General features: G+C 46.7%; 1 protein-coding gene and 2 long non-coding RNA genes across 5 annotated transcripts; 2 read left to right on the top strand and 1 right to left on the bottom strand.

The window, feature by feature from the left end:
• Window positions 1–49,223: 49,223 nt before the first annotated feature.
• Window positions 49,224–53,028, bottom strand: EVX1 (even-skipped homeobox 1). The gene is made up of 3 exons (XM_019443676.2): window positions 52,251–53,028; window positions 50,416–50,663; window positions 49,224–49,807 (listed from the first exon to the last, which is right to left on the bottom strand). Exons 1-3 carry the CDS (start codon window positions 52,675–52,677, stop codon window positions 49,268–49,270), a joined length of 1,215 nt encoding a protein of 404 aa, XP_019299221.1. The 5' UTR covers window positions 52,678–53,028; the 3' UTR covers window positions 49,224–49,267.
• Window positions 51,653–55,506, top strand: LOC109263885 (uncharacterized). The gene is made up of 5 exons (XR_002078442.2): window positions 51,653–51,757; window positions 52,981–53,246; window positions 53,755–53,792; window positions 53,918–54,028; window positions 55,372–55,506. It is a non-coding gene; the product is annotated as an uncharacterized LOC109263885 (long non-coding RNA).
• A 4,143-nt stretch (window positions 55,507–59,649) lies between these two features.
• Window positions 59,650–68,601, top strand: LOC109263883 (uncharacterized). Of its 3 annotated transcripts, XR_008420412.1 has the most exons (4): window positions 59,694–60,239; window positions 63,642–63,969; window positions 67,366–67,516; window positions 67,609–68,601. It is a non-coding gene; the product is annotated as an uncharacterized LOC109263883 (long non-coding RNA). The 3 variants fall into 3 exon arrangements; XR_008420411.1 differs by having other exon boundaries at window positions 59,699–60,239; window positions 67,366–68,601; XR_002078441.2 differs by lacking the exons at window positions 67,366–67,516; window positions 67,609–68,601 and having other exon boundaries at window positions 59,650–60,239; window positions 63,642–64,831.
• Window positions 68,602–71,001: the final 2,400 nt, after the last annotated feature.

Here is a 71,001-nt window from a genome sequence, read left to right as displayed (position 1 = left end):
TTTACTTGAACCTCAGTGCTCAAACTCCCTTCAAGTCCTGGGCGCTCAGGTACTTAATAGACAAGTACGTTGGTCACAAAGTAAAATTCGTTTTTAGTTATTTTGGCAAGAAGGTCCCATCTCCTAGTTTATAGAAGCAAGAGATAAAAAAAAAAAAAAAAAAAAAAAAAAAAGGAGAATCACTGCCCAGCACTCTGCCCATAATAGAAAGAAGTGTCCAGAAGTCTACACTCTGCAATACTTCCTGGATTGCTGTGTGTTTGGCCAGATATCTAGGCAGTGGCTACAGACAGGACCATCTAACAGCAGGACAGAGACAGTGCTTCTGGGTTCCCAGAATGAAGGAGCCTACCAATTATTTGTCCTAATGAGTTTTGTAAGCCTACTGCTGATCAATTAATAAGAAGTATGATTTTGATTTTTTACCTCCATGATTGCCATTTCTAAGCAATGCCTAGTTATTACATACAGGCATTGCTTAGAAATTGTATGATAATTATATAATAACACAATAGCATGTTATATAATAACTATTATTATTTTATGTTATTATAGATATATTATGTGCGTTTACATCATATAATATTTTATATTATAAATAATTTGAGTAACTATAACTATATAATTATGCCTGTATAGTAACTATTCTACTTCCCCAAATAAATTATTAAGTGAAAAAGGAATTTGTAAGACAATGTCTAATATGATGTCATTTTATTATAACTATTTTTCATCACATCTGTATTATTGTGTTTTTTTAATCACAAATAGAACACGTGCCAAAGACATTCAAACACAGAACGAGTTAGCACTAAATATCAGCTCTGAGTAATCCCTTTTCTCCACCACAACCAGGGCTCTGTCATGTGGGATTTCTATGGTAAACATTTCTGACATGGAGGGTGTGTGTGTGTGTGTGTGTGTGCGTGTGTGTGTGCATCCGCGCAGGTGTGTTTTAATGGACATGTAAAGCTGTTATCTGAAAAAAAGTGTATGCAACTTATTTATTTTATTCTTTTATTTATTACCATTTTTTAAATTCCAGTTAGTTAACACACAGTATTGTATTAGCTTCAGGTGTGCGACACAGTGATTCGACAAGATGTGTGCAATTTAAAAAGGAAAAATTTTTCATCTGAAACCTTTTTGGAAAAAACAATGGAACAAAGAAATTACGATATTTTTCAAGTCATCAAAATTATTTATTAACAGTGTGGGTAATTCTGATCCCTCCATTAGCCCCAAGAGTTCAGCAGGGCATTCAAACATCCCAGAAACCTAAAGGTTTCTGCATAACCAGGTGCCTGCGACTCCTTGGAACGTAACTGCAGGAACCAGAATGTTACCAGATCCTGTGGCTTGCACCTTCCTCCCCAGAGAGACTAGCATCCCTGTGGTCACATTCTGCATCACTGCATTCCTGGGTCATTACAGCAGTCACCCGCTGTCTTTCTGCCCAGCGCAGTGTCTATACATAAATGTTGACATGAATTAGTCTCACTGTTCCCAGCCTCCAGCCCTGCGGATTCTTCCCATTCGTCGCTGCCAGATTAACCTTAGTGGACGATGGGAAGAGATGGCCAGAGCACAGTTTGGGAATCAGAGAGACCTTGGTGAAAATTCCAGGGCTTCTTGACTTACTGGCTAGAGACTTGCTGAAATTAGAAAATACACACGGCCACCTGTAAGTATCCCTGCAAAAATAACGGACTTGAAATGTCACGGAGCAGGCTACCACTGCCAGTTTATGGGAAATCAGGGGACAGCGGAACACGTTACATGGAACAAGGGGACGGAGCAGCAAAATTCAGAATCTGGAAAACTCCAGGGACAGAACCTGGTTCCTCAACAAATGAATTCCAAGAAAGAAAAATAAAAGGAGAAGGCTGTGGACTTTTTCAACTAAGAGGGACTTAAGAGACACAGCAAGCAATTTCAGTATACATCTTACTTGGTTTCTGATTGAAACGAAAGAAATTACAATCAAGAAAATGTAAATAATGACTCTTTGAGGATAGTAAGGAATTGCTATTAATTTAGATATGGTAATAGTACTGTGGTTATTTATTTATTTTTTTTGAAGAGTCCTTATCTTTGAAAGACATACACTGAAATATTTATGAAGTGATGTGACAACTGGGATTTCCTTCAAGATAATTAGCAGCGGGTGGGAAGTGAGGGGTATAGATGAACCAAGATTGACCATAACTGATAATTGCTAAAGCTGGGTGATACATAGAGGGTTAGTTATACTGTTTTTTTCTTCTTTTGAAATTTTCTCAAGGTAAGGTCTTTTATGTATTTGTTTGTTTGTGTGTTTATTTTTAAGTGTTTATTTTATTTTTGAGAGAGAGAGGGAGAGAGCTTGATTGTGCGTACGTGCACACGCACGTCGAGGCGGGGCAGACAGAGAGGGAGAGCTGGCTCCGTATTGTCGGCACAGGATGAACTCTTTTTTTTTTAATCCTGCAATTTCTCACATTGTTTGCATCCCTCTGTGTCAATCAACACGCTGCTCTGTTCTCTGTATGCGCTGTAAACTATTAGAAATGTTTAGAGATTTGATCACATAGAAATTCTGTTTTGAGGAATGGGGAGGGGGTGCACCTGGCTGGCTCAGTAGGTGCAGCCTGCGACTCTTGATCTTGGGGCGGTAAGTTTGAGCCCTGCATTGGTCATAGAGATTATTTAAAACTGAAATCTTAAAAAAGAAAAAAAAGTAGAATTTTTTTGGTAAGAACATGTCCTAGGTGATTTTTGTGCTCTTATCAAGAGGCACTTAACGTCCATAATAAAAAATATTTTTAAATTGCTTTTCCCAACTGAAAAATAGGGATGCTTCCTGGACAAGTCATGTGGAGATTAAACTGTTTATATAAGTACAGAACGAGCACAAAACCTGGCATATGATGGGTACTTCACAAATGTCACATATTTTCCAACCTCTCAATAACCTCTCTAACAATTTCCATTATCTACTCAATGGAGTTTTAAGTGCCCTTAAAATGCCAGGGCTTCCAGGGGCACCTGGGTGGTTCAGTCAGCTGAGCATCTGACTCTTGATTTCAGCTCAGGTCATGATCCCAGGGTCTTGGGATCGAGCCCCACATTGGACTCCGCGCTGAGCGAGGAACCTGCTTGGGATTCTCTCTCTCTCTCTCTCTCTCTCTCTCTCTCTCTCTCTCTCCCTCTGCCCCTCTCCCCCACTTGTGTTCTCTCTGTCTCTAAAATAAAGAAATAATAATAATTAAAAGCACGCCTTCCAGGATCTATTCCTAGTCTATCTTTCTGGTTTTATCTCTTTCCTCTACTTTAAACACATGCACTCTTTTATGCACACGAACACACACACACACACACACACACACTACATTCCTTAACTCCAACCCTTTGCTTACCCAGTTGTCCCAGTTGAGATATCTTCCTTGCCTCCCCTCTGCCATCCTCCAAGACTCAGTTCAAGTCCCACCTCCTGCAGGGGGATTATTGTGATCGTAAACAGCCCGTGAGGCCTCCCTAACACTGCCTTGAATTGGTATTCAGCGCTTACTTATTAAACTTCTCATGATAACCTTTCCTTCCCCAATGGCCCCAGGGCGTGGAAAGGACACCAGCCGTCCCTGCTTCTTTGACAGTGCACGGTCCAGCACCATGCACACGGTGGCATGCCACAATTATCTGCCAAATGAAGACAACGAACCAATGGACCAGAAAACAGCTTCCAACTTGAACAGAGGACCAAGGTGCCCGGTCACACTTAAACAGACACCCCGTTTGGGGAAAGGATGGAACGTACGAAGGTGCTTTAATTTCATCTTGAAAGAGAAAACATCTGCCAGATATCATCCTTACTTTGCTTACCTCATTCTGACTTCCATGCATGGAGAAGTCAAGAAATTTCCCAGGCCCCAATATCACTGCAATCATGGGCAAGACTGGATAAAACCAAACGACAAGCTCCAGTGTCTGAACACACACCGTGTCCCCAGTTATGACTAGGTGGAGACGGAAAAGGGCAATTAAAGCGCAGATGTGGGTCCATGTGAACTACTCATATGACCTTAGCCCCACAGTCATTTCAGAGATCAGCCAGTCTTGTTTCAGCAAGATGTACTTCAAACCTACCTAAAAGTTGTCTCTGTAAAAGGAGGCATGACTTGCTGAGTCATAAGGTGGCAAAGTGATTCTGGAACATTCTGTGTTTGAGGAGCAATGAATACATCCTCTTCTCTTTTCTCCCAAGACCCCAGAGAGGCCTCCAGGCAGCCAGCGGACTCCTGATGGACAGCGATGACCTCAAGCTGAGCCTGAAGTTCTCCTAGCTCTTTGCCACATAATTGTGAAAGAGAGCTCTGTGAAATGGGAATGTTTGCTTCACCACCAGCCACTAGCTATTCTGTCTTTTAATACTATCAACAAGAGCCTCCCAAGCCTCTAAGGCTCGAAGGTAAAACCTGCTACAGGCTTAATTCTTCTCCTGAGAAAAATGCACATATACATGCAAAATTGTGCATGTCGATTCATATGTGTTTCTAAAATGACATTTGTGGGTTTTTTGAAGTTTATTTATTTTGAGAGAGAGAGGGACAGAGACAACAAGTGCAGGGGAGGAGCAGAGAGAGGGAGGGAGAGAATCCCAGGCAGGCTCTGTTGCTGTCAGCAAGGGGCCTGATGTAGGACTAGATCCCACGAATCAAGAGATCACGACCTGAGCTGTAATCACGAGTTGGGCACTTAACCGACTGAGCCAGCCAGGCGCCCTCTAAAACGACATTTAAACAACCAGTGAATTCCCTCATCACTCCCACGAAACTTACTTCTTACCACTTGGGAATAGTGAAATACTATTTCTTTAAAAAATGAAATGAACTGGAGAGTGTGATGCTAAGTGAAATAAGTCCTACAGAGAAAGACAGATACCCTATGTTTTCACTCTTATGTGGATCCTGAGAAACTCAACAGAAACCCATGGGGGAGGGGAAGAAAAAAAAAAGAGGTTAGAGAGGGAGGGAGCCAAACCATAAGAGACTCTTAAAAACTGAGAATAAACGGAGGGTTGATGGGGGGTGGGAGGAAGAGGAGGGTGGGCGAGGGGCATTGAGGAGGGCACCTGTCGGGAGGAGCACTGGGTGTCGTATGGAAACCAATTTGACAATAAATTTCATATTAAAAAAAAATGAAATGTTCCCAGACCATGTCATGTTCCTGCAGAAAAGCCACCTTGTTCTTATGCTGTAACAATTCTCCAACATTCCAGGAACTGCTTGAAACAATGGTCAAGGTCAAGTGGCCTTTGTGAGAATGTGGGCTAATCCTGGGTGATTTCCTAAGCAGGCACTCATCACTTATTCAGGGAGGACAAAAAAAAAACCCAACACACCACTTAATAGAACACGTTGAACAGTTGCCTAATAGGTTGTAGGGCCACAAAAGCAAGGCTAGAAATAGAGTGATCTTGATTGAGGGGTGCTTCAAGGGGGCAGATAAAGGGCCCTCTCCAGCTATACTGTGCTCAGGGCTTGACCCCTTGTGCCCCCCCCAGTACAACCCAGAAGTGTTTTGGCAGTCACAGTTATTAACGGAGTGACAAAAAAAGGGGGCCCAATTCACAAGTCACTCTCTGCCATGCAGAATTCCCATTGTCCAATGGCTACTTGCTTCCTCAAGCACTGGATTCACAAAAGATTATCCATATCGCTGTAGCCACGTTTTCGCGGCAGTTCCAAAACAAAATCATCATGCTCCCTATTACCTTAACTGCCCATAGTTGATAACTTTCCTAATTAGCATTACACATGTTTAAGTCTCTCTAATTACTTAATGATGGTCACCAGGCAATCCATAATAGCAATTACACATCTGAACTGTCATGGACTATTGGACAAACATGTAATGGGGCATTTTAAAGGCATTTAAAATGTAATGTTAATTAGAAAGGTTATCAAATACGATACTTACCATAATAGGGAACATGTTGGAATTTTTGTGGTAAAAAACAAGAAATTAGTGTTTATTGGTACTTAGATTTTATGAATGTAAGTAAGACTAAAATCAAAGGATATGGAGAATTATCTGGAACCAGATACATAGACTTAATGCAAGATTCTCATTGTTTTATTTACTCATTTATTAGAAAAGCATCAATTAATCACCTACGGCATTTCCCACCATGTGAAAAGCTAATACCAAAAAATTAAGAAGAATATGTTGCTTGTTCATGCTCTTGGAAAGTCTGAAATCTGGTTCGAGAGACACATCATAGAGAAATGAAATTACCAGAGATCAATTAAACTATTACAATAAGTATTATGATCATTTAAAAAAAAAAAACAATTCTGGGGCACCTGGCTGGCTCAATTGGTAGAACAGGTGACTCTTAATCTCAGGGTCATGAGTTCAAACCCCACGTTGGGCATGGAGCCTACTTAAAGGTAAAAAAAAAAGAAAAAAATCTAAAGATACACAAAGCGTTGAAGGAAAAATGACAAAGACTCATGCATGAGACAAGCTGCAAGAAAATTCTTAAAAGGGGAGGAAGGTAGAAGTAAATATATACTGATAGAACACCAAAGAGAGAATGTTATAGAGCAAGATGATGAGACTGCGGCATAAAAACTCAAGAAAGGACGCTGGGCTTAGCAATCAGAAAACTTGGGTTAAAATCCTCGCCCTGCTTCTTTCCAGCATTTTGACCTTAAACAAGACAACCCCCCTAACTCTTAGTTTTCACATCCGCGAAATGAGGGAAATAAAACCTATCTCACGAATTACTTGTAAAGATGAAATTAGGGAGCGTAGGTGTAAGTATGACGTTCAACAAAGTGTTTGACATAGAAGGCATGTAGACACTCTTTAAATGAATGAAAACACAGTTGTAACCAGAAGTTGAAGCAGAGATACGTTTAGGGAATAACAAGCCCATGAGATTGTACAAGTGGAGTTGGTTCATCTGGTAGCGTGTTGAGTACAAGACTGAACCACTTTAGGTTTGCTCAAAATGACTATCAGGAACCACTGTCAACTCTTGAAAGGGGGTGTGGGAAGGTGACCTTGATATTGTCCCAACAATTATAGGAAGATTGGATGGAGAAAGGACCAGTTGGAGGTTGGAAACTAAAAGGCTGTTGGAGCATGTAAACATGGGGAGATAAAACACAAGCAAATGTAGCTACCAATCAAAAGAAAGAGAAAGAAGGAAGAGATCAGAGTTGAACATGAAGTAATTTGCATAAAGTTGGTACTTAGCACTATCACTCTGGTCCAAATCACCAGCTCTCACTAGATCCTCTGGGTTAGTTAAAAATACTTTCAGCTGCAGGTAGCAATTTAGCTGACTATTAGGGGCTTAAAGAATACAGGCTTGGGGCGCCTGGGTGGCTCAGTCGGTTAAGCATCTGACTTCGGCTCAGGTCATGATCTCCTGGTTCGTGAGCTCAAGCCCCGCGTCAGGCTCTGTGCTGACAGCTCAGAGCCTGGAGCCTGTTTCAGATTCTGTGTCTCCCTCTCTCTCTCTGACTCTCCCCCATTCATGCTCTGTCTCTCTCTGTCTCAAAAATAAATAAACGTTAAAAAATTAAAAAAAAAAATAAAGAATACAGGCTTTTTTAGTTGTTTCCAAATCAAAAAGTCTGGACAAGGTGGCTCCAGGGTTTTTTCAGTGGTTCCATATCTGTATCTCTGTAACTTTCTTGGCCTTTCTCTCATGGTCACAAAATGGCTGCAAAACAACTCCAGACATCATTAGATCAAAGGCAGAAAGCAAGGGCACATGGCATTGAGGGGAAGGAGGCACCAGCAAAACCTCAGATCTGTTCCTTTTATCAAGAAACACAGTATCTGTTCCAGAAGCCTTCCAGCAGACTTGCTTTTATGGCACAAAGCTCAGAGCTGGGTCACATGGCCACCTCTGGCTGCAAGGGAAATTGGGTAAGTAAAAACCAGGCTCCCAGCCAGTGTGGTGAAAGGAGCAAAGAGGTTAAAAGTAACTTTTATGTAGCCAATCAACAGTCTCTGCCCTGGATTCCTAACTAGTTCCTGGCTGCCACCTTGTTCCCCTGGAGTCCATTCTCTACACATCAGCCAAAACATTCTTTTAAATGTTTAACTCCGATTTTATTATTCCCCCACTGAACACTATTCAAAGATTTCCTAAAAATAAAAAATAAAATAAAATAAAATAAAATAAAATAAAATAAAATAAAATAAAATAAAACTAAGGGGCGCCTGGGTGGCTCAGTTGGTTAAGCATCCAACTCTTGATTTCAGCTCAGGTCATGATCTCACAGTTCGTGAGTTTGAACCCCACATCAGGCTCTGTGCTGACAGTGCAGAACTTTGAGATTCTTTTTCATTCTCTGCCTCTACTCTGCTCACGTGCTCGCTCGTGCTCTCTCTCTCTCTCAAAAAGAAATAAACATTTAAAAAATTTTTCCTATTTATGTGGGTTGAATCTGAGCTCCTTACTTAGGCTCCAATGCCCTGCACTATGTGGGTCCCACCTATCCTTCTAACTATGCTTCTCATGGCCCCTCTCCTCCTAAATCACTATTTCATGGCCACCGTGACTCTTAGTTCCTCCTCAGGCACTCTGCACCTGTTCCCAGTTTGGAGATAAATTCCCCTCCCATGTCTCACCCGGAAGCACCCTCTCATTCTGCTCTCTCTTCCTCAGAGAAGTCTTCTCAGACTCTGCTACTTAAAGCAGGTCCTGTGAACTGAAGCCCCATTGTTCTCTTTTACCAACCTTATTTTATTTCCTTGATTGTACTTATCACAATCTGTAATTTCACTTATTTTGCCTGATTTCTTACTGTCTCTCTCCCCCTCTAAAATGTTGGCTCTATGAAAACGGACACCACCTTCTTGTTTACCCTTGTGTGACCACTTCTTCACACAGAACCCGGCACATAATAGGTGCTTGATAATATTTGCGAAGTAAATGGATGAGTGAGTAAGTCGTCAAGAACTGGGTCTTAGACAATGAGAGAAGGAAAGAAAAAGCACGATCAGAGAGTTAAGAGAAAAATCAAAGGAGTGTGTATAGTTGAGGCCAAAAGAGCTTGGTGTGGGGGGTGGGGGGACGAAAGGATTCCTCAAATTCAGATGTCATAAAAATAACAAAGAGAAGGGCGCCTGGGTGGCTCAGTCGGTTGGGCATCCGACTTCGGCTCAGGTCATGATCTCACGGTTCATGAGTTCGAGCCCCTCGCCAGGTTCTGTGCTGACAGCTCAGAGCCTGGAGCCTGCTTCGGATTCTGTGTCTCCCTCTCAACTCTGTCAACTCCCTCACACTCTGTCTCTCAAAAATAAATAAAGATTAAAAAAAAAATTTTTTTTTAAATAACCAAGAGAGAAAAATTGAAAATACCAGTGGATTCAAGTACGAGGGGGCCTGTGGTAACTTGGGTTTACAGGTTCTACCTCTTGCCTAAAGAGCTTCAGAATCAAAGAGAGGACACAATGGCCCTGAAAACAAATGGTGTGCTTTGCTTCTTGGCTCCAAAAACACTATATGATATATTTTTCATGCTTCAGTTCTCCAGTGATAAAACAGCAAAAGAAACAGCTTAAATCTTCCTCCCTACCTTGGTAGGATACATCAAATATCAAATTACAGAAATAGAATAATTTAAGCACCCAGGATGCTATAAAACAAAACAGATTAATAATAATCCAGGAGACAGATGTGTATTTGGAAAAGGACCCAAAACAAGCATGTTCATTCTTCTCCACTGGAATAACCAGTGCCTCGATATCATTCAATAATCTTTACCACACCCTAAATCCACTCTGCCTTATATAACTTTCATACACAATTATTAGTAGTAGGCTGGCCGAAAAGCCACACAAACTAGTTTTGAGTGAGGAGACTTCGAGAGTAATTGCCCCGTCAACTTTTATCTTTTTCACTTAACCGCCTCATGATATGGTTCAAGTCATTACTAGAGGGAGCAGAGACAATTCGGACTCACAGCCCATGAATCAGATTAGATGAAACTTGGTGACATTTAGCAAAGAATATCTAAAGGAAAGCAGAAGCTTCGTGGTGGAGTCTTCCCAGAATTATTCTCATAGCACAAATCCATGGGACTCTTTCCATCGTACGTCCATGAGCTTAAAAGTATTATCCTACATGCTTTTAGAAATATCAGTAGAAATAAACACCTTACCTCCTGCATATGTGCTGCCCAAGTGAACGCATAAATAAATATCTTATTTTCTGATCTTCTTCGGGGTAGGATTTACTTGGACATCACCAAAATTGTTTCTTGTGAATAGCCCAGTAGATAGGGGAAGAAAGTGGATCCGAGGTTAGGTGGCCAAGATTTTATCTACAGTGCAACTGTGAGAAAACCTAGGAACCCCCTCTGGGTCTCAGTAAAAGTACGGATCTAGATGGTCTCTTACTTAATCCTATCTAAAAATTAATAACAGCACTTAAGGAGATGGCACAAAATGATCTGCTGGAAATAAAACTTTTTTTTTTTATTTAAAAACTTAGCAGGTGAACTAAAGAAGAGGATCGTTGGCCACTGTAGAGGTGTTAATTAGAGGCAAAAAGAAGAAATGATTTCAAGGGAAAAGACTGAGAGTCTTAGAGGATATCTATTATGTGAATAATAGAAGTTCTGGGGCACCTGAGTGGCTCAGTCGGTTAAGCATCCAACTCTTGATCTCAGCTTCGGTCTTCATCTCAGGGTCATGAGTTCAAGCCCCATGTTGGGCTCTGCACTGGACGTGAAGTCTACTTAAAAAGAATGGGGGCGCCTGGGTGGCTCAGTCAGTCGGGTGTCAGACTTCGGCTCAGGTCATGATCTCACAGTTTGTGGGTTTGAGTCCCGCATCGGGCTCTGTGCTGACAGCGTGGAGCCTGCTTCTGATTCTGTGTGTCTCTCCCTCTGCCCCTCCCCTGCTCACGTTCTGTCTCTCTCTCTCTCTCAAAAATAAATAAATGTTTAAAAAAAAAAGCTACGTGAATAATAGAAGTTGTAAAGAGACACAAATGAAGAGATGATGACGAACAAATGGAAGAAATGTTCTTTAATCTGCACCTTAAAAGGACCTATCAAGTTTGAAGCAAGTTCAGGGATAGGAAATTCACTCCTAGGAATATCACTATAAAATTCCGGAACTCCACGTATAAAAAGAGAATGAGTAACTCAAAAAAGGACCTCCACTGACACTGATCTTCTTATCTTCCAGGCAGGAAGCTGAACTAACATCACAGATGTTTGAGAAGAGAGACGCTACAATTTAAGAATGCTCAAGTCTTTCTAGATACCACTCACCTCTAGAGGTGAAAGGAAGATATTTCCATGTATAAAAGGATACAAAGAATATGTCACCCATGTATATCCTCTGAAGGAACATAGTCTAGAAGTAAAATTACTACACATCTCAGCCTAACCTAGGAGATGAGAGCAGAAGAGAAGGGGGGGGGCGGGGAGAGGGGAGTACAAAGTACAAGATTCCAAAGATCTCACGTGGGAGAGGAAGGAGACAGAGAAAAGGGATACACAAGTACTCTAAAGGTCTAATCTGGGACTGGAGGATATCAAGAGGAAACATAGCATCTTATCAAGGGACAGAGTAGGCATCTTGCGTCAAGTAAGCAAGTAAGGAGAAATACTTGTGTGGGATTATGAATGCTAAGAAAGGGACACAAACCAGCAAAAAAAGTCAATCAAATGTGGCTTCACCTTATTTATACATGGATAAATGCAAATTTAAATAATTTTTTAAATGCCATTTCCATCTATGAGATTGGCAAAACATGAAAAGTGTGATAATATCCAGGGTGGCTATCAAGGAGAGTGGGGGTGGAGAGGTACCTTTACACACTTCTAATGGGAATTTAACAAATGTAATCTTTTTTTTTAATTTTTTTAAATGTTTATTTATTTTTGACAGAGAGAGAGAGAGAGAGACAGAGGATGAGCGGGGGAGGGGCAGAGAGAGAAAGGGAGACACAGAACCCAAAGCAGGCTCCATGCTCTGAGCTGTCAGCACAGAGCCCGATGTGGGGCTTGAACTCACAGATCATGAGATCATGGCCTGAGCTGAAGTCGGACACTCAACTGACTGAGCCACCCAGGCGCCCCACAAATGTAATCTTTTTGAAGGGCAATTTCACATTAAAAGTAAACATACCCCATACTGAATCACCCCATGTGTATTTTTTAAATGCACATATGTAAAATATATTATTTTAAAGTTGAGAGGATACTAAGAAACTCTTAACCATGGTTATAGGGGAACGTCAGAGCTTGAGAAGGGAACTTGTGCTTTTCACTTTGTGTACAGATTGATTTTTTTATCGTAAGCACATATTTTCTTAAACATATAAAACCAGTTCATCAGAACTGTACATGTCCTTTACCCACAGATTCCATTTCTGGGAAGTTACTCAACCATCCAACACTACACCTGCACATGTGTGGATAGATAATGGTATAATGACCATTCTTGGGCACAGCTTTGCAATAGATAAGAAGGAGGGAAAAACTAGGAACGACCAAAATATCCACCGACAGGGAACTGGCTAATAAATATGGGTACGTTCTTACAATGATTTGAAATGCAGCTATCAAAAAGAATGAAAGTGATCTACATGTACAGATGTAGAAAGATGAAATTTAAGACATTGTTCGCTAAACAAAGCAAATTGCTGAACAGTAATACAATCACATTTGTAGACAGAGTTTTTTTAATTTTTTTTTAACGTTTATTTATTTTTGAGACAGAGAGGGACAGAGCATGAAGGGGGGAGGGGCAGAGAGAGGGAGACACAGAATCGGAAGCAGGCTCCAGGCTCTGAGCCATCAGCCCAGAGCCCAACGCGGGGCTCGAACTCTCAGACCGCGAGATCGTGACCTGAGCTGAAGTCGGATGCTTAACCGACTGAACCACCCAGGCGCCCCATAGACAGAGTTTTTTTAAGGACATATGTACATATAACAGTAAACATTTATGGCAGGAAATTTCACCCTCGTTCTCACCCCCGGTGTTGGAAATGAGGATTGAGAACCTAGGAGGTAGACTTTTGTTTTTCCCCATGTACTTCTGACTTTTATATAGTTTTAAATTTTTTTCCATGATCGTGTATTACTTTTATAATTTAAAATGTCAGTTAACTTCTTTAAAGTGCAATAAATGATATGTGTGTATATCTGTAGATGTATACTCATACACACACCTATATGAAACTGTGCCTAGTATTACATTAAAAATATCAAATGGCATAGGGGTGCCTGGGTGGCTCAGTCGGTTGAGCCTCCAACTTCAGCTCAGGTCATGATCTCACTGTCGTGAGTCCGAGCCCCATGTCGGGCTCTGTGCCGACAGCTCGGAGCCTGGAGCCTGCTTCGGATTCTGTGTCTCCCTCTCTCTCTGACCCTCCCCCATTCATGCTCTGTCTCTCTCTGTCTCAAAAATAAATAAACATTAAAAAAAATTTTTTTGAATATCAAATGGTATCAAACGTCAACATTACAAAAATACCATATTACCACGCGGCATCTTTGTTAAATAATTTGCACTCAGTTGTCAAGCATTTTGATCTTGGCATTGGGGGATCCCTTTCTGCACCTTCTGTAACTAATTACTCAACACGAATTGTTTCTCTCAGAAATGTGTTGCCCCACCGGGAAGCCCAGTTGCAGGGCACATCTACCATATTGAATAAAATCCCTGTCTTCTGAAACCGTCACTGCTCTGCACAGCGTTTGAGACACATTTAAACCGTAATATCTAGAAATGAGAAAATCAATGCAATGTGTTCTGTGTGAAGTACAGCATCTTGAAAATCTATTGCTGAGCAGTTTCATCACCAATTGTATCGATGTAAATCAAACCCTCTAATAATAAGGATAATTACAAAAATCTCACTGGGTCTGTTACAAGCACACTTTCATTTAACAAGGTGAACGTCTGTTAATAAAGCAACCTTAGCTCCATATTCGAGAATCTTATTTCTCAGTAGCTTCCGAATATAAAATATTTGCCACGTTTCTCTTTTGCAGTCCGTGAGATCCCACAAATCTTGCTCATGTCTCTCTCCAATGGGACACTTCTCTTCAGCGATGAAAGATAAATGTCATTAATGCTGGAGGAAAATGTTTTGAGCACAGAAGTGGAAGGGTCCTATAATGGCGTAATAAGCCCAATGCTCCGAATAGAGATAAATCTTTAGAAAATTAGGTTCTTTCATCTAGTCAGTTTCTAGGGGTCTTTTTATGATATCACAAATGGAGAGCAAGTAAATAAACTTTCTTCTTTCTTTTCACTTATGCACTTGCTTCCTGTTCTCATGAGTGAGGAGATAACAATCAAACCAAATCTAGCATCTAGTTTATTTGTTATTATTGGACACCACCAAGTGCCTACAGAAATCAACTGACCATTCAAAAAAGTTTCCAAATACTTGGAAACTGCTCCCCAAAATACAGGCCAACATGGCCTATGATGAACTGCGATTCAAGGGCAAGCTTGCTGGATTGGAGTCACATGACCCGGGTGCAAATTCCAGGTTTCTCATTTTCTGCCACCGGGGGCTTTAGAAAACCACAAGGATTTTTGTTTTCTTGAGCATCACTTTCCTAGTTTGTCAAAGAGAAATGGTAATTATGCCTCTCGGCCATCAAAAACATTCAATAAACTACTTGCTGTTTCCACAAAAGCAAGACTATGTGTAAAAACAGATGAAATAACAAACTTACAAGCGTGCAACAGATAAAATATGCTGTACAAACATTACGTGTTTGTGCGATGACTGCCAACAGAGGCAACCGAATATAGCAATTAGGCTTCCCAGCCCCGGCACCAAATTGCCTCAATTCCAATTCTGGCTTCCCTCTCACTTAAACTCTCCCAGCTTCACCTGCTGAAATGGAGATAATAACCTTTCTTAATTCATGAGTTATGGGGAGGATTAAGTAAGATAATGCAGGCAACCATTTAGAACAGTATCTACCCATGGTAAGTATCGAGTGAATGTTTGCTATTTTTACTAACTACATCAAATCAGCTTTGATATTGATACTGAGGACTAACTCTAATCTCATCACCAGATCAGACCTTCTTCCCTTGTGGGATCTGGAATTGCTGATTGTCTACATGCCCTATGTTTTGTCACCTTGAGCAATGACCCCTCTGGTTCCTCCCACTGCATACATCTAACAGAAGCATGGAAATTAAAATGCTGTGAGGTTGCCCAGAAGTTTTCAACCGTCTGCATGCCATGGGAGACATTCTGAACTAACCCTTTATAGTCAAATCCAAAGCAAACAGAAAAAGTAAAATGCTGAGCCCTGGCATGGTCCCAGTAATACACTGACATCTCTCGTATCTCTAAGAAAAGTATTTTCTAGAGTAGTGGAAAAAATATAGTGCAAATTTACTGCAATTTTTAAGATGTTTGGAGTCATGGGGGCGCCTCGGGGGCTCAGTTGGTTAAGCTTCCGATTTCAACTAAGGTCATGATCTCGTGGTTCGTGAGTTCCAGCCCCATGTTGGGCTCTGTGCTGACAGCTCAGAGCCTGGAGCCTGCTTCAGATCCTGTGTCTCCCTCTCTCTCTGCCCCTCCCCTGCTCGCACTCTGTCTCTCAACAATGAATAAACATTAAAAAAATATAGGTTTGGAGTCATGAATTCTTTTGAGTATCTGATAAAAAGTATGCTTGCTTCCCAGAAAAAAAATGTATATGCCTATGTGTGCAAACAATTTCACATATACTTTCAGGGAGTTCAGGTGTTCCTTGAAGTCTACCCATAATTAACCTCAGCTACAAATATATTTATGCATATACATATATACACATGTATATTTATGCATATATATATATATACACATGTTCCAAAAAATACATTTGTAAAAGAACAATAGAAATGAAAAAATTTTAATCTAGTTAAGGAGCACACCAAAATATTAACAGTATAGATTTACTTCCATTTTCATTGTTTCACTTGATGAGGTTGTACTACTTTTATGATTTTTTAAGTTTAAGTATATGAATATTACACCGTACAACACAGAACAGATTCAGTCTGCAGTCTGAATTTGAACTGAATTCAAAGGTAAAAATTCTTGCTTGATATTTGGGAATATATAGGGGAGTTTGTTGATATAAGAAGGGTGAAGTTCAAGAGAAGGTTCCAGGAAGTGAGTGGAGGGTTCAACATTCATTTCTTTTCTTAAGATTTTACTTTTAAGGGGTGTCAGGGTGACTCAGTTGGTTAAGCGTCCCAACTCTTGATTTCGGCTCAGGTCACAATCTCACAGTTTGTGGGATCAAGGCTGCATCAGGCTCTGCACTGGCATCGAGCCTGTTTGGGACGTTGGCTCTCCCTCTTTCTCTGCCCCTCCCTTGCTCACACACTCTCTCTCTCATACAAAATAAATGAATAAAAAAATTTTTTTAAAGATTTTATTTTTAAGTAATCTCTACACCAAATGTGGGGCTCAAACTCACAACCCCAAGATCAAAAGTCACATACTCTACCAAGTGAGCCAGATGGGTGTCCCAACATTCATTTTTATTCAGTAGGGAATAACTTTTGGAAGAGGTGGGATCTGGGTCCATGAGGAAAGAGGATCCCTGGTAATCAATATCCATGGGGATGGTAACCACAGCGATGGAGCCTGGCCTTCCCATTTTCAACCTCAGTTCTGAACTAGTCAACACTGGTAAAGTGTGTATGGGAAGAAAAAAAACATAGTACTCCACACTGCCTGGGATTCCCCAAGGCCCAGGGTTCAGCAGGGCTGTGAGTCATAGCCAGTCAGAAAGACCGGGAGAAAGTCAGGTTGGGCTCTGAGAGCAGAGCAAATCAGAACACACACTTACCCACAGTGTTAACAGTGGCAGTGACAGCCAGTGACGGTGCCAGTGGCAGCAAGGATTGTTCCAGGTAAAGGGTCAGTCTAAACATCAGCTGCTGGGGTGAAGGACAGACATAAAAAATGTGAGTAAAGCAGGGTCCCTGGGTGGCTCAGTCGGTTAAGCGTCCGACTTCAGCTCAGGTCCTGATCTCACGGTTTGTGAGTTTGAGCCCTGCATCAGGCTCTGTGCTGATGGCTCAGAGCCTGGAGCCTGCTTTGGATTCTGTGTCTCCTTCTCTCTCTGCCTCTCCCCCCAGTCTTTCAAAAATAAATAAATGTAAAAAAAATTAAAATTAAAAAAAATGTGACTGGGGCGCCTGGGTGACTCAGTCGGTTAAGTGTCCAACTTCGGCTCAGGTCATGATCTCGCGGTTTGTGAGTTCGAGCCCCGCGTCGGGCTCTGTGCTGACAGCTCAGAACCTGGAGCCTGTTTCAGATTCTGTGTCTCCCTCTCTTTCTGACCTTCCCCCGTTCATGCTCTGTCTCTCCCTGTCTCAAAAATAAATAAACGTTAAAAAAAATTTTTTTTAAATGTGAGTAAAGCAAAAACTGAAGTGAAGGCAGGTCTTGTTCATCCAGACTTTCATAACAAAGTACTTTCCTTAATTAAAATATGTTGTTGATTACCTGGTCCTCACCAGTATCCTTCCAGATATTAATAGAAAGCATGGCAATTCTCAGCCTTCTCTATTAAGGGAGTGTCCCTGCTGGGGGAGGCTGAACTTTGATCACAAAGATCTCAGGAAGCAGTGCAAAACAATCCACCAGAGCCATGAAGTGTCTTTGTAGTTCTTGGGTTCTTGTGGTTTGCTCTTAAAATTATGCAAATTTCACATTCCAGCCAATAGCATATGTTTGTTTGTTCATTCAAAATTATTACTCCTACAATTTTTTTTAACCAAATGAATGTTTGAGCATCTCTATTTATTTGAAAAGTAAAGAACCAGGCATTAGATTGTCTCCATTTTACAAACGAGAGCCCTGCAGCTATTAGTGGAAGAGCTGAGATTAAACATGCAACTCATTTCAAATTGACAGTATTTTTTCTATGGTTACATGTGGCAAATGAGAAAACAAAGGGTTGGGGAAAGGTAAAGGACTTCTTGGTAGAAAGTGTATAGCCCAACAGGGGAACTGTCGATGAGGGATTTGTCGAAGGCTTTTAAAGACTAAATAGCGGGGCGCCTCGGTGGCTCAGTCGGTTGAGCGTCTGACTTCGGCTCAGGTCATGATCTCACGGTCCGTGAGTTCGAGCCCTGTGTCGGGCTCTGTGCTGACACCTCAGAGCCTGGAGCCTGCTTCAGATTCTGTGTCTCCCTCTCTCTCTGACCCTCCCCCCGTTCATGCTCTGTCTCTCTGTCTTAAAAATAAATAAACATTAAAAAAAAATTAAAAAAAAAAAGACTGAATAACGAAGTCGTCAGCCAAGTACTTGAGCTTTCCAAAACTCTCAGCACCTCAATTTCCTTATATATAAATTGGAACCAATAACACTGATTTCCTAGAGCTGTTGCTAGGGTTAAGTGAGGAAATCTATGGAAATTTCTCATCCCAGTGCTTGACCCAGAGTAGGCCTTCACTAAATGATAGTCTTGATTATCCTTGGTCAAGCGGACATCTCTACCTGTACATCTCTTAAGCATCTTAAATTGAACGTTTCCCAAACCAAATTTATCATTCTTTTCCTTCCCCTTTCCCGTTCTTCTAACCTCCAAAACAAATTGGTCCCCTTCCTATATTGTCTCTCAGTTGTGGTTAATGGCCCCATCACCTACCCAAGTTAAAGCTTCAAAGTCACCCTGGGGGTGCCTGGCGGATTCAGTGAGTAGAGCACGGGACTCTTGATCTCAGGGTTGTGAATTCGAGCCCCACTTTGGGTATAAAGATTACTTAAAAATAAAATCTTCAAAAAACAAAAACAAAAAACCAAGTCATCCTGAACTCCTCCCTTTTTTTCTCTCTCATCCCACCCACACTGTTAATAAATTCTGAACATTCTATCTCCTAAATATATCTGGAATCAATTTCCTCAGCCCTTTTCTCACCTCTTGGACAACTATAATGATTCACAACTGATTTCTGTCTATTCTCTACACTGCTGATAATGATTGTTCAAAAATACAAATCTGATGATCTCACTACAAGATTAAAAGGATAGAAAATCTCAAGTTATCTTCTGCAAAAGGCCAAAATCTCCTCACCATTTGGACCCAATGTACTTTTCCAACTTCCCAACGTCTCCTACACACACACACACACCTTAGAACTCAGCCTTACAGACCCTTTCAAATGTTTCTTCTAATAACTAGAATCTCCTTCCTCTCCCTGTTAGTAGGAAATGCCTATTTTTATCCTTCAAACCCAGGCAAAAATGCCAATTCTTTGAGAAGTTCTCCCAACCCTTAAACACTCACCAAAATCATCACCTATCTGGTCTCCCCACATTTACTTACTTCTAACCTATTCCAATCTAGTCTCCCTGTGGTAGCCAGAGCGTTCTTTTCAAATGCAAATCATTCCTATGTCAGGCTCTCTCCCCTGCTTAACTGGCTTCACATTGTTAAGCCCCAAATCCCTACCTGGATCTACACAACCCACCTCCGTAGACATATTCTAATTCTAATCATCTGTGATCCAACCACACTGGTCTTCTTCTGGTTCCTCAAACACATCAGTCTCATACAGCAAGGTATTTGAATATGTGCCTCCTTCTCCTTTGCTGGTTAAAGCTTACTCATCCTTCAGAACTCAGCTAAAACATGACTATTTCGGGGAAGACCTCCTAAGCCCTCCACCTTAGGCCAGATCATGGTATTCCCACAACTAGCATAGTGTCTGCATATTCAAAGTATTTAGCAGATATTTGCTGAAATCTCTCTTCTCTAAATCCCTAACCCTTATTCATTTCTTGGCACTTATCACACTGAAATAGAAGTATTTATACCAGACTGTGTGCCATTGAAGGATCTGGAAAATGGTGTCTCTCTTTTTTTTCTTTCTTCTTTCCTCCTTCCTCCTCCTCCTCCTCCTCTGCTTCTTCCCCTCAGTATCCTTTCACACATCCTTGTGCTTGCTGGCTCATGATTGACAATGTCAAAACGTCAAAATGGCTGTCAAAAGGATAGACCCTCCCAACAACATAATTTATGGATGACATGGAGAAAGACATTATTTGTTCTAAATAGGAATGATTTTTACAAACTTTTCCATGAACCAGGGCTTTCTAAAATAGGGTGGGAAGGCAACATGCCATCACATTTCCCTGAGAAGGAGAGCAAGTATGTAGAATAATTCTGTTGCTTTGGACTAGGAAAGATGCTGCTGCAAAGATTTTTTTTTAAATTTTTTTTTAACATTTATTTATTTTTTGAGACAGAGAGAGACAGAGCATGAACAGGGGAGGGTCAGAGAAAGAGGGAGACACAGAATCGGAAGCAGGCTGCAGGCTCTGAGCTGTCAGAGCCCGACGCGGGGCTCGAACCCACGGACCGCGAGATCACGACCTGGGCCCAAGTCGGATGCTTAACCGACTGAGCCACCCAGGCGCCCCTAGATTTTTTTTTAAGTAGGCTTCACACCTAGCACAGAACCCAATGCGGGGCTTAAACTCACAACCCTGAGATCAAGACCTGAGCTGAAATCAAAAGTCAGATGCTTAACTGACTGAGCCACCCAGGCACCCCATGCAAAGATATTTTTCAATGGCATCCACAAGTTGTGCTAGGAAAGAGGGTCTGTGCTTGATAACTTCCCAGTGGAAAAAATACTGGGTTAGAGCAGTTTAACAAACATACTCTGTTAGACTTTAGGATGTAATATTTCCATTTTGATTCCAACATTCTAGGTCAGCTTCTATATGGCACAAACACAATAGGAGTATTTATTTCCACTTAGGGTCCCCATTTTAACAAGAAAAGTCCAGAAACACTAAAGGAGAGCATGGCCCTTAGAGGTACATGACATTAGCCAAGGCTAGAATGGATTAAGAAATTGAATTGTGTACAATAAGAACAGAAAAGAACCCAAGACCATGTTCTACTTTTAAGGAAATGGCATGTATGCACCAAAGACCTTCCTTCACTTACCAATCATAGAAATATTTAGTAAGCTAGCGAGGACATACTTAATATTTGGCTCCAGGTAGCAATTCCCTGTTTATCAGGTATTCCTCACATACAACCTCCTAGACATGAAGGGAAATTCATGCTAAAATGGACATTAATACACAGAGATGAAATTGGTTCACATCAGAGCATGATAGATAGAGCTGGATGAGAACTTGAAATTCATTCAGGCGATTTCCCTCTTTTTATCATCAGTCGTAGAAGCAAAATTCCTCCTATGTTTCAAGGGTAGTAGAAGAGAGGTCCCAACTCAGGACAAGTAGGAGTGAGCACACCTCACTCTGTTTCTCCCACTGAATGCAGCAATAAAACCTAGACATAATTCGTGGAGTATCTCTTTGAGGATTCTGAAAAGTGAATAGTAGGAGGAAAAGAGGAGAAAAAGAACATAATTCGAAGTATTACTGAGCTGGTGGTAAGTTTCCCATTTTTCCTCTGGTATTCCTGAGCCTGGATTCAAGACAACCTGAACCCAGAGTGGCACCAGGCCACTGACAAAGAGAGCTCCAGGACAAGCACTATAGTGTGGCTTGAGAAACAGAAAAGGGGACTCATAACTCCCAGCGAAAATGAAGAAGTTCCCCCATTTTTCTTTTTTGGCTTTTTGTTTCTCCATTTTCTCCTGTCGCAGCCACCCCAAGCAAATTTATAGTAGTAATAGTTGTGTCAGCCACTGTGGCAACAGCAGAAGCTACAGGCATCTAAAAACCTGATGAAGATTCTCTGGGATCCAAGAAACTAAGGTCTAAAGGGGATGGTGTGAACTCCCAACATCTTATTTCTGTCTCTCTCTCTGGCTGCTTGGCTCCAGACACTAGGTCAGCCATAAGAAGTGTATAGTAAAGCAGGATAAATAAACTCCAGCTTTCAGGTCAGAGGACTAAAAAAGTGAGCTTCAGGGAACTTTCCAGACAGATTGCAGAGAGAGTCGAGCTTGGGAAAGTGAAACCATAAAGCTTTTTAGAATTCCCGGGCTCACTGCTACCCTGTGTACATGTGGATTTGATCCTATACAGCTTATGAAAAACTTTGAGAGCTGAACTAAGTATATAGTCCACTGTCCAGGTGCCAGACTGACCACTGGGTGGCACACATGTGAGACAGATAGCCCTAAATAGCCCTACAAAGGCTCTGAGAATAGAACTGGCATTGAAACCACAGCCCACATAAGACTAGTCAGGACTTGGGACCTAAGTACAACTGGACTCATTGACTGATACAAAAAAAAAATAATATCCAGGATACAATCCAAAATTGCTTAAAATCTGAAGAACTAGGAAAATCTCAACTCATATAAGGAAAGACAATATGAACCCCAAGATTAAACGGCTGTTGGAATTATTGAAAAAGAATTTAAATTACAGAATTTAAAGCACAGATGCTCAAAGAAACAAACAGTTTGAACCAAAAGGAAACATAGAAAATTTCAGCAGGAACATAGAAAATATAAAGATGAAACAAATGGAAATTTTAGAACTTCAAAATATAATATCAACTTTAAAACTCAAGACAAGAACTTGATAGCAGAAGAAAGTCAGCGAACTTGAAAACAAATCAAGAAATATCCAATATAACGGGGCGCCTGGGTGGCTCAGTCAGTTGAGCATCTGACTTCGGCTCAGGTCATGATCTTCTGGTCTGTGAGTTCAAGCCCCGTGTTGGGCTCTGTGCTGACAGCTGAGAGCCTGGAGCCTGCTTCAGATTCTGTGTCTCCCTCTCTCTCTGCCCCTCCCCCACTCATGCTCTGTCTCTCTCTCTCTGTCAAAAATAAATAAACATGAAAAATTAAAAAAAAAAAGAAATATCCAGTATAATCAACAGAAAGAAAAAAGACTGGAAAAAAGTTAACAGAGCTTTAGGAATTTGTGGAACAATACCAAAAGGCCTAACATTCATGTCATCAGAGTCCGAGAAAGAGAGGAAATAGAGTACAGTGAAGAAAAAACATTTGAAGAAATAATGGCTGAAAATATCCCAAATAAAGTGAAAGACACATACCTACAGATTCAAAAAGTACAGTAAGCTTCAAACAAGATAAAATCTAAGAAATCCATACTCATATCCAACATAATAAAACTACAGAAAACTAAAGGCAAAGAAAATATCTTGAAAATAGCCAGAAAAAATGGCACACTACCTACAGGGGAAAAATAATTCAAATTATTGCAGATTTCACATCAGAAACTATAAAGTCAAGACACAAGTGAAACATTTTTTTTTAAGTGATGAAAGAAAAGAATCATCAATCAAGAATACTATATCCAGCAAAAATATCCTTCAGGAATCAAGGTAAAATACATGCTAAGATGAAAGAACATTAAGAGAATTTGTTGCTGGCAGATCAGCTCGAATTGCTGAAGTCAATTATTCACACATAAGGGAAATGATAGTAAAAGGAAATTCAGAACATCAAAAATGAAGAAAGAGCAATGGAAATTTAATTATCTGGGTAATGTAATAGATTATTCCCTTGAGTTCTTTAAAATACAATTTGATGACTGAAAGCAAAAATTATAAATATAACTTGTATTTAAACATAAATATAAATTATAAGTATTTATGATGAGTTTTTCAATTTATATAGGTGTAATACATAAAAAATAATATAAAGCAGGGAAATAGCTAGTAAAATGTCTATATTCTTGCTTAAAATGATAAAATATTGAAGTGATAAAATGTAAAAGTTGATTGTGAAGAATTGTGTATATTGTAATCACCAGAGCAATCACCAAAATAACTATACAAAGAGGTATATAGTATAGTAAAAAACAAACTAGATAAGTTAAAATGCAATATAAAATTTTTTTCAAATAACCCAAAAGAAAGTAGGAAAGGGGAAGTAAAGGAATGCAGAGATGAGAGGAAAAGCAGAAAATACATAAAATATGGTGGACATAAATCCAAGCATATCAATGATTACATTAAATGTAAATTTCTAAACATGCCAATTAAAAGAGATTATCAAAACAGATTTTTAAAAATTTTTACCAAATTATGCACAATATATAAGAAACTCACTTTAAAGATAATGATATAGATAAATTGAAAGTAAAAAGAAACAAAACAAAAACACTAACCAAAAGAAAGCTGGACTAGAAATATTAATATCAGAAAAAGTAGACTTCAGAGCAGAGAAAATCACCAGGAATAAACAGAGACATTATATAATGATAAAAGGCTCAATTCACCAGAAAACATAATTCTAAGTGTGTAGGCACTTAACAACAAATCTTCTAAATATATAAAGCAAAAAAGTGTGCATGTACTTAACAAAGCTTCAAAATACATAAAGCAAAATACATAAGGCAGAATTGACAGGAGAAACAAGGAGAACAAACAGATCAATGGTTGCCAAGGGCTAAGAGTTAGTATGACCATAAGGGGATAGCTAAGGGAGTTTCAGGGGGTGATGAGTTTTTTCTGATTGTGGTAGTGATTACATGAGTCTATATATGTGTGAATATTCATAAAACTATAGGCAAAAAATTAATTTTACAGATTTAATTAACATATTAAACATTTTTAAGGCAATTATTTAAAAAGAAAAAGTATATAAATGATCCAAAAAGAAGATCCAAAAGCCTGGACTTTAGTCTTGCCATAAAGGATATTAAACCTTGTGCTTTATAAATCTCAGTTACTTGTCACTGAAATTTCTTTCCCCTAATCACCCCACTCCCACTCCTGCCCCATTCCTACATCAGTATTGGGTTCATGAGGTTCCCTTCTCCTGGAAGACATTTTTCCTTCCATTCTGGTATTTCATCCTGTTCAAATTCTACGTCCTTCAATCCCCAAGTTTAAAACTACCTTCTTTTGATGTCTTACTAACTCATTCTACCCTCACTAGCTGAAGTTAAATTCCTTTTTTCTTGAAAATAGCCAAATTATTCTGTCTGGACCTCTTGTACAGCACTTGCCAGTTTCTCCCTAGTATCATGATCCTCTACACTGCCTTATTGTCTCTACCAGGCTATAGTCAAGAACTAGCAAGGGTCTGAGATTTTTCCCCTGTTCACAAACTAACCAATTAGCCTGCTACTGTTTCATAGATGTTGGCAGAAGACATGAGACTCTCGGGTCAGAGACTAAAGACTTTATTACTCATGGCGTAGCAGGCAGGATCAGGTTCCTAGGTTGTCCAAGTCCCGTGGAAGCAATGTAGAGTGGCTTAAGAAGGTGCTGTGCTCAGGGTCTGGATCACAGCTGAGGTTTCCTGAGCTTGGGAAACCCCCAATCTTATAAGAAGACTGTTAGCAAACCTGCCTAGTTTCTGCCCCAGAAAGGGATATTATCTTTATTATACTGGCCTCTGCCAAGGAGTAAGATACTGTCTCTATCCTCCCAGACAACTTACCAAACAAATAGCCTTGAAAATACAGTCCAGGACAAATGCTGATACATGAAGACTTGCACCTGGGGGAGGGGGAGGATGGCTCAGTCAGTTGAGCATCCAACTCTTGATTTCAACTCAGGTCATGATCCCATGGGGTTGAGCCCCGTGGCTCCACAGGAGCCTGCTTAAGATTCTCTTTCTCTGGGCAGAAAACATGAATAGACACTTCTCTAAAGAAGACATCCGGATGGCCAACAGGCACATGAAAAGATGCTCAACGTCGCTCCTCATCAGGGAAATACAAATCAAAACCACACTCAGATATCACCTCACGCCAGTCAGAGTGGCCAAAATGAACAAATCAGGAGACTATAGATGCTGGAGAGGATGTGGAGAAACGGGAACCCTCTTGCACTGTTGGTGGGAATGCAAATTGGTGCGGCCACTCTGGAAAACAGTGTGGAGGTTCCTCAAAAAATTAAAAATAGGGGCGCCTGGGTGGCTCAGTCGGTTAAGCCGCCGACTTTGGCTCAGGTCATGATCTCACGGTCCGTGAGTTCGAGCCCCGCGTCGGGCTCTGTGCTGACAGCTCAGAGCCTGGAGCCTGTTTCGGATTCTGTGTCTCCCTCTCTCTGACCCTCCCCCGTTCATGCTCTGTCTCTCTCTGTCTCAAAAATAAATAAACGTTAAAAAACAAATTTTTTTTTTTTAATTAAAAATAGACCTACCCTATGACCCAGCAATAGCACTGCTAGGAATTTACCCAAGGGATGCATAGGGGCATACGGGCACTTGTACCCCAATGTTTATAGCAGCACTCTCAACAATAGCCAAATTATGGAAAGAGCCTAAGTGTCCATCAACTGATGAATGGATAAAGAAATGGTGGTTTATATACACAATGGAGTACTACGTGGCAATGAGAAAGAATGAAATATGGCCCTTTGTAGCAATGTGGATGGAACTGGAGAGTGTGATGCTAAGTGAAATAAGCCATACAGAGAAAGACAGATACCATATGTTTTCACTCTTAGGTGGATTCTGAGAAACTTAACAGAAACCCATAGGGGAGGGGAAGGAAAAAAAAAAAAAAAAAAAGAGGTTAGAGTGGGAGAGAGCCAAAGCATAAGAGACTCTTAAAAACTGAGAACAAACTGAGGGTTGATGGGGGGTGGGAGGGAGGGGAGGGTGGGTGATGGGTATTGAGGAGGGCACCTTTTGGGATGAGCACTGGGTGTTGTATGGAAACCAATTTGACAATAAATTTCATATATTGAAAAAAAAAAGATTCTCTTCCTCTCCCTCTGCCCCTCTCCCTGGCTCATGCTCTCTTTCTCTCTAATAAATTAATTAATGGGGCGTCTGGGTGGCTTGGTCGGTTGAGCGTCCGACTTCGGCTCAGGTCATGATCTCACGGTCTGTGGGTTCGAGCCCCGCGTCGGGCTCTGTGCTGACAGCTCAGAGCCTGGAGCCTGTTTCGGATTCTGTGTCTCCCTCTCTCTGTGACCCTCCCCCATTCATGCCCTGTCTCTCTCTGTCTCAAAAATAAATAAACGTTAAAAAAAATTTTAATAAATAAATTAATTAATTAATTAATTACTTTTAAAAAAGGACTTGCACCCCAACAGCTATTACCTCCTTGAAGATTTCTATCTGATTTCCTCTTCAGTGACTTGTGCATTTGCCCAAAACATACTCTGGGGGTAGGAGATGTTGGGTATTTGTTGACTCTTTAATCATAGGCTTGTCAAAGAAATTTTAAGTTGGGGCGGAATGAATGTGAAGTCTTGAGGGGAAGAGGGCAGTTAGTCCAAAAATAACTCTGAGTTCAAGTGCCTAAATGACACCATTTGTATAAATGAAACATTGTGACTGATGTCAGGACATGGCATCTACTATGTGCCGAATTTTTCTCAAAAGATACAGGGAATTGGGCCACCTGGCTGTCTCAGCTGGGAGAGTTTGCGACTCTTGACCTCAGGGTTGTGATTTGGAGCCCCAGGTTGGGTGCAGAGATTACCAAAAAATAAAAATAAAATAAAACTTAAAAAAGAAAGACAAAGGGAATCATTGGACACGAGGAGAAGAGGCTCATCAAAGTAGCTAAGAAGTGGACACGCCCCAAATTGTCCATAGATAAAGAAAATGTGGCATATATGCACAATGGAATATTACTGTGACTTAAAAAAAAAATAAAAAAGAAGGGAAATCCTGTCACATGCTGCAACACAGGTGAAACTACAGGACGATATTCTGGTGAAAGAAGCCAGTCACAGAAAAGCAAATACTGTGTGTTCCACTTAACCCTGAGATATCTAGAGTGGTCAAAAGAATGGAACCAAGTTGAAGAGTAGTTGCCAGGGCCCGTGGGAGGGGGAAGTGAGAAGTTGTTTCATGGATATGGAGTTTCAGTTTTGCAAGATTAAAACAGTTCTAGAGATCTGTCGCACAACAACGTGAATATAGTTAACACTACTGAACTATATACACTTAAAAATGGTTGAGAGGGTGAATTTTATATAGATGATTTTTTCACCGCAATTAAAAAGTTTTTAAAAAAAAAATTTTAATGTTTATTTTTTAGACAGAGAGAGACAGAGCATGAGTGGGGGAGGGGAAGAGAGAGAGAGAGACACAGAATCCGAAGCAGGCTCCAGGCTCTGAGCTGTTGGCACAGAGCTGACACGGGGCTCAAACTCATAAGCTGTGAGATCATGACCTGAGCCAAAGTCGGACGCTTAACCCACTGAGCCACCCAGGTGCCCCTCACCGCAATTAAAATGAAAAAACAAACAAACAAACAAAGAAAAAAACAGATTTCTAGGCCCAACCCCTGATCTGAATGAGACTCTTTAGAGGTTAGTCTTGGAATCTGCATTTTAACCAGCTCCCCAAAGTGGTTTGGCAGGGAAGCACATTCAAGTTTGAGAAGCCCTGCTCTGGAACATATTTCCAAGGACCTCAGCAAACTGCTATAGTCTCTGTTTGTGTCCTCTCCCACCATTCCCCATGAACAGGTGGGAATCTACACACAGACATCTCTTTGATGTTCACAGAAAACTCTCTCTTTTCATTATTTTTTATTTCTGAGCTCTTTCTCCCCTCAGCTTTTCTTTTCCAAGATTTCCAAGAGGAATCTCTGACTCTGTTCTTTACTTTGTTCTCACTACTGTCAGCTCACCAGCTCTTTCTCCTGATAGTGCCCAAGCAAGGCCTTGACAGTTTCCTTGGGCCGTTATCTGCACAGACGCTTGTATGCTCAGACCTGCCCACCTGTCTCCTCCTCAGTCTTCGCTCTCAATACTAGGTGACACAGCACAGCCCAATGAAAAGAGCCTCCTCTACTTTCTCCAGTAATTCACAGAATCAGACCTGCTTCAAGTTGAAGTGGGAAGATATTTCTCTTGATGAAAAGACTCGGTTGACCCTACCAAGGTGCATTGGTGTTTTCAGAGAAGAATGCGTTTATACAAGCAAATCTCTAATGAAAATCAATTTTCCAACAAGGAAGTTCAGAACAGAGCGTACAATGTGGTGACAGTGAATCCCTGTCTTACAAAACAGAAAGCAGAGTCCGAAAATCTTTGGCTTGACCAAAATTCAACCACAAAATGTAGAAATGAAACTCTCCCTTCTAATCATTGACTCCAAACCTCCCCTTCTTTCTGTTAGTAAAAGTAATTCAGAATGCATATTTATAAAATTCAAATGTGACCATTTACCGATTATACCCCCTCCAATTGTCAAGTTGTTGTTTTTTTTACATCTCATTTTTTAAAATGTTTATTTATTTATTTTGACAGAGAGATTGCACTTGCAAGCAAGAGAGCATTGCAGAGAGCAAGGAAGAGAGAATCCCAAGCAGGCTCTGAACTGTCAGGGCAGAGACCGATGTGGGGCTCCGTCCCATGAACTGTGAGATCATGACCTGAGCTGAAATCAAGAGTCAGCTTGATTTAACCAGCTGACCCACCCAGGTGCCCCTACACCTCGTTTTAAAAATAATTCTTTTCCCAAGAGCCTGGGTGACTTCAGCTCAGATCATGATCCATGACCTGAGCTGAAATCAAGAGTCAGACGCTTAACCAGCTGGGTTTTTTTAGATTTTTTTAAAAGTAATCTTTACACCCAACGTGGGGTTGGAACTCACAACCCGACATCAAGAGTCACATGCTCTGCCAGCTGAGCCAGCCAGGCACCCCGAGGCGCTGTCCTATAATACTTATTTAAGAAAAAAGAATCTGGACGCCTGGGTGGCTTGGCTGGTTAAGCGTCGAACTCTTGATTTTGGCTCAGGTCATGATCTCACGGTTTGTGAGTTCGAGAGCCCCACATTGGACTCCTCACAGACAGTGTGGAGCCTGCTTCGGATTCTCTCTCTGCCCCTCTCTCTCTCTGTCTCAAAATAAATAAAACTAAAAAAAAAAAAAAAACAAGAAAAAAGAATCTATATGTTGAGTATTTAAAATCTAACCTCAAGCCCAGGAAGGAAAATACTAAAGATGAAAAAATAAGAAACAAAAACTGAATGAGATCTTTGAAGCACTGTATTCCAAATATCAAAAAGTAGAAAATACACTCCCTATAGGCCTAAACTTTCAGATCTAGTCAGGCTTATTATTCAGCAGCCAAAAGGAGCTGAGATAGCCCACCAAGGTAAATTTTAGGACTTGTTATAAAGGATTAAGACAAGGATATGAGGACCAGCATTTAACATTAATTCAAACATAATCAAGGCTTTCCTTTCCTTTTTTTTTTTTTTTTTTTTTTTCCTAAGTAGCCTTCACACCTAGCTTAGAACCCAATGCAGGGCTTGAACTCACAACCGAAACCAAGAAATGCATGCTCTACCAACTGAGCCGGTCAGACACCCCTCTCCTTTTTTCTTTTTCTTTTTCTTTTTTTAAGTTTTTATTTATTTATTTTGAGAGAGACAGAGAGCGTGCAAGCAGGGGAGAGGCAGAGAGAGAGGAAGACAGAGAGAATTCCAAGCAGGCTCCTCACTGTCACTACAGAGCCCGATGAAGGGCTTTGAACTCACCAACTATGAGATCATGACCTGAGCTGAAGTCAGATGCTTAATTGATTGAGCCACCAGGCACCCCACCCCTCTCTTTTACTGACTTAAGGTAAAACTTACCTTAACTTACCCTTCCTGGTCTCAGTTTCCTCCTCTATAAAAATTTGAGCCTTAAGGAAGTCCCTCTGGCCATGTATCCATAGCTTCCTGATCCAAATCAGCTGTACCCTGACAATGGAAAGAGAAGTCCAGTCTGGAACCTTCTGGGGCTCTCAAAACTATAAAAAGTATATGAGTGACCCCCAAATAGCTAATTAAGTTCAGGCCAGCCTCTGTGGTCCTGTTACAGCCTGGACATGATTTGGGGTAAGGTTGGAGGTAGCATGGGTAGGGAAGGTGAATCTAAGGCTGTTCTGTAGTATATAAATCTGTAACGTGCCAATATCACTGAGGAGAAGTCATCTAAAGCTAGTGCTTTTCAAACTGTGGGTCAAGACCCTCTAACAAGTCAAGAAATTTAGTGGATTACCAGCATGTTTTGGAATGGAATGGAATCAGAGTGTGTGAGTAAATATAAATATTTATATTTACTTTTCTTTCAGAGTGTGTGTGTGTGTGTGTGTGTGCACACTGGGTCATGATTTTTTTTTTTCAAAACTTTTTTTTTCATCATTTATTTTTGAGAGAGAGAGAGAGCATGAGTGAGTGAGGGGCAGAGGAAGAGAGAGAGAGAGAGAATCCCACGAGGTACAGAGAAAGAGGGACAAAGAGAGGGTCAGAGAGTGCGGAGCCCAGTGTGGGGTTCAAGTTCACAAACTGTGAGATCATAACCTGAGCCAAAGTCAGGTGCTTTAACCGACTGAGCCACCCAGGCGCCCCTCATATGTCTTTATTGTGAGAATCATTCAAGTGTTTGGAAAGCACAGATCTAGCTGTGTGTGGAGAAAAGGGGTTAGAAGAAGTGTCTTTCCAGGCCAGACATAGGCCTGGGAGAGGGTGGGGAACAGAGCAAGATTGGAATTCATCCCATGGCCCAAACCCCCAAACTAATCCTCTGAAAATTATCTCAGGATCCTTGAGAAAAGAGAAGAGAGGAAAGCCTCCCATATACAAAAAGTGACCCTGGCCTGTTTGCTGAGCTCCCTGAGCACTGGGTCTATGCCAGTGGCTTGGCTTTCCTGTGTATTTTTCATCCAACTCTCTATGCGGAACCAGCCCGGGCTTCTAAGGTCTTTGCACCAGCTACTGTGCCTCGCATCAGCTTGATATTTCCAAATTTCAAAACGGTCCAAATGGGATCTTTAACCTATCTATTTAGTGATACAATGTGCAATTCTCACTCCAAGAAGATTTTAGGTATACATCTCCTCCGGGGAAGATTATCCCCGCTGATACAGCCTGCACTTCAAAGCTTCCTACCTTATCTTCACGTTCAGGAATTGTTAGAAGGATGTGTGTTACTAATTACTCAGTCTTCAGGGAGTTGGGGGGCAGGGAGGTAGTGGCATTGCTATCAGTTTTACATTCCTTACTACACAGGAGCTAGGTAGGCGTTCTTCCTCAAAGGGGACCTGAGGTTTAGGAGGTTAATTTTCACACACAGAGAGTAAGTGGTAAAAGGGGACTTGAACTCGGGCTTTTCCAGTTTCAAAGGCTACACCTTTTCCACTACGTCATCAGGTCACCCTTTCTGTTCCTGAGCAAGCAACTATGGTTTTTATGAATCCGGATCTACTCCCATTTGAGCTGTTTTGTTGATTTTTTTAATGTTTATTTTTATTTTTGAGAGAGAGAGCACGCCCACGGGTACGGGTACTGGGCAGAGAGGGGAGGGTACAGAGGATCCAAAGCAGGCTGTGCGCTGACAGCAGAGAGCCTGATGCAGGGCTCAAACTCACAAACCGTGAGATCATGACCTGAGCCAAAGTCAGACGCTTAACTGACTGAGCCACCCAGGTGCCCGTGAGCTGTTTTAGAAAGTATTCATACTGCTTTCCCAGATGACGAGTTGAAATTTCTCTCAAGCAATAGCAAAACCCAATGTTGGAGCTTCCACAGAATGTACAATAAACACAGATCACTGATGTTGTGTTCAATGGGAACTGAAAATCATATAGGTTGATTGTTTTGTTTGACCAGCTTCTTTAAAAAGACAGTAAGGGGGGGGCGCCTGAGTGGCTCAGTTGTTTAAGCATCCGACTTCGGCTCAGGTCATGATCTTGCACTCTGTGAGTTCGAGCCCCACATTGGGCTCTGTGATGACAGTTTGGAGCCTGGAGCCCGCTTCGGATTCTGTGTCTCCCTCTCTGCCCCTCCCCCGCTCGCACTGTGCCTCTTTCTCTCTCTCTCTCTCAAAATAAGTAAACATTAAAAAAATTAAAAAAGAGCGAGAGACAGTAGGAAAAGTAAATGTACAGAATAGAGAATACTACTTGACATGACTACTGGAAGTCTAAAGCTGGATTTCCAGTACATGTTAGGTCAGAATTATTTATATAAAAACATATTCCCAAAATTATAATGCAAATCATTAGCAAAGCATAACTGAAAATACACAATTCCTGGGTTGCCTAGTTGGCTCAGTTGTATATGTGCTGCCAAAGTGAGCACAGATGGCTCAGTTGTAGAGCGTGAGACTCTTGATCTCCAGGTCGTGAGTTCAAGCCCCACCTTGGGCATAGAGCTTACATAGAAATACATACTTCTTTTTAATAAAGTTTTTTTGTGTCCCCACCAAGCACATAAAATTAAGTCAACTTATATCAAACTTCATATATTTACAACTAGTGCTTATAAAATCCTTGAGATGAGAAGGTGCTCTTTAAGATATAACTCTCTGAGGGGCACCGGGCTGACTGAGTTGATGGAGCACGTGACTCTGGATCTCAGGGTTGTTAGTTCAATCCTCACGTTCGGTGTAGAGATTACTTAAGAAAAAATAAAATCTTAAAAAAAAAAAAAAGGATCGGGGCGCCTGGGTGGCGCAGTCGGTTGGGCGTCCGACTTCAGCCAGGTCACGATCTCGCGGTCCGTGAGTTCGAGCCCCGCGTTGGGCTCTGGGCTGATGGCTCGGAGCCTGGAGCCTGTTTCCGATTCTGTGTCTCCCTCTCTCTCTGCCCCTCCCCCGTTCATGCTCTGTCTCTCTCTGTCCCAAAAATAAATAAAAAACGTTGAAAAAAAAAAAAAAAAGGATCTAACTCTTTGAAAGCCATTTAATGATCTTACGTGAATATTCACTTTAATTTGGCTCATTTTTAGCCCCTGAGATAAAATCTTTTCCTCTGAAATAAACCAGCTGAAGAAGCTTAATTTTTCACCTTTCACAAAATCAACATATATACTGACATACTTCACTGTACCAAGTAACTGATAAACAAAATTTTGGAAATCAATTATCCTCACCCCATCCACACTGCACTGTGAGGTCCTTGGGCCATACCCTGTGTGTATTTCATGACTCAGTGTGATGGAAATGAGACATCGCCTAAAGAACAGGATTAAAGGCAGGGTGCCTACAGCAAGCCCTAAATGAGGCTGTGTCACATACCCCTTCTCCCAACAATGTGTTGCTTTGTCCTGAAACTGGAATAATTGACTTTGAAAGGAGAAAGGAATAAGGTGCTGAATTTGTTCTAAACCATGTATCTTAGCAAATAACCAAGGTAACTTTCTTTAACCAATAAGACTGTCCATCAACAAAGCATTCAAACACTTACTAAGTCAAGGCACTCTCTCAGGCAAAATGTCTAAAAATTCCATGGTGGAAAAAGGACAAAACTAAATCTTTATGTCACCAAGACTTAACTTCACAGATAAGGAGAAAAATTAAGGGGTCCACAGTTGATCACTGAAGATAGGAATCCATCTCAGAACCATCACTAATGCAAAGTACCATCCCACCCCTAGGCAAACCTAAATACACCACACATCCAGAAACGCATAGGCTGTGTTAAAATAACAGTTAAATTCGCAACTATCCTTCAGCAGAAACCGACTCTTGAAAGATTTCTAGTAACCTTTAAAAAGTTTGGTGGAGGGGCGCCTGGGTGGCTCAGTCGGTTAAGAATCCGACTTCGGCTCAGGTCGTGATCTCACGGTCCGTGAGTTCGAGCCCCGCGTCGGGCTCTGTGCTGACAGCTCAGAGCCTGGAGCCTGTTTCAGATTCTGTGTCTCCCTCTCTCTGTCCCTCCCCCATTCATGCTCTGTCTCTCTCTGTCTCAAAAATAAAGGTTAAAAATTGTTTAAAAAAAAAAAGTTTGGTGGATCCCATACTAATAAGGCGAAGAATCCAATTTGAAGAGTACTCTTGAGTAGTATTGTGGGTAGAGGGGTCATGGGAAATGGCTCTCCGCCTCGGTTCACTGCAGGAACGTTATAAGAAATGCAAAGTTTGTACACTTGGAACTTACTTAATGTTAAATAGCAATTTTACTTCAAAAAAGAAATGCAGAGTTCAAGCAATTAGGGGGCTTCGGGGTGGCTCGGTTAAGCGACTGAGTCTTGATTTCGGCTCGGGTCGTGATCTCGCAGTTCAGGAGATTTGAGCCCAACGCCCCTGTCGGCACAAAGACTGCTTGGGATTCTCTCTCTTTCCCACGCTCTCTGCCCCTCCCCTCCCACGCGTACACTCTAAATAAATAAATACACAAGCAGACAATCATTAACAAAAAAGAAGAAATTATGCATCCAACACAGACGTCTCCATTAATAGTCCAGGAGACCAGGACATGCCACAAATAAAACCCTGAATTCCCCTCTGCTTCTTCTCAGAGCCTGTATAAACCTCGCGCTCCGTTCTCTCCAACAGGAGAGAGGCGATCCAGTGACACAAACGGAACAGCTGTTAAATGTCCACCCTCCAATAGGCATGCGAAGTCATCTAAGTTCCTACCACTGTGTTGTCCACAAGCCTGACTCCTCCACAGATGGGGAAACACAACGAAACCAGCAAAGGACCTTTTGTCACATCTTCCTGAAACTCTGTTGTGGATAAAATAAGAGTGAGACTTTTGCCAGGCGCAAGTGGTAGGTAATCCTAATTTACCAAGAGTATCAGACCTGGGGTAGAGTGGTCAGTATATTCTAAAAGCGTGATCATCACCTTTCCTCTTGGTACCTCGAAGTGAGCAAGGACATGCACACTTTACACCATGAGCCCAAATCAGGCGTGGGTCTCCAGACCCAAATGGCATTTCCTGTTTCCACCAGCCTGCTTTATGCCCTGAGTCGTGTGCTGGGATTTGCAGTGATATGGAAGCCTCCCTTTCTTTCTTTTCTATCTCCTCTGATCTGATCCAGACATCCTAGCAAATGCAAGCATCTGGCTATGGCAACAGAGAGAAGACATCCTTACCGTGTCTCCAGAACCTCAAGAACTACTATGTACATATCGAAGTAAATTTATTTCTTTAAAAAAAATCATAATAATAACCTTTCCCCTGAAGAAAGGAGAATTATTGACTGCTTTTCAGGGATATCACGGTAGTTCAGAAGAAGACCCTGTTCAGGCAGTGCTCTGGTTTCCTGGAATTCTCGAAATTCTCCTTGGAGGTGGAGGACTGTTTTTGTACATATTTCTTCCAGACTCGCTGGTACCCCCAAACCTTATCTCTGATCTTCAACAACCATGATTCCTAAAGCCACCTGACCAGTTCTGGTCATCGAGAAAACAGAAACTGGCAGAGCTCTCCAGAGGTTCTCCCCCACCCCCGAGGAACACTGAAGTCAACATGTACGCTTACCTTTTGGAGTTTGCCAGCAGAACTTGTAAGTCTTTCTTTACACTTCTTTAGTGGGGTAACACCTAGGTGATACCTAGGGCCCGATGGCCCTGTTTGTCTCAGCACCTTGCCTTTCACTAATTTCTGTCACTGATCCCAGAGGAGTACAACTGGAATATCAACTTGCAATGAAGTTCCCAGACTGTCATTAAGAAATGCAGCTTTGGGGAGCCTGGGTGGCTCAGTTGGTTAAGCGTCCGACTTTGGCTCAGGTCATGATCTCACAGTTCGTGAGTTCCATCCCTGCATAGGGCTCTGTGTTGCCAGCTCGGAGCCTGGAGCCTGCTTCAGATTCTGTGTCTCCCTCTCTCTCTGCCCCATCCCCACTCATGCTCTGTCTCTCCCTGTCTTAAAAATAAATAAAATATTTTTTTAAAAAGGCAGCTTTGACCTTTGGATCTGAATGTGTTAGCATTGTCCAAGTGAAACACCAAAGGAATGTGCAATCACACCCATCTTGGCATCAAAATAAAATGAGAACAGAGGTGGTATATTTCCTATGCAACATCCTGTGTCTGCTCCCTTCCACAGTAGCCATACAAGACCATTTTGCCTAGAGAAAACGGGAAGACCTATAAAGTGACATAGTTGACTATATGATCTGGAGGGTGATTCCTGGTTCTAAATGGCAGGCTGCCTTCAATTATGTAGTTAGTATATCCAAACTATTAAAGTCAGGTTAGTCGGTAGATAATCTGAGTGGATCATCTGTATTTAAAGATAATAAAGAGGGGGGCACCTGGGTGGCTCAGTCGGTTAAGCATCCGACTTCGGCTCAGGTCATGATCTCGCAGTCCGTGAGTTCGAGCCCCGCGCCGGGCTCTGTGCTGACAGCTCAGAGCCTGGAGCCTGTTTCAGATTCTGTGTCTCCCTCTCGCTGACCCTCCCCGTTCATACTCTGTCTCTCTCTGACTCAAAAATAAATAAAACGTTAAAAAATAAATAAATAAAATAAGATAATAAAGAGACCCAGATCCTTTCCTACTAATCCCAATCTCAGTTCAATTACAATTAATAGCATTTACTGAGTACCTAATAGTGCTAGGACGTGCTTATGCTTTCCCTTCCCCGGTGGTCCCGAGTTTCAGGGGGTTTTAGGATCACCCAGGGGAGCTTTGATAACCACAGATGTCCAGACTACTGCTTCCAAGATTCAGATTCAGAAAAGTCTGAAGGTGCTTCTAACGTACAGCCAACGTTGAAACCCTCCATGGTTAAAGCCACCGCGACCAGTCTCGGAAACTTATCTGTCTTGCTCTCCTTGAACCAGTTTCTCTTGCCAGTCCCATGGCTTTAATCTTTTACCTCGGACTGCTGAATAATAATGCATTTTCATCTGCTGTCCTTTTGCTACTGGGGTCCGCCTTCCTGAGTAGCCCAGTATCTACAGCTTATAGAATCAGGACTGAGCCCCTTTAGATGCTGCAACTTGACCTCTTTGTTGTCCATTTTTAAGTCAGCTTGTAGGCAAGTTGATTTCACTAACTAGGTCAGGCAGGGCCAGGAGCCCTAACCTAGTATTTGACATATTGCCTCCCTGCCTCCAGCTCGACATCCATGCTATATCATCTTCCATAGCTCTAGTGGCTATAACTTCATGATAAAACAAAGTTAGGCAGCTGAGGCTGCTGAATGTAGCATCGAGGACCAAGAGCTGGAGTGAGACCATCTGAATTTGAGTCCTGGATTCCCCCCTTTTACTAGCTGTGTGACCTTACACCTGTGTGACTGGCTGTGTGTCAGGATTCTCCAGAGAAACAGACCAAGTATATATATTCACGTAATTATGGGGGCTAAGAAGTGCAGACCCAGGAGAGCCAATGGTGTGAAGTCCCAGTCCTGGCCCAAATCTGAAAGCAGGAGAAGACAGGCAGAGAGAAAGAATTCTTCCTTATCAGTCTTTTATTCTATCAGGCCTTCAACAGACTGGATGAAACCCTCCCACAGCGGGAAGGGCGATTTGCGGATACACCCAGAATAATGTGTAACCAAATATCTGGGCACCTTGTGGCCCAGTCAAGTTGCCATGTAAAATCAACTATCATGCTGGGCTTTTTTCCTCATGTCTAAAGTGATAATAATCATAATTTTTGTCTCATATAGTGGTGGTAAGAATTAAGGATGACAGTGAATGTGGATTTTTTTAAGTTTATTTATTTAATTTGAGAGACAGAGAGAGAGACTGCGTGCACATGCACATGAGCAGGAGAGGGGCAGAGAGAGAGAGAGAGACAGACAGACAGACAGACAGAGAGAATCCCAAGCAGGCTCCACGCTGTCAGCGCAGAGCCCTATGCAGGGCTCAAACCCACAAATCTTGAGATCGCGACCTGAACCAAAATCATAGAATTGGATACTCAACCAAATGAGACACCCAGGCACTCCTGGAATTTTTTAATTAAAAAGCGTGAGCCCAGGGGCGCCTGGGTGGCTCAGTTAGTTAACTGTCCAACTCTTGGTTTCGGAAGGGTGAACCCACTATACAAATGTCAGTGAGCATGATTACAAATAGAAGAGTACAAGTAGTACTCACTTGCAGAAAAAAATATCTTTTAAAAGTAAGGAACAGGGGGTGCCTGTGTGGCTCAGTCGGTTTAGCGTCCGACTTCAGCTCAGGTCACGATCTCGCGGTCCGTGAGTTCGAGCCCCGCGTCGGGCTCTGGGCTGCTGGCTCAGAGCCTGGAGCCTGCTTCTGATTCTGTGTCTCCCTCTCTCTCTGCCCCTCCCCCGTTCATGCTCTGTCTGTCTCTGTCTCAAAAATAAATAAACGTTAAAAAAATTTTTTTTTTTTAAAAAGTAAGGAACAAGTTAGCTAACAAGAATCTCCTAGTTACCTCTTATCTCTAGGTACCCTCCCCTGGAGTTTTTCCAAAACTTCGCATCTATTTTCTTTCTATTTTGCTTCCTCTTGCCCTTTTCCTTGTGGCAGTTGCTCTGCCCTGCCCTTCCTACAGTCTTTTACACAGCTTTGCAAGAAAAAAAAAATAGAGAGAGAGAAATTGAAACAGGAGAGTCTAGATGAACAAGTGAGTGCGAGTTGTATCAGAAGAATGATCAGAGCAAACAGGTGTTATCCTGTGCCTGACTCGCTCAGCTCGTAGAGCATGTGACTCTTGATTTCAGAGTTGTGAGTTCAAGCCCCGTACTGGGCACAGAGTTAACTTAAAACAAATCAAAAACAAACAAAGCAGGTGCTGTCCTAAGCTCTTTATATATATAAAGTCATATAATCCTTACAACAACCCTATGAAATAGGGTCTGTGGGAAGTAGTCTCTTAGATAGCCCCCGGTGACCCCTGTCTCCTGGGTTTGATGCCTGTGTAACCCCCTCCCTTTAAGTGTGGGCTGGATCTAGTGACTCACTTCAAACCAATATATTATTATGGCAAAAGCAATGGTGGAATGTCGCTTCTTTTTTTTATTTTTTATTTTTTTTACATTTTATTTACTTTTGAGAGACAGAGAGAGACAGAGCACAAGTGGGGGAGGCACAGAGAGAGAATGAGACGCAGAATCCAAAGCAGGCTCCAGGCTGGGAGCTGTCAGCACAGAGCCCGACACGGGGCTCGAACTCACAAACTGTGAGATCATGACCTGAGCCGAAGTCGGACGCTCAACTGAGTGAGTCACCCAGGTGACCCAGTGGAATGTTACTTCTAAGATTAGGTAACGGAAAGACTATGGTTTCTGTCTAGGCAGTGTGATCTCTCTCTATATCTCTATCTCTATCTCTATCTCTATCTCTATCTCTATCTCTATCTCTATCTCTATCTCTATCTCTCAAGTATGCATGTGCTGCCTGGCTTGTTCATTCAGGGAAAAGCCTGAGGCCATGTTGTGAGCTACCCTATGGAGAGGTCCACACTGCAAGGAACTGAAATAAGCTCATAACCAACAGTCAGCGAAGAACTAAGGCCTTCAGTCAAACAATCCACCAGCAAGAAGCGGAATCCTGCCAACAACCACGCCAGTGAAGTTGGAAGCAGATGCTCCCACCCACCCCAGTTGAGCCCTTAGATGAGACCACAGCCCCAGTGGGCTGACTTTAAGCCAGAGACACCCCATTAAAATTGTAAAAAGATTTCCACCCACAGAAATTGAGATGATGTTTATTGATTTAAGCTGCTAAACTCTGGGGTGAGAGCAACAGATAACTACAGCAGGCCTAAGATTGTCATCTCCATCTCAAAGATGAAGGAACAATGTGTCAGGGAGACTAAGAAACTTTCAATGATATGAGCCTGTCAGTGGCAGACTGGGGATTCAAACCCAGAAACCCTGGTTCCAGAATCTGTGCTTCTGAGTTGCTTGAATGGTTTATGTTTTAATAAATAGATGTCAAAATGTTTATATTTTATATTTTGTACAATGTGGAACTACTGATGCTGACAATGTACAGGCTCTAAATCAAGTAACATATGAGTTGGCTTTTGCCGGGGTCTCTGACAAGGAAGTGTATTTCCTACCAGAATATCACCCTAGCCACAGTTGGCATCACTAATGAGTTCTTCTCAAGCAAGGTAAAAATTAGTTGTAATAGGTTACAAACACAATCAAAGCCACATCAGTGCCAAACTGGAGGAGAACAAAGACATTGTATGAACCTAAGTCTGGTATTGGCCATATTGTAGGTGTTTAATAAATATTTATGGATTCATTCATTGGGCTAAACTGCTCATTGAATGTCCACCAAAGAAATTGGAGATTAAATTTTTGGAAGGCAGAGTGGCATTGCAGTCTTTAAAAATAGACACACAGGTCCATCCTGCCTCTTATACTGCCCTTATCTAATGCATGGAAAGCATACAACAGTGAATGGCACGTGACGAGTATTCAATAAATGTTAGGTCTTCAACCTTACTGCCTAGCACCACAAGTCTGCTCTCTGGACTTTCTAAGGGTCGGCAGAGAAATGTAGGAGCCACAATTACTGCTGATCTGAAGAAAAATCTGAGTGAAGTATTCACCACCACCCCCCCACCTTCCTTGAGCCCCGATACCCATCAACCAGGAGCTTGAAGAGTTCCAGCCTAGCAGCTGAGTTCCCTGTTTGGTGCATTCAAAAAGTGAAGCCTTTGGGGAATTAGCTAAAGAATGGAAGTCTAACTATTGAAACAACATATAAATAGAAAACTGGGAATATTAGATGCATGAGTCACAGGTCTTCTACTCAACTTCAGCGATTCTTTACTTTTTGTTCACTGTCAAATCACCAAGGACTCCAGGAGAGGACCTTCTGTCCATCAGGGAACTACTTCCGGGGGTGCCTGGGTGGCTCAATCGACTTCCTCTCAGGTCATGATCTCGGGGTCGGTGAGCCCTGCTTCCGGCTCTGTGCTGACGGCTCAGAGCCTGGAACCTGCTTCAGATTCGGTGTCTCCCTCTCTCTCTGCCCTTCCCCCACCCACACTCTGTGTCTCTCTCTCTCAAAAATAATAACCGTTAAAATTTTTTAACTTTAAAAAAAGGAATTACCTCTGTATTTAATTATCCTCACTGACCTTGCCATCTCAACAAGATCCATGCTTCTTTTACTGATTCCTCTTCCCTCACTCTACAGTTTCTCGCCCCTACACATACACACACCTTCTATTTCACTCTCACTGCCAAGTTCTTTCTTCCTCGTCTTCCTTTACAAAACATTATATTTGGGAATGACCTACACATGAATATACACATTGACACTCTGCCTTCACAGTTTAAAAATACATACCGCACAGCGGCACATAGCACACCCTCAAATATTTGCTGAATAAAATCCTCCTTGACTGAATCCCCCAGGCTGGACGGAGACAGTATCTGACAAGGTGTTCAGTTCCCTAACACTGGTGACAGCTACAGGAAAGAGAAAGATTATACACCATCTCTATCAAGCCCTATCTCCTGTCTATCCTACACGGGAGGAAAATGAAGCTAGGAAAATAATGTAATCCAGATGACGCAGCTATTTACGAACAGAGCCCAAGCTAGAAGCCTCATCATCGGTCTTCCGATCCAGCGCTATTCGCATCTGGGTACCAATGCCCCTAACTTCCCAAGGGTATGACTTTGTCTGGCCTCAAAGGGGGGCCCTGGGTTCAGCCCCAGGCCTCCACTTCCGACCTCAGGCACACTACTGGCGGGGTCTGACATCCACACTTCATTAGGGCTGGCTCCTACGTGGACTTTCTATTCAGCGCATCAAGGGTGTGGGGCCTGTGCTGACTTTCTGCGGAACCATCCCGAAAAGGGGTCTCGACCTTCCCTTCTCCTCCGCCCTGGGGCTACTTGCAGGCTATCATTCCCACCTTCCTCCAGGCTCCAGCCAGCCAGGCGGCTCTGGCACGGGTCTCTGTGCAACTGGCTCCCAGCGCCTTGATGAGGCGTGTTTAATCTTCCACCCGGATTATTTAACCTCCGCATCCTTGTTAACAAACAGCCATTATTAACGAGATGAGAGACCACATGGGGTGGGCTTCTACAGACAATGCGCGCTCCCTTGGCCTTTCCGCAAGCAAATTCATAATCCTCGGCGACTCGGCCGCCCCAGCCCTCCTGCCAGGCCTGAGAGGGAGTCGGGAAATAGTAGGAAGCGGGTGATCGGGACCCTTATCCACGACCCCCTGCGCCTGCAGGGTCCGGGGTCTGCAAGATGGAACTGTACCTCTCGCTTCCTTCCCTGCCTGCCTCGCTCGCTCGCTCTCCCAAGGGACTGCTACAGTGCGTTATAAATTTTACCTTTCCAGTGTGCAGGAGAGGCGAGAAGAGGCTGTGTCCCAGCTCCGGGCCGGCCTGTCCCCGAGGACACCAATTAAAGGCACTAATTGGACAGCAATACATCAAAGTCGCTCCCGGGAGTGGGTCCTCAGAGCGCCAGGAATCCATTAGTTGGGCTTTTGTTTCAAAACAGAGAAATACAGAGGAAGAGGAAAAAAACAAAAACAAAAACAAAAAACACCTCGACGCGGATGGGAGTGGCGCGTGTGCTGTACCGCATAGACTCCGCTCTGTGTTCTCTGGGAGCCTCTCTCTCCTCTCTTACTCCAGGCTCGGTACATCAAATGATCTTTCCCGCCTCTCTGTTCCGACCCGCCTCACTTCCATCCCCAAAGAGCGCCGCCTAGAAAGGTTCTCTCTTCCTCGGACCCGCATGCAAACAGGGCCCGTGTAGACGCTGCACCGTTATACCTAGGCGCGCCTGTACCGATTCCGGAAGAACCAATTCACCTCCCCGCGCACCTTGTTCTGGGTCTTTGCCTAACCCTGGTGAGGAAGGGGAGGCACACACCTCGGGGAGGCCCATGTCGCCTCGAAGTCGTCTGCACTGGGCTGTCACGAGGCGCCGGGACGCCCGCGGGAGGGGGACGACGCAGGGGGACTGGGCTCACCGGGAGGGGTTACATCAGGATGCGGGGAGGGGCGCTTCGATGGGGGGAGGAAAGGGCGCTACTTTGGAGAATTTGGGCGCTGCTCACATGCCGGAGGGCACCCAGAGAAGCCGGCCGGGGTGAGCCCCAGGTCCCCGAAGGACGCGAAGTGACCCCAGGTGTCTAGGGACCGCAACGATGAGGGGCCCAGCGGCAATGGGGGCCCCTCCCCGGCGTCGGCTCAGAAAGAGGCTGGGCTTCCAGAGTCCGGAGCCCCGCGAGCCCCGAAAGGCCGTCGGACCTGTGCGCGACGAACGCAGACCCGGGCTGATCCTGGCGAGCCCCCAGCACAAAGTGGCATGCCCCGGGGTCGGCGTCCTCGGGGCGCAGTGACTCGGCCTGCCTGACCCGGGTCGCACCCGGCAGCCGCCTGGGCCGGGGAGGCGGGAACCTCGCCCAGGGCCGGGGCTCCGAGGGCCATGCTGCGGTTTCCCGCCGGCCCTGCAGCGGGCAAGGGCGAAGGCTAGGCCGGCACGGGTGGGTACGGCAGCCAGGGCGCAGGATGGAGCCACCGGACTCGGCCTCACCTGGACCGAGGGGAGGCCAGACGCCGAGCCCCGGGCGCCCCGCATCCTGCGGGGGCCGCGCCCGCTCCCTTCCCTCAAGGAGCCAGATTGGAATGGCTGCTTTTGATGCCATTTGTTACCAACCCCGGCATTTGTTTTCCATTTTATAAACGCTTCTCTTTAAGTAATTGTCCCTGTTAACAGCGTATACCTTTCAGCAGCCTCCGCTGCGCTATAAATAATCCCGATGAAGATGCAAGGATATGACTTTCACAAGATTGGACAATTGATTCAATCTGTGACCCGCGATCGCGAATAATATTGGAAGGCTATTTAAACAGATGAAGGCCTAAATTGTCTTGCTTGTATCTGAATTAATTTCTCATTCATCATCATTATGAAGTGATTGGTCTATTCAAGCTCTTCAGCCTGCTGGAACGGAGCGGGATTTAAATGAGATTGTAACACAATTTAAATGCTTGCCGACTTTAACGAGGCCAATTGAGCAGCTGCAATAAATACAAATATTTTTCTAAACAGCCTTGTTTTAAATAATTACTTAATGCTTTCATGTTATTTTTAAGTGGCAATCTTTCTCTCTTTCCTACTCCTCAGAATATCACATACTTATTTGCTGAGAAGGCGATTTTCGAAAGGACTTTATGTCTCTGTTTGCTTTGTAGAAGGTAGCATGCCTTTTGTGGTTGGCTTTTTTTTTTTTTCACTCAGGGTCGACATTTCGGGGTCCCACAGCTGGCACACGTGGTGAACCCCACCTCGGTTTCCCTCTGATGCAGTCGGATGTGTTTGCCCTGGCAGAGCCTGGGAGAAGCTGAGTGATGGAAGAAATTTGCCCTTCGGACCAACTCATTTATCCAGACGGGTTTAGCTGGATCTTGCAAACGAATCCAAGCGACTGCACTTACGGATGACACCCCGAAGAGTGGTATCGCTTCTGACTTGTTCTGATGACCGTCATCATCTCGAACAAATCAGAATTCCAGCATATCTCAAAGGTGTCCCTTAGGAAGTTCAATCTGCCAGCAGTTTGGCTCCCGTGCAAGTCGACCGGAGTGGGTGGAGGAAGGCTGAGAATCTCTTTGTTTAGGGAATAGGTAGGGAAAGAGAACATGGCTACAAAGGTTGGTTGGGGTGGACTACTTAAAAGAAATACACCCCCCCCTTTTTTTTTTTTTGCCCCAACCTCCTTTTCCTCCCCCTACGCCCTCTCTCACTCCGGGGAGATGGTGCAAGAAGAAGATGCCGAGAAGGAAAACCTCTTCCCACTTTGAGAATGCCATCCTCAACAACCCTCTGCCGTGACACCCACGCTCTTCCATCGACATATGGCGGCGGGTGTTTCTTCAATTGGGGAATAATGGAGGCAACCGAGCGGGAGAAGCCTGGGGAACAAAAGAATCTTTTAAACTTTCGCCAAAAGGCTGGGGGTGGGGGTGGGGGGTGGGTGGGAGACACGCGACCTGCCCCGGAGACCCAAGCTCCCATTTGCAGCCATCCGTCTAGGACCACGTCCCTTTGGGAAGCCTAGGGTGAGGGAGGGTGCGTTCTCAATCACTTCTCTGTCTGCCTCGGAGGGCGCAGGAGGACTCAACATCTGAGGTGTTAGGGTGCACGGTTAGTGGCTGGGAAGGCAGAGCCAATATGGTCACTAGAGAAACCATTCGTGGGACAGAACACACTGCGGGGGGGGGGAGGGGGGGGAGGGGATGTGATCAAACTGCGGGCCAGGAAAAAAAAATGGGGACAAGGGTGGAGGAACCAAGTGATTTGCTCTGTAACTGGGCAATTTAATGCCAGAGTTAGGGAGCTGCTGGCCGGAATCATTTTGTCTTCGGAGGCTCTGCGGAGCTCATCCTCTTCATCCTGTTGTTTAAAATGAGCATTATCCCAAACATATGCAATGCAATCAGTTTGGTCACACTTACAAGAACACGCTTTAATAAGGCAATCAATCACACGCTAACAAGCCGGCGACGGCCGGCGCTGAGCGTGCACTCCGGCTGCGGGAAGGCTGGTCTTGCCCGGCCCGGCGGACTGCGGCTGAGCGCTGGTCTGCTCTCCCAGATCCCGACGCCGCCGGGTCGCAAGGGGGTTGAGGAGCCCAGGGAAAGTGTGTGTGTGTCGGGAGTGAGGTGTCAGACTTTGCAGGGGTGACGGTGGACTCTGGGCCCCATAGCGGCGCGGGGGAGGGGAGGGGAAGCCCGAACTTGAAGCTCATAGCTGCATGGGACCCTAATAGCTGTGTGAGACCCAGAGCCTCCGTTTTCCCACCTGCAAAATGGGACCAAGATGGGGCAAAGCTAAGCAGAGGCTCTTAGTTGAAAAAAATAATAATACCACGCCAACCCTGTTGTTTGGTTTAGCCTTCTTTTACAGACAAGGAGACTGAGGCTGTGGAGGGGCGGTGCCTTCTTCAGGGTCATCTCCCACCCTCCCCCACTTCCGCCAAAATGTAGGTATCAGGCCAGGGGCGGTTGCCTGCCGGGTGCAGGCGGGCAAAACCTGTTTTTAGGTGCAGGGGTGGAGAAGGGAGAGTGAGAAGTGGTGCCTAAGCGCCAAACCGCAAACCTTGGCAAAAGGGAAATTTCATTATGAAGTAATGAGTAATTCCTCCTGGCAAGATGTATTGTTATATCTTCCACTTCAATTTGGAGGAAGAGAGGCTCAATTACCCAGAAAATACAGTCAATTAAAGGCTGCTGATTGGACACGAGGCCGGATCATCGATCTTGTACTTTCCAATATCGCTGCAGACACCTCATTTTCCCTCCCTATTAACTGAAAATACGCCTGGCATTACGGCAACCCGCAGCCCATTTACCTGTCGCAAGCAATCTGGGCCTGCCGCGAAGTAACCGCGAAATTTGCCCGAGTTTGGCACGGGGAGCTTCCCGGGCTGCAGAGGTAGCTGCGAGAGGCTGGGGGTGGAGGAGGGAAGGGGAGGATACTGAAAACCTCAGCTCAAGGCTTTGCTTGGGAGGGCGGGAGGGTTTCTCCGGAACCCAAAGAGGGATGGAGGCCGATTGAGGGTTCCCCATCTGCCCACGGAGACACTGGCAGGGAACCCTTGAAGTCCGCTCGGTTCCGCGCTCCCAGTCTGCCCATGACACCCATCTCTCCCTTGCGTGTCCGGGACTCAGAGGCAGCCACGGTGGCTCTCCTCCGGGGATGGAGGTTGGGGGTGAGGTGGCTGAGGGGGGGCACCACCCCCTAGCCCTGACCAGGCCAGAACTCCATTCTGGGAGATGACTTTCAGTTTGAGGAGGATTCAGACCCACCCTTGCCGACCCAGGAATCCGCCTCCCTCCTCTCCCTGAACCCTAAGGTGCAGACTCAGCTTGACCCAGCAAGCCCAGCTCGCTGTAATTCTCAAGCTCCGCCCTCACTGCCTCATTCACCTCTAACCTTGGGTTGGGGGTGGAAGCAGGATCCACAGAGACCTTAGTCCAGGGTCCCCTTTCCTCCAAAGTTTGGAGCAACTGGAGAAGAAACCATTGCAGGGGTGAGCCCCAGGTGGGCCAGTTCAGCATGGAAGGCCCCCAGTGTGCAGGGAATTAAGAAAACATGCACCTCGGGGCAGTCAGAGCCTGTCTTCTCCACATCTATGCGATGTCCTGTCTCTGCCAGGGCCAGCAGAAGTTTGGGAGACTGTCTGCAGGTGCACGTCTTGGTTCCTTCTATACCCAAGCTTCTGGTGGCTGACCTAGCAATTCAAAAAGTCACTGCACTGCCTGCTGCCCCAAACATTAAAATGTTAAAGTGAGAATTATGTCCAGCTTTTATTGCAGTATGGTTAACAAATTGCAACAGCAGATTCTTCAGGCTTCGAAGGAAAACCAAACCGAATTCATTCCCTACTGGAAGAACCACTCCCTCCGTCAGGGTGAAGCTTGTTATTGAGGGGTGCACGTTCTCCTAGCCCTCAAAAACTGGCTGCAGGAATGAGGGTGAGAGTGAGAGTGTGGGCGCAGCCCCCAAACAAAACCTGGTGAAGGGGAAGGGCCAGGTCCCCAGAAGGGGCGGAAGGCTTCTGCTAGTGTCTGAAAGCCAAGCCCCAGTGGCAGCTTGGGAGGAAAAGGAGAGGAAGAAGGACGTAAAATGCCAACTGTACCGGGAAGAGCCAGAAAGCTCTTGGTGAAGGGAAGGTGAACAGGCAAGGGCTTGAAATAGCCTCTAATTTGCTGGCAGATACTTAGTGAGGGAAGGAGACGAGGTCCCTGCTCCCTAAGCTCTTCCCTGGGCGCCTTGTTAACAGCTCAACTCTGGGCTCCGTGGCACGGTGATCATTATTATACATTCAGCATTCAAAAACCCTCCTCACACATATCACTTGCTAATCAGGGTGTGTATTGGGCCCGGGGAGAAGAGAGACTTGGTAGAAGCTGCCAAGAGGCCCTGAGGCCTCCGCAACGTCTCTGCCAATGCTAAATAAACAAAAAGTGGGGGTAGGACGGAAGTAGGAGGAGAGATGATGGAGCTGCAAGTTGAGAGATAGCAGGAAGCTAGGAGAGAGACACGCGATCAGGTGCTGGGAGATGCCAGAACGAGAAAATGTGTAACGGAGGCTCCAGGAAGGCAAGAGAGCCCCTAGGTTCCATGGGAGGGCCAGGATCTTCCGTGGTAGTAAATCACCCCTCCCACTCTCTCCCCTAGGCGGCTGGTGCATCGCCATCCACAAGCCCCTTGCCGTGCCTTGGAAAAGCTGGCAAAGATTAATCTCTACCTGCCCTGCATACACAGCATTTTGTTGGGAGAGACAGCAATTTCCTTTCCAGTGCTTGGGCTTGGCCTTTGGGGGAAGGGGGGTCCCGGGTGAGGCAAGGGTGTGAGGTGGGGGTGTGAGGAGGGACTGAGGGGCTGGATATCGGTGGCTGCTGCTACTAAATTTGTTTGGCTTTGGAGCCATCGCCTCAACCTCCGTCCGGGGCACGGGGTCCGGTGAAAAACGGCTGAGGGGCCGCCCCAGAGGAAGGTCTCTCGGCCTCTGCCTCCCCACTCCTGATCCCCAAACGCGCCAGCCACTGCCGCTCCCCAGGGGTCCCGATCCTGGAGGCCGAGTCCCTCTGGTCCTTTTCGGCCCGCTTCTTTCCCCCTCGGTGCCCTGGGGGCAGGGAGGGGCGCTGGCTGAGTCCCCACGCGGGGGGCGGGGGGGGAGCCCACGGGCGTCCTGGAGCCGGCGGCCCGCGGGCGGCCCCTTATCTGGTGAGGGGCACCTCTTCTCTCTGGTCCAGCGCGACGGAGGAGGCCTTGCTGAGCACGGAGGGAGCGAAGGTGAGGAAGGAGTCCGAGCGGGAGGTGGAGGCACAGGTGAAGTCCGAAGCGGCGGCGGCGCGGGGCGCCAGCCCGTTGGCGGGGCCGCTGTGGCAGGCGAGGCAGGAGCAGGGCCCGCCGGCCGCCGCGCCCAGTCCGTGCGCCGGGCCGGGGTAGAGCGGCGGGTGGCGGAAGGCGCACAGCAGTTCGGGCCGCGGGTAGGGCTGCGACAGCACGCGGAAGGTGTCGAGCGGGCGCAGCGGGCCGCTGAAGGGCGAGGCGGCGGCGGACGCGGCGGACGCGGCGCCCAGGCCCACGGGCGAGTAGTAGGGCAGGGGCAGGTGCGACGGGAAGGGGTAGGGCAGGCCGCCCGCGGCCGCCGCGTGGCTCATCATGTACGTGTAGAAGGCGGGGTCGGCCGGGTGCGGCCACGTCATGGCCAGCCGCTGCCTCTTGTCCTTCATGCGCCGGTTCTGGAACCACACCTGGGGAGGAGAGGGGCAGGTTCGGCGGCTGCAGGGGCGCACGGAGCCCCAGGAGTCCTGCCCCCGCGGCGGGGGACGATGCCGGTGGCGCTGGGAAGAGCCGCGGCAGAGACCCTCAGGGCGGGGGCAGAGCCCGCCGCCACCACCTGGCGCTGGAATCCCCCATGGAGAGGTTCGGGGAGTGGCTTCAGGATCTGTCCCTCCTTCCTCTGCCAGGGCTCCCTGGAGGGCCAGACCGGTGTGGACGCGCAAGTAGCCCGGTGGACTAAGGACTCTGCTGGTCTGAGGTCGCAGGCAGGGCTTCCCCAGAAACACCGCCCCTTCCAGCCGCTCTCCCTCGGGGCAAAGGCACCCCATCCCCGGTGTTTGTTTGGCTAGAAAAGGCAGAGAGTCTACCGCAAGCCAGCAGGTCCCGCCTAGGGTCTGTCGGGAAGGTAAAAGTGCACACACCTGTGCCCGCACCAGGCCTCGACACCCCCGGCCTAGCTGCCACGTGGGCAGGGAGACCCCAGGCTGTGATTCTTGGCCCAGGACTTAGGGAGTGGACAGTTGGTATTTACTTCCTGCTGAGTGGGTGCACTCCTTCTCCCCGGTCTCGGGGCGCATACCTTGATGGTGGTTTCCGGCAGGTTTAGGGCGGCGGCCAGCTCGCATCTCCGCGGCCTGGATACATAGTTCTCCCTGTAGAATTCCTTCTCCAGCCGGGCAATCTGCTCCCGGGTGAAGGCCGTACGGTATCGGCGCATCTGGTCACTGGCGCTGCAGGCCAGGGTGCCCTGCGAGCTGCCGCTGCTGTTGCTCTTGGGGGCCTCGCTGCCGCTGTTGGGACTGCTGGCCGGTGCCTCTGAGCTGGGCCCTGCATAGGGAGCCCAGAGCACATGCACACACAGGACACACAACAGACACACAAAACGCTGCTGATGTGGGGCTGTAGGCCCAGGGCATATATGAAAGGGAGAAGGGGACACAGCCTCAGTTTCTGCCTCTGCTGGGGCCTGGGGGACTTTGAGAACACGGGAAGAGAGGTGGGGGGCGGAGGGGGGGGTGGCTCACCATCCAGACGATTGCAAAGCAGCCCTTAGGCCTGGCTGGGCTGCTGTCTGGGAGACCTCAGTCTTGAGGCCTGCTGGGTACAGAAGCCGCAACCACCCTGGCCCCTTGCCTTGCTTGCGGCACAAACTGGAAGCAGACCCTCTGAGCTTTGTGCCCCCCGTTGGCAGGAGTGGGCAAGGATGTGCATATCTGCCGGGCAAGTTGAGATGTACCTTTGGTACTAGAGTGTTGTGAGCTCTGGGGTCTTCGTGCCTTGCAGTATGCAGTGCACAAACTGAGTTTCCTTGCTTTTGTGTGTGCCAGGCTGCCGGTGTAGGTGCGGGAATGTATACTAGGCTGCATGTGCATAGGAGTGTGTGCATGAATATCCTATCGCCTTCATAGATTTGAGCGGCCCTTGGCTTGTTCTGAGGACATGCTGTGGTTAGGGAGTCTGGGTTGAATGGATAAGATGGTAATGAATGGACGTGGGTGTTCAACCAGGTGTTGGCTGCCAAGGCCAGGGGGTGGTTTTCTGCCCTGCCATGGTCTTCCCATCTCCCCCCACAGCTCGGTGGAGGAGTCTGCTGCTGGGCTCTCCCTCCTACTAGCTTTCCACCCCTCTTTGGGAGACTCCCTTCTTGGCCACGTCCCCCACAAACTAGCCCCTCGTCAGGGAGGGGTTCTCCAGTTAAAGCAGCAGGACAGCACCCCTCCTTTTGGGTCTAACCCGAGGAAGGGTGGGGCTCCTGCCCCCCGCAGCTCCTTTTTCCTTTGGGTGGAGAAGTGGGACTGGGAAGGAAAGGGGAATGGGGGAGGGCCAGAGCTCTGCCTTTTCAAATGCAACCGGAGACCAAAGGCAATTAGATCATTGGGACCATTTCCGACCTGGCGCCACCGAGCCCGGGAAGTGACAAGGTAATTTGGACCTCTGACCGACGTGCAAACTGGTCGGAGGGCCGCGGCACCCAGGCAGCCCGAGTCGGCCACGGTTTTACGGTCCTTTATGGACTCTGGGCTTCCGCGCCTGGATGCGCCTTACACCCCGCCGGCCACAAACTGCCCCGACCCGCGTTTGATCTCGCCCAGGCCGGGGGGGAAGGTGTCTTCCCCAAGCAGTTGAAGCAGTACCACAAAACTCTGGGGGGTTGGGGTGCGCTTTGAACCCCCCTCAAGCCCAGGGCTTGCGTCTCCCTCCTCCCGAAAAGCACAGCTGTCACCCTCAGTCCCGCCAATGCCAGAGCACAGAAGGAGACCCCAGCCAGGGCGCAGATAGCTGGGGAGAGTTGCTCAGGTGGGTCCCCCCAGCCACCCTGCCCTGGGGGAAAGGAGTGTCTTCCTCCCCTCTGGAGCTGAAGTGGAAGGTGGGCGCGGTGGGAGGCCCGGGAAGAGAAGGGGGCGCGATGGCTACCTTTGCTGTGCTGGTACTCGGCGTTCGCCGTGGCGCAGTCCGGGGTGCAGCTCACCTCGATTTCTTCATAGAAATCCGACTCGGTGTCCGAGCTGCTAGGTTGCCCCTGGCCCGAGAGGCTGTCGGCGGAGGGGGCCGGAGGTCCGGGGCCAAGCACCGCAGCCCCGGCTGCCCGCGACTCGGCGCCCGGCCCGGGAGCGCTGCCTGCTAGTCCGTCGACCGGCTCCTCCTCCAGGCCTGCCCCGCCGCGCTCCCGGGCGGCCGGAGGACCGGCCCGCGGGCTCAGGCAACCACGGGGCACCATCTTCTCGGGAGGCTCGGGCAGCGGGCTGCCCACGGCTTCGGACAAATTGGAGACTCTCTTGCCAACCAGAGTACCAAGCTGACCCGCATCCAGAAACATAACCATGTCCTTTCGGCTCTCCATCCCGGGGCTCGCCGGAGGGGGTGGGGGAGGGAGTAAGCCCCAAGTGAGCTCCTAGCCCCCGTCTCCCTGGGTCCCCAGCGGTCCGACAGATCTTGGCTTCGGGAGGCAGAAAGAGAGGCCAGGCGACTGGGCGGGCGCGGAGCGGCCGGAGCGCGATGTCGACGGTGACGGCTGTGGCGGCGGTGGGGAGCTGGGGTCACCTTGTGATGCGAGCGCTCCTCTGTGCCGCACCGCCTCTGGGAGGAAGCCCCATTGCCCTCTTCTTTCTAAGCTGTCATCCTCCTGCTGCAATCGTCATTACAGTACCGCTGGTGACGCCACTCGGCGAGCGCAAGTGGATAAATAGAAACGTCTGCCACAGCGAAGATGAAAGGAGACCCGCAGCTAATGGCTCGGCAGTGATGCGCCAGGTGTGGGCCTGGCTCGAATGGGGAGGAGAGTGTGAAAACAGAGAGATACACACACTGAGAGAGGGAGACACCCAAGCAGAGGGGATGCAAATGGAATTCTGCAGAAAGAAAAAGAAAGCTTAAGGCGCGCCGCGAGTTCCGCAGGAGCTGCGGGACTCGGTAATTGAATAAGCTTCTGTTTTGTGTGTGTGTGTGTGTGTGTGTGTGTGTGTGTGTGTGTGTGTGTGTGTGTTTTATTGTTGTTTTGGCTTTTGTTTTCTTAACTTGGTGCCTTGATCTAACATTTGATGAGAGAATCCATAACTGCATTTTAAAAGTGTGAAGGCCGGCTCACAAGCCTCGCTTCTCTCACCCTTACAACTGCCTGTGCTGGCGGGCTAACCTCGCAGGGGCTCCAAAGTCTTTTTACAAGCTACCGAAAAACATATTCCCTCCTCCCACCGGTTGTCTGGAGAGTTTGAGCCTGGGGTATCCTTTCCTCTCTCTTCCTCCTCCCACCCCCCTACCCCCAGATGTCTCCTTCCTCCTGGAAACCAAAAGAGAACTTTGCTATTTTTCTTCCCCAAGGGGTAGGAGATAAATGCGCTTTTTCTTTAAGGACCTGCTTTGGCTGCTGACTCCACATGCTTGCTGATTTTTTTTTTTTTAACTCCCCTTCCCCATCTAGGTGGCCTTAAGCTTTCCACAGCTCGGCTTGACCTCCAGGTGGCTATTCATAGAAGAAATCGTTTTCCCATTTGCTTGGGCCTCGCCTGCGCTTCAGGTATGTAGGGTGGGGAGAGGTTCTAAGAGTGGCCTTTTTTTTTTTCTTTTCTTGCCCATATTTTAAGGTATTCGTTCAGAGTCAACGAATTCCTCTGGAAACAGGTTTTGCGAGTGAGGAGACACTAAGAAGTGCGGCCCCTACAGCGGCAGCAACGGAGGCTCCCAGCTGGGAGAAGGTGCTGTTCTCATCTAGAGACTGGGGACCAGGGGAGGGGTTGAGAGTACCCCAGCACATGACATTGGGGTTCACAGAGCTTGGACCCCCAGGGTCCTCCCCCAGGTCCTGCCTACAGGCTTCAGTGGCACTGGGGATAGAAGAAAGAGAAGTCACTGAAAATGCCCTGAAATATCAAGTGACTAGAGGTGCTCATAATATTTGAGGGCAAAGGGGAACCTCCAAGGCAAGGTTGGGGGTAGTTTGTAGTGCTTGCTGTCTTTGGAAGCAACCACAGGCTCCCTCTCTCAGGTCTGCTTCCAGGGAAGGCACACTGGAACCCATTAGGAAACTGACCCCTTGCCAGCTCTGAGCAAGTGTGTTGGGGTCAGGCAGGTGGGCAAGGGCTCTCCCCACTTTGCCAAGGGCAGGAGGCAGCCCTCTTCTCCACTGTCCTATCCCTCCAACTCTCCTTTCTCTGCCCCTTCTCCTTTCTCAGAGCTTCTAGTTCTAAGCGGCTAGAGCTGCCCCTGTACGCCCCCCCCCCCACTTCTTCTCAGTGTCCCAAGACAAAGCTCCAGTTTCTGAGATTCTAAAGAAAAGTGTTATCACTATCTTTTTTTTTTTTTGTCTTCCTATTTTGCTTTCCTCCATATTCTCTTTCTCAAGTCTTCTCCCTCTTTCCCCTGCCTCTGTCTTTCTCTCTGTGGGCTTGTGGAGGTGGTGGAGAAAGCAAAGCATTCAAGCAAGACAAAGTTCCCTTCTCACTCCTGCTTTCTACTTCCCCTGTTCAGTAAGAAGATGCTCATTCACCTCAGCTGGGGTTGGGGGCGGGGGGTGGGGGGGTGGAGAAGGTAGGGGGGTCCGAAAGGTAAGGTAATGTTGGCCTAAACATCTCCACTCCCTGGGACTCCTGAAGCAACCATCTGCTGAGCACTGCTAGATTAAAACTCCCAGGGAATATTCTAAAGGTGAGAGGAGAGACTGGGAGTGGGGATCAAATCCTAGAGCCTTTTGCCGCGTTGCAGACTTGTCTTCGGATTCTGTCGTGTGCCCTGCCCTGCCCAGCCAGCAGCCAGAGCCTGAGGGAGCACCTGGCTTGCTCTCTCCTTCCTGTCAAAGTCGAGCCCGAGGCTCCTGTGTTCGAGCTGCCTCCGTTGGGCCCTTCCAACCTCGGGCCTGGGTCTCGCCCACCCTCTGCCCCCCCTGTGAGCCTGCCGCCTTCTCACAGCCTCTCCCGCTGCGCTCACCTCCTTGGGACCAAGTCCTCTGAGGGACTCCAGTCTCCCCGCCCCGCCCCCAGCTTTGCATTCAATGGGAGTGCTCTGCGTTTGATCCTCTTTTCCTCTGGGTTTTTCCTGCGAGATGAAAGCCGAGTAGGATTGAAAGATCAAGAGGTACCCCTTGCGTCTCCTTCCTGGGTCCGGCCCACCCAAGCGGGGCTTCCCCCGCCGTCCCGGGGAGGAAGGAGGCTCCAGCTAGGGCTCAGCCTCTCCCGGATGGGGGGCATGCCTCCTCCGGGTTTCGGATCTGAAGCTTCTGGAACGCCCCCTCTGCCCCATCCCTCTCTGGACCTCTGCCTCCGCCCTTTCAAAGGATCAATTCCCCACCTCACCCCACCCCCTCCGTCCCCGGTCTCAAGGGGCCTATTGCGCCGTCGGGCGCAGGGGGGGAAAGCAAAAAAAAAAAAAAAAAAATGTTAACCAAATGTCACTTCTTCCAAAAGCATCCTTTCATCAACATCAGATGAAGAGAGGTTGGAATTTTCACTAGAGGAAGAAAACACGAGGGGACTGAATAAGAACACTATTTCTGTTTACTCTTTTTTTTTTTTTTTTTTTAGGGTGGGGAAGGGTTATTTTAATAGTGTGGTTATTACTGTATCAGGAAGGTTATTCCCGACGACACTGCCCAAGAAGCAAGGTAAATTCGCAGAGGGAGTCAAGTCCGCGGCCGCAGAGGCCTGGGAAACCCCATAAACGCAGAGAGGGGGTGATAGCAACCTAAGTGGGGTCCGTTTTCGGCCCCTACTGCTCCCTCTCTCCCTTCGGCAGGGACGACCCCCTCCCCCCACCCCCGTTGGCCTGCTGTCCCCTCCCCCGCTGGGGCGACGGGTTTAGGTCCAGCCGCCTCCTCTCCGATTGAAATTCTCGGGACTTCAAAAGCTTGAGGCTCCGCTTCCGCCCGGGCTGGGCTGGGCTGGGCCGGGGGTGGGTGGGAACCCCGGGGAGGCGACGCGGAGATAAGATGCGCGGCTCGTGTTAAATGGAATCGGAAGCCGAGCTTGGGCCACCAGACGCGTTGATCCGCTGGAGCCGCTACGCTTCCCAAGAAAACCCCGCTCCGGAGAGCGGCGGCAGGGGGTGGGGGAAATGCCTCAGTGGCCTTTGGACCCTGCTTGGGTGCGATGATCTGCGGCCCTGGGTACCTTCTCCAGCCAGGTGCGGGGACTCCCAGAGGCGAGTACACGTCCTGGCTGAAAGGCAGGGGCACAGGTTTCCGGGAACTGGTTTGGATGCTTCGGTGCCAGCACAATTTTGATCAGGAAAAAAATTGTTTGTGCTTCTCACTTTGGTAAAACGCAAGAACAAAGGGAGCTTCCTTTTAAACAATAAGCGTCGCCCGGCTGTCGTGGATATTGATCTTGGGCCCTTGTACGTCCTCCAGGCCCGTGTCGCTGGCGTGCACATCGAAGTTTTCGCGCAGCTGGGTCTCCGAGGCGGGGATCATAGGGGTGAAGAGACTTCTGAGGTTGGTCCCTGTCTTGTCCCTGGCAGCTGCCAACGCCCATCTGGGAACGACAAACCCAGAAGCACCGCCGTCAGGTGCCCCCCGCCAGGAGCAAGGTCTACTGGATCTCAGACGCCGAGAGACGTTCTCCCTGTGCCAGGAGATCACGCCTCCTCTACTTCCCCCAAACCCTTGCCCACCCACCCCATAGAGGGAGGCCCTGACACACTCACCTGCCGTGGGCACCACAGAACAGTCTCTCCTGCAGGGAGAACCTGCAGCTTCTGGAATTCTGGTTCGGATACGCTCCCCTTCTCTCCGTGCCTCCCAGAGCCAAGAGCCAGGAGCCTGGGACAGGAAACTGGATGCTTTCTGACCCTGGCACTTCCTGCTCCTTAGATCCTTGGTGCCAGCCAGACCTACAGTGCCTCTTGCACCTGTCAGCCCCGGGGTCCTATAGGCCCAAGCCCAGTGGCTTTCCCACCCTGAGCTTCAGACAAGTGCCAGAGCAGCCCACATTCCTACACCCACGACTTGCCCATCCCAGAGCCAGAGGACCCAGGGCAGTACTGGAGTAGTTGAGGACTTCCTCAAGCTCAAGGCTTGCTTCTGCCTCAAGGCACCAACTGGAAGGGTTCATTTTTCCATGGAGGAGCAGTTCCCCAACATCCAAGCAACCAAAGCCCAGACATACCCTTCCTTCCTCTACCCTAGCAGGGATGGTATGTGTTTTTCCTTCACCATTACTCTTCAGACATTTGCTTGCATTACAAGCCCATTTCTCACTTAATCTACACAACACTCCTTTAAAAGTCCTCAACAGGCCACAGTTCCTTTTCTCCCACAGTGATCGGGTAACCAGTGGTCTTGACTCAAATGGCCAGGCACTAGACCAATTCTTCTTCCAAGGCTCTGTCCCTCCCTGGCCGGCAGGGATGCCTCAACACCCAACAGTGTCTTAACTGTCCATGAGGCCATCCTCCACAAACCTCCTGCCCCTTCTGGGATCTAGGTGGGTCCAGGGGCCCCTCAGAGAGGTTGCCCACCTGCCCTCAGTGGCAGAAGCCTCAGGGCCCACACACCTGGACTCTTCTCACAGTGTCCCACCAATGATTTCCCAGGAGGGCAAAGAGAAACCCTATCTGGAAATCTGGGAACCCCCACATGATAAGAATAATCACTGTTTTAGGCATTTCAGCAGTATTAGCTCTTTCCATCCTCACAACAGGCCCGAGGAAGATAGTATAAATCATCGCTATTTTGCAGCTGAGTAATCTGAAGGAGAGACAAGGCCCACATATAAGTGACAGAGTCAGGACTGAACTTCTATCTATCCCTCTAGCTTCCAGTCCACACTCACAACACCCGGAGCTATTAGAAACTGCCAAGCATTGCATTTGGAGCCTCTCCTTTTCAAAGCTCCACTTGTGTTTTTTCGCCAAGCCCTTTCCCCTGCCTCACTCCCGGATGAATTCACTGGGGTTGGGAGAAGTGGGGGTGGGGGGGTACAACTAACCTCCCGCCACTCAATTTGAGCATGGAGAAGAGTAAAGAAAAAGATGGTACAAAACCATTTAGAAATGTATCCTGGAGGAGGCCTCCAGGTCTTGCCCTCTTTTAAGATGGGGATCAGAGGCTAGGTGGGGGGGATTGTGCAGGGGCCTGCAGGAAGGCTGGAGCCACCCTGAGGGGTTTGGGGTAGGAGAGCCTAACTGCCCTCCCCAAGCAGGGGGGAATTGTTTACAGGGTGTGAGTTCCAAAATATCAGGAAGATAATCACAGCAAGTGATTCTGGAGACCCTAAGAGACAAAATCCAGTCGCTCTTTGACCATGGCAATCCACCAAGGCCCTGAGCCTCTATCTGGAAACGGGCAGACTCACCAGAGTTATCCTCGCCTGCTTTAGCCTCTTGGGAGTCATGGCCCCTTCGCATATCTGGCAAACGTCTCCCCAGAAAAATGCACCGAAGCATTAAAGTTAGCCTTCAGCTTCTAAGATTCCTGCACCCACAATAGCCCCACCCCAACCACCAAACCCCAGGCACAATCACCAAATCCCTTTGTGGTTTTACCAGGGTGTTTTCCCTGACAAGGCAGCTGCCTCCCTCAAACTGTCCTCCAGATTGATTGGCCCAAGGGACAAAACCTGAGGGTATGGCCAGGCCTCTCCACACCGCATCTGGCCTCAGCATATTGGTCAAGCTTTGCACATGCTTCCATTCAAAACCTAGTCACTGGAGGTGCATGCTGGGAAAGAGAATGGCCAGGCTGGGGCTTGGCTTGGCCTAAGGAGCCGTGGGGGGGGGGGGGGGGTGGTGATCTGCAGTGCAGGGAATTGGCGGATTATTATCATCAGGGAGTCCAGTTCACAAAGGGTTCCTTTTCCCTGGGGAGGGGCAGGGAGTGAGCAGGTTTTCAGTTTTTGTTTTTTTAATAGATTTTGTCCGGGCACAAATCCTTTCCAAGCCCTGTACTGCCCAAAGGCCAGATAAGCCTGAAAACCCTGCCCCTTCCCCAGTAGTGTGCTTCCCACTCTCACCCCGGCTCAGGAAGAGGGAACCGGCCCATTGCGGTCCGGTCAGGGTGGTCCAACCAGGGGACCCGGGAGCCGGAGCCGGGTAGAGTCATTACTCAATGGAATCGCTCTTCTACGACTCAATTAGCCCTAAATGGCCCTAATGCTCCCTCCCGGGGGCAGGTTTCTTTCCGTGAGTGATTCTGTGTGCTTCCTGACCGTGTGTCTGTCTCTCCTGTTTCCCGGGCCAAGGAGGCACCCCCTTCCTCTCTCCCCACTAGGCCTTGCCCGGCCAGGAGACGCGGTGGCGCCGGCCTGCAAACGGAGTAGTTGGTCTCCCAGTGTAGGGGGTAGGAGAACCGCCCCCAGGCGAGGAAGTCCAACCGGTTGGGCGGGCTAAGCCTCGCCCTCCAGCGAAATGGAAAAACCCTTGTGTGAAGAGTGCTGGGGACTGATTTTTATAAAGCCCTCTCCTGACCCGGACCAGTTCCATTCCTCCTACTGGAGCTTCGCAGAGCCCTGATGGGGTACAGTTCCTCGCGTTGTGCAGCGGCGAAACTGACTCTTAGAAAGGTTGAGGAACTTGCCCAGGGTCACACAGCTGGGGAGTGGTCGAGCTAGGATTTTAACCCAAGTCGTCCGGCCTCCAAAAGCCAGATTCTCTCCGACGTTAGCGCCGCGCCCCCAGGGCGGAGGACTGCGTTCCCTAACACCGCAGACACAACTAAGGTGCCTTGGGTGTGATTGAAAGACGCGAACGCGGGCCACCCATCTCTGGCTGATGGGTGGCTGCGCCTGCAGCCCCCGCAGAGGCTGAGCGTCGGCGGGAGCCGCTCGGGCTGTTACCGTAAGTCTCAGAGGAGCGGGGCACAACGGGAAAGGTAACTAAGAGCAGGACGGGCCGGAGGGCGCCGCAACGTGGAGAGACTGCGTTCCCGGCTCAGAAGCCTGACCTTGAAGGAGTGAGGGTGCGCACGCGCCCGAGGCAGTGAGTTTCGGAGGGGAGGGTACTGGCTATTAGGGGGCTCGTTGTAGTGAGGGGAGAGCAGGACGGATGTCAGCCCAGAGGACAGGGTGTCACCCGCCCAGGACTGGATTGCGCGCACAGGCTGGGTCCGGACGAATCCCAGTCCTTTCTGCTCCCCCACAGGGCCGTGCCAGGTGCGGCCTGGAGCCCCCAGAGAGTCCCTTTCTGGCCTCGAGGCCGGTCGACCGCCCAATCCTGTCCCCACGGCCCCTTTCTGCGCCCTCCTCCCCTCCCCTTGCTGCGGTGGCGACAAAGCGCAGCTCCCGAATTGCTGTCTTGGTGCGCCCCCCACTGCCGACCGCCAGAGGCGGAAGTCGCGGTGCGTCCTCGCTGGCTGGGATCCCGCGACTCCACGAGGAGCAGGGACCCTCCCTGCTGCTCATCCCGGACAGCAGACTTCCGCTCCTTAGGGAGCCTCACCCCGCCCTAAGCGCCCGCCTTCTGAGCTTGACCCCAGGAAGAATGCTGGCGGTTCGGGGCCCGGTAGCCTGGGCTTCTAGGGATAGGTAATCCACCTTGCGGGGGTGAGAGGCTGGAGGGAGCGAACAGTGCTCAGTACCTTCCCTCTTCCTTTGAAGGGGCAGTGGAACCCACCCCCAACCTGTCTAGCCTGGTAGAAGGCAGTCCGTGTGGGGGGAAATGCCTTATAGATTCCCCGGGTCAGCCAGTATGATCAATCATGCTCCCAACACTTGTGTCGACTCTATTTGTTGTGGCCACAAAGCCCAGACATTGGGGAGCCCCTGGGACCACCCCGTCTCCACAGTCCTCAAACGATTCCTTTTTTGAGTCTCACTTAGTTCTGAAGCCCATTTATAAACAGCATAGCCTCCTAGCACCTCTTCCCCTTTCCCTTTGGCAGTGTTTCTTGAAGTGTGGTCCCTGTGCCACCTAGGAACTTGTTAGAAATGTACATTCTCAGGGCGCCTGGGTGGCTCAGTCGGTTGGGCGTCCGACTGCGGCTCAGGTCATGATCTCACGGTTCCTGAGTTCGAGCCCCATGTCGGGCTCTGTGCTGACAGGTCAGAGTTCTGTGTCTCCCTCTCTCTCTGCCCCTCCCCTGCTAATACCCTGTCTCAAAAATGAATAAACGTTAAAAAAAGTTTTAGAAGTGTACATTCTCAGGCCCCACCGCAGTCTTATCAAATCAGAAACTCTGGAGCGGGGAACCTGCAGTCTCTTTTACCAAGACCTCCCAGTGATTCTGATGTACTCTGGTTTAAGACCCGCTGCCCTATGGATTCCATCACCCTGATTTCTAAGTTTCCATGATTCTCCATTACGCTTGGAAAGGCTCCCCCCCCCCCCCCCCAGTGTACCTTGTTTTTGTTTGTCTATGGCACAGAACTGTATGCCTTTTTTTATTCACATTTGTTCTTCCCGCTTTATCGTTTCACTTCCGTGGATCTCTTCTTCGTGCACTAACGTATCACCTAGTCATGTCATTATCACCTAATGATGTCATCATTTAACTTAGCTTCTCACTCATCTTCGGGGTTCATCCACTGCCTAAGGACATGCCTCGCTTGTAGCAGACCAGAAACTGCTCTGTAACCGCAGCCACCAGAGCAGAGCGGGGAAAACTTGCCCTCCACAGAGATTTCCCTCACAAAAGGGAGTCAGAGGCCTCGAGATGTGATTGGCTTCCTGGCTGCAGAGTAGAGAAGAGCAGATATTCCAAGTTTGGGTACCCATCCTGCTAGAGAACGGAAAGAAGGGCCTTGGTGGGGATGAGGAAAGGTGAGGCACAGAAATCGATTTTCTATGGGTTGCCTCAAAGGCTTTGGGGAGGGACCCAGCCCCAGCTTGAGATACACAAGTATTTTTCTTTGTGGATGTCTCAAGATGGTGTCTTAGGCCTCTGTTGGTGACTGGTTAAATGCAAGCAGTTTTAGGAGCCAAAAAGGCTCCATGAAGGAAAATGGAGAAAATAAGTCAAAGGTGGGTTAAATGCTAACTCAAGATCACATGGCCTGTTAGTGGCAGAGGTGCTATTTGAATTTTTAACATTTGTTCATTTTTGAGAGACAGAGCATGAGGTGGGGGGCAGAGAGAGAAGGAGACACAGAATTTGAAGCAGGATCCAGGCTCTAAGCTGTCAGCCCAGAGCCCGATTTGGGGCTCGAACTCACAGACTGCAAGATTATGACCTGAGCTGAAGTCGGACACTTAACCGACTAAGCCACCCGGGAGCCCCAGAGGTGATATTTGAATCCCAGTAGTGGGATGCCAGACGCCTGGCTCCTGCTCACTGGATTCAGCCCCTGCCCGTGGAAGCTAACAGGTCATGACCTGTCATCTCAAAGGATTGATTTAATTTCCAAATGTAACTAAACTAGTCAAAGCCCTAGAATAAAATTACAACGTCACCAGGCATTACTAATAGTAATATTAATAATAACTAACAGTTGGTCTTTTCCCAGTCAGGTAACATTTTCACACCCACTGTCCCATTTGATAAAATAGTCCCATCTAATAGGAATAGGAATATTAATATCATCCCCACTTTACAGATGAGGAAGTCAAGATCCAGAGGGGTTAAGTTCCTCCCCCCAAATCACTCAGCTAATGAATGGCAAAGCAAGGAACACCGTTACTCCTTTGGCCATCTTTGTCTTTGTTTCTTATTTTTTCCTTCGGCTCATTCACAAACACTTTCATGCTTTCATGTATCATCATATTAGTCTGTGACACGTCCCCCTCAGTTTAGGCTGCTCCAAAGGACTTCTATGTCCAGCATTTTATTCGCTCCTCCGAAGGTCCCTAATGAGGCAGAAGAGGCCAGCGTTGTTCTTTCCAGTTTCCAGTTGAGGAAGCCAAGATTCCAAGAGTTCAGAGGGCTTGAGTAAGGTCACGGAGCCACAATAGGAATCAAAGTCTCAGACTTTTCACGGGCAAGAGTGAATTTTGTAGAAAATTCCACAGAATGAATGAATCATTCTTACTCCCTGTCCCGTCCTTAAAGCCTGACAATGCTAATGGATGCCCAAAGGAAAGGCTGACAATTATGAAAAACTACCAATTTACAAGTATTCAAAACCTAATGTGCTATCAGTGCAACTTTAAAAAAAATTTTTTTTAATGTTTATTTATTTTTGAGAGAGAGAGAGTGAAGGAGGGGCAGAGAGAGAGGGAGACACAGAATCGGAAGCAGCTCCAGGCTCTGAGCTGTCAGCTCGGAGCCCGAGGCGGGGCTTGAACTCAAAAACCGTGAGATCATGACCTGAGCCAAAGTCGGATGCTCAACCAACTGAGCCACCCAGGCGCCCCTGCAACTTTTTATTATAATAGACTTAAAGTTGTTTCATAACTTCCATTATTTGGCAATATGTCAACTTTGGAATGTTTTCCTAATTATTCTAGAGTCAGCCTTACTGTTCTTGGAAAGAATTAGAAGAGGAAAGAAAGGTCACTGCTTTAAAAATAGGCATGGAAAGAGCCAAAGGAACCCGGATCCAGGATGTAACTCTGCCCTGGTCTTCGGCCCTGAGGAAGGGGTCTGTACTTTCACAAGCGGCAACAGTCAGGCGATGATTTTCATCTTAAATACAGCCCATCAGCAACTGAAGAACCACATGACCTCCAAAAATTGACCAGTCTTCTTTGGATTCCTCCCTTCCATCACAGCCCTCATTTTTCCCCCCGCATAGGCAGTGGAAAAAAGGAAAAGCTCATGTGCTCAGGCTCTAAGGTAAGAGCGTGACAGGCACATGTTCATTCATGTCTCACAGCAATCCCTGGAGGGGAGCATGGGTCTCCCCACTTTATGTGTGAGGAAACTGAGGCAGAGAGAGGTTAAGCAACTGGCCTGCAGTCCCACAGGCCTGAGGTAAACGAGAGCCAAAGGAAAACCCAGGCTTGTAAATATGCAGTTTAACTTCCAATAGCTATAAATCTACTTTCCCTAGGGATGTAAATTCTGAGATCTTATGATCCAGCAGGAAAGGAGCAGCAAGGAGCCGGTCTACAGTGCAGTGAGGCCCGGATTTTGAGTCCAGGAGGGAGAGAGACAGACCCCAGGGACCTTTGGGAAGGTAGAGGATAATCTATAGCTGCGATGAGAACAGAATCCATGGTGGAGGACTGCTCTCAAATTTTCCCAGCCAAGATTTCTGATACTTCAAAGACAGTTGGGGGCAAGGTAGGAGGATGTGCTTGGAAGACAGACAGACCTGAGCTTCAACCTCAACCTCTGGCACTTACTGGCCGGTGACCTTGAGCGGACCAAAGCTTCAGGATGTCAGATCTAAGAAACAAGCCACCTGCCTCTCAGAGCAGATTTAAGGAGATACAAAATGGAAGAGGTCTTAGCACAGTGCCTGGCCTCCAGGGGGTCCTCGATGAGAGTAAATTCCCTGTTGTCCCCCCTTGGTAATGCCCCTACTTCACCTCCTGTGTCTGTGATTCTCCTTTCTCAATATTGTACCCTTGGTGAGTGAGAACCAGCGGAGAATGTCAAGTGAAAGGGCATGGCCCAGCGAACCAATAATATGCTTGTGCCCCTCTCCCTGCATGGTGACTGACATTTCCCAGAAATAAATAACTGCATAGCATTCAGTCTTTCATGCATCTGTTGAAGTTCAACAAATATGGCGGTAACTCCATTCACTGGGATCTGGGATAGTGAGAAGAAAATCAAGACACGTCTCGTGTGCTAATGGAATTGTCCCTTCATGGTAGTTTAAAAGCATAGGCAGATGATCCATAAATAATAATAAACGTAGTGGCAATGTGGTATAATATATAATAGGTAAGTGCACGGACTCAAGTTAGATTGCTTGGGTTCTACTCCGGCTGTGCCGCTCACCGTGCTAGCTGTGTGATGTTGAACAAGTCACTTAACTTCTTTAGGCCTCAGTTTCCTCCTTCGTAAAATGGGGCCATATGAGGTCAAAACAAGTTGGTATGAGTTAGTACCTATAAAGCACTTGAAAGCGTGCCTGGCATATAGTAAGCGTCAATAAACAGTACTGTTATTACGGTGGGGTGTTACTTCCCTGAATGTGAGCCTAAGGGAGTTCTGTGAATCTGGAATGAAAAAGAAGAGGAGGAAGCAAGAGCCCTTTGCCTGGAGCAAGGATACCAGTGAGTGCAACCTGCCTTCGGGGTTTCACTCCTGGCTCCACGATGAGTGGGCTTGGAGGAGTCACTGAACCTTCAGGAGCTCCTATTTACTCGCGTGTAAAATGGGTGTGAATAACAGCTGCCTTACCTTCTTCTCGTAGTTATTGCCCCAAATAGAGCCCAATTGCCTGTCAGTTTAGCTTTTGATCTTTGAACTCATAAAGGTTTTCTTCTGCTCATTACGGGGTACGCCCTCCAGGAGGAGCCACATTTTAAGCCATTACCTGCTCAGTCCTTAGTGACACATCAGCACTTTACCAGTATCCTAGGAATGGGTGAGAGGAGGGCTGGAGACACGACTGAGGACAGGAGGAGAGCAGGAGTTGAGAAAACTTCCAAGACCCCTCACTTCCTGCACATGGTTAACTGAGAAGCATCCTGCCCGGTGCCTTACAGTAATGTCACTGGTTTAATCCCACAAGTCTTGTAAATTGCCAAAGGAGAATGGTCCCTGCCAGTCTCTTTTCTATTGTGAGGGAAGAGAGGAAGTTACGGTGGTGTGGGACTTTCTCCAGTATCTACGGGACGTGAATAGTGTAAGCAATGAAAGGAGGGCGCCATGTTGGGCAATTTTTAATGGGACTTTGGGAGATGGAGGGAATGCATTACAAAGAGTTCTCCTTTCTCCAGAGAGCTGACTTAAAGGCACAGCAAATTTGGAAAGCAATATTACCTGAATCCTCCTCACCAGCTTTTCCTCCCAGCTTCTTATTCCTATGCCCAGCAGAAGATTCTGATGCTATTAGTCTTCCTGGTGAAGGTTCCAGGAATCCCCAAAGGACACTTCGGTTTGACTCAATCTAAATAATATTTACTGCGATCCTACTGTGTGCCCCACCCTGAGCTAGTCACTTGGTAACAGAGTTACTGTGACAGAGACAGCCATCTGCCCTTCTTTCATGATGAAAGAGCATCCAGACTTCAGCCGTCCACGTGGCTTTCAGGTCTGAACACCACATTCTTCTATCTTTCTTGCAACTAGTAGATTTAGGACTAAATTCAGCAGACTAAATGTCAGCAGGAATGTCATATGGCAGCTTCCTTACGAAACAAACCTATATGGCGAATTATGTAACATCGTCACAGAACTTCAGGTTACACTAAACTTTTTTCCAGGCAGGTGGTGAACCAAAGAAAAAGTTGCTAAAGTACCACTAGCGAACTAATGATTTTTATGTATTATACCTTATGCCACCTATAAGAATTTGTTTTACCTGGGCAGTGATAACATCTCAGTGAGATATTGTGGAGGGGTTGTGAAGAAGGCAAACGAGAAGTTTCCCGGGAGATAGAATGACGACGAACAAGCCTTTCTCAGAAGACCAGTTGCAAAAACAGCCAACTCTTATGATTCTATTCTGTTCGCAATTTGCTGTGAGACATTAAGTGAGCTATTAAACATCTTGGACCTTATTAAAAGGGGGTGGTAATTTCATATACAGTGGGTGTTGCTAAGCCTTCTTGATTTTAAATCCAAACTCAGCCTCTCTCACCAAAAAAAAAAAAAAAAAAAAAAAAAAAAAGTGTAGCTTTTGTGAGCTACACTTACTACTGAGGAGGTAAAAGGATATGTCTGAAGAGCTATTGCAGTTATAAATAGATATTCCATATGCCAACTTAACATAAATGCCTCAAACTTTTATTTCCTTGATGGAGAAACATCAGGATCTCTGGCCTGTTTTACATGCTTTAGCCTTGGGTGGGAAATGCCCCGAAGTAAAATAAGAGGCCATTTCAGAAGTATTCCTCCTTTCCCACACCACTTATTATCTCTAACAACTCATTTTCCATCCACCGTGTTTCCCTGTACTGGTTTTATGGTAGGGGAGTCTCGGGCCCTCTGCTAGTCTAGCCAATTCTTTCTGGCTCCCCAGTGAAACATGGAGGACAAAGCTCAAAATTATGACAGGACTGGCCATATGTGATGTGGCTGTTACTTTTCTGGTTTCCATCTACCCTGCAGGTGGCAAGTTTGAAGGTTTGGGGAAATTCCCTGACGGCTGAGATGCACCAATTTCCAATGGGACCAGATTAGCACATTCAACTATAATTGCCATCGTACTGGCAAGGTCAATTTTCAGGCTGTGCATGAGGATGAGAACAGCTACCCACAGGTCTGTAAAGTTTCATACACAAGAACCCAGCACCTGAAAACTGAAACTAAGATGCATGTCAGCCCCTATGGATTACTCTCTCCATTCCATAGGTATAGATGGAGGCAAGAGATGTTTGGCTGGTCTGACCAATGACTACTAGGTCGAAAGCCCAAGAGCCCAGGTCAGAGTTACGTGCAACATCTATGGCCAATGGCTATACTGTATTGAGGCCCCGGGCAGCCCAGAAAATTGGCCAGTGGTTCAGGAAGGTGGGCTCTAGACCCGTTCTTGCCATCCCCTGGCTGGGTGACCTTGGATAAGTCGTTTCACTCTTATGGGCCCTCATCAGTGGATAGAGTACCAATCCCAGTTCCACCCCACACTGGGAGACCTTAGCCAACTCACAGCCTGGAGTATCAGAGGAAGCTAAAGGGATTTCTTTTCTTTTCTTTTTTTTTAATGTTTTATTTATTTTTGAGAGAGAGGGAAACCGAGAATCCCAAGCAGGCTCCATGTCAGCACAGAGCCTGACATGGGGCTTGAACTCATGAACCCTGAGATCATGACCTGAGCCGAAGTCAGATGCCTACCACCTGAGCCACCCAGGCACCCCAAGGGATTTGTTTTCTAGGGTGTCCCCATTATGGTATTCTGCGACTCCACCAAGGACACACACTAATGCCTATGGGGGCAGCCTGGTAGTAGTGATGAGAAAGATGTCCTTGATCATTGTAGGAAATGGAGAAGACTGGATGACAGATTCTCAGCTCCAGAACTGATTGTGTTGCCAGATACTTCGTTTTCAAATGGTGTCACGTGTTGGCAACTAATGTGAATTGTTATAAAATTCTGTCTTGGCCAATGACTCGAGTCCAGAAGTGGCCTACTAGGTCAATTGTGGAGTCTTCTGCAGCCCACTGACCCGAGGAAGAGTCAAACTAGGTGGGGACCTGGTAGGGGGGAGTGGTGGATGCAGTGTCCCCTACTTGGAGAACACAGATGATCCTGGCCAGAGGTGGGCTGGCGAGTCTGAACGGCACCGCGCTGCCGCTCCTACCCCAGCTGCAGTTTCCCCAGCGCACCTGAAACGGCCTAGGTCGGCCGGTGGCCGGGGGACCGGGGCTGGGGGCGGGGGGAGTGCTGGGGAGGGGTATTTTCCTCTACCAGAGGCGGGGCCTTATTCTCCACCCAAAGATGCGCCTGCCGGTCGCAGGCAGAAAAGGAATGTGTTGTGGGCAGGCACTGAACCATCGCGGTGTCAGGCGTCGGCTGTGGGTCCCCTTCCTCGTGGGTGCAGCCAAACCCGAGACGCCGAGACGCGCGGGGATGCACTTTGCAAACACCAATGCGGGCAGGTGCGGGGTGGCGCCGCGCGCGCGCGAGCGGGGCGGCTCCCGGCGGCTCCGGCGGTTCCGGCAGCGCGCGCGGCCCAACCCGCCCAGAAACCCCAGAGCGCGCGGCTGGCGGGCGGCTGGCGGGCGACTCGCGTCGCGGGCGTGACGGTGGCAGGGCGGGCGGGGGGCCTGCGTGCAGCCGGGAAATGCCCTAAAACGAACGGTGCGTATTTGTTGGGAGGAAATTCGATCCTTGAGCCCTTTCCTGCTTGGGCTTAAAAATGGATTCTCCATCTGCCGTGAAAGCCTCGGGCTCCGGGCGGCGGTATCCGGCTCCTGGGAGTCCTGGGGGGCCCTCGCTCCACCTCCCACTCGGCTCTGACACACATTAGCGCTCGCTGACGTTGGTGTCCCTTTCAAAGCCCCCCTCACCTATTCCAGCCAAGCCCAGAGGAGGTGATGCCCTGTCAAGTTCAAAGAAAGAAGCCAGTTTTCTGTATAATCCAGAGTTCTGTTTGTCCAAAAGAACTTTGAAGATGGAAAAACAAACAAAAAACACACAAAACCTCTTCGGAGGCAATTTTGCCATTTATGAATTTACAGGTGTTATTTCGTTTGTCCCCTCAATCTCACGTTTGGAATTTTTTCCTACGCGATGCACTAAAAAAATGTTTACTGCGTCATTTTTGTGATGATGAAAAAGTGGGAACAACCCACCTGTTCATCAATATATAGAGATAAAATGGTTGAATATATAGTGCGTTTACATACCCAGAAATACTCTATAGAAGAGATCTGTGTTCACAGGCAAATGAGTCTAAGCTTATGTTAAATGAAAAAAAGTAAGTTATGAAAGTAAATATGGTATGATTCCACATTCATTAAAATGCAGAAAGAGATTGTAAGTAAATGTCTACAGCTCACTTGGATATGATTAATGACTTCTTATTTCATAGATGGTTATATAGGATATATATATATATATATTTGGAGAAATATATACCCAACTGTTATGGCTTATCTTTGGGGTGATCCTGAGAGGGAGGTATGTGGAACATTAACTTCCCATATTATATATTTAAAAGAAAGTTTGATTTCTTTTAAAATAAGCATGCATTAGTTTTGTATTTCCCACACACTGAAAACAATAAAGATTTTTAAAAATCATACCCCTTCCCACACTCAGACTACCAGATTGTTACCACTTGTCCAGTCCTGCCTGATCTTTTCATTACTATGTTAACTTTCCCTTCAACCTCCTCTCATCCCTGTACAGCATCCAAGAGACTTGAATTCCTTTCATTTCAACTTACAAATTGCCTGTTTCATGTGTGCAGTTTTTAAAATCTTTTAAATTGAAAGAAGTGAGACTATTACTTCCACTTTAGCTACCCGTACTTTTCAAACAACAAGATTAGGTGTGGGTTTGTTTTTTTGTTTTGTTTTGTTTTCGTTTGTTTGTTTGTTTGCCCTTGAAAGCATTGCAGTTGTGAATCCATTACTTCTCAAGTTCTGTGTGGATATGGCACATATTCTCTCTCAATGCAGCCAACCATGAGAGATCTTTAAAACACAGTTCTTGTTTCTATTTAATCCAGAAAAGTGTTATCCTCTGTGGAGGAAATACCACTGAAAAGTTGAGCGGGGGGGGGGGGGGGGGGGGGGGGGGGGCACCTGGGTGGCTCAGGCGGTTGAGCGTCCGACTTTGGCTCAGGTCATGATCTCACAGTTTGAGTAGTGGGTTCCAGCCCAAGTCGGGCTGTGTGCTGACAGCTCAGAGCCTGGAGCCTGCTTCAAATTCTGTGTCTCCCTCTCTCTCTGCACCTCCCCCCTCACACTCTGTCTCTCTCTCTCTCTCAAAAATAAATAAACATTAAACAATTTTTAAAAAAGAGAAGAAAAGAAGAGTTGAGCAGGATTTGACAGGACAGGAATTGGAGTGGGAAGGGCACTGTTGGTTGAAGGAGGGACACCGTGAGAGGCTGGGAGAGGGGAATGTGACCATGGGCTGGATTCTGGGATCGTTTAGTCTGAATGTTGTCTCAGAAACATGAGCTCAATTCATACTATGGGAAACAAGTACAGCCACACTTTAAACATGCAGAAATGAAGGAGTTGTCAGGCCTTTTTAAATATTCATCTAAAAAAAATGGCACCCAGCAGCATTAA

The sequence above is a fragment of the Panthera pardus genome, unplaced genomic scaffold (assembly GCF_024362965.1).
Source record: "Panthera pardus isolate Hobbes unplaced genomic scaffold, ASM2436296v1 HiC_scaffold_8, whole genome shotgun sequence".
NCBI lineage: Eukaryota > Metazoa > Chordata > Mammalia > Carnivora > Felidae > Panthera > Panthera pardus.
This window is presented reverse-complemented; position numbering and strand designations above follow the sequence as displayed.

Bases quoted from the DNA above. Each gene is read 5' to 3' on its own strand.
- EVX1 (XM_019443676.2), bottom strand. From the start codon at position 52,677: ATGGAGAGCCGAAAGGACATGGTTATGTTTCTGGATGCGGGTCAGCTT. The intron at 50,664-52,250 runs GTAGCCATCGCG...CTCCCTATGCAG, and splicing joins CGAGTACCAGCACAGCAAAG to GGCCCAGCTCAGAGGCACCG. The intron at 49,808-50,415 runs GTATGCGCCCCG...TCTCCTCCCCAG, and splicing joins TGCCGGAAACCACCATCAAG to GTGTGGTTCCAGAACCGGCG.